General features: G+C 45.2%; 3 protein-coding genes across 5 annotated transcripts in view; all 3 read left to right on the top strand.

The window, feature by feature from the left end:
- Nucleotides 1-34,461: 34,461 nt before the first annotated feature.
- On the top strand, nucleotides 34,462-36,178 carry LOC127331106 (uncharacterized). The gene is made up of 4 exons (XM_071821819.1): nucleotides 34,462-34,653; nucleotides 34,740-34,838; nucleotides 34,939-35,064; nucleotides 35,969-36,178. Exons 1-4 carry the CDS (start codon nucleotides 34,462-34,464, stop codon nucleotides 36,176-36,178), a joined length of 627 nt encoding a protein of 208 aa, XP_071677920.1.
- Nucleotides 36,179-36,469: 291 nt separating this feature from the next.
- Nucleotides 36,470-41,173, top strand: LOC127292196 (serine carboxypeptidase-like 26). The gene is made up of 10 exons (XM_051321559.1): nucleotides 36,470-36,950; nucleotides 37,599-37,706; nucleotides 37,808-37,903; nucleotides 38,014-38,106; nucleotides 38,916-39,004; nucleotides 39,682-39,954; nucleotides 40,031-40,182; nucleotides 40,260-40,355; nucleotides 40,493-40,598; nucleotides 40,694-41,173. Exons 1-10 carry the CDS (start codon nucleotides 36,509-36,511, stop codon nucleotides 40,838-40,840), a joined length of 1,602 nt encoding a protein of 533 aa, XP_051177519.1. The 5' UTR covers nucleotides 36,470-36,508; the 3' UTR covers nucleotides 40,841-41,173.
- Nucleotides 41,174-65,449: 24,276 nt separating this feature from the next.
- LOC127292178 (DNA-directed RNA polymerase IV subunit 1) overlaps nucleotides 65,450-72,089 on the top strand; it is a 10,666-nt gene continuing 4,026 nt past the window's right edge. The window contains exons 1-9 of one of the 3 annotated variants that reach the window (XM_051321549.2): nucleotides 65,450-65,809; nucleotides 66,264-66,348; nucleotides 66,427-66,547; nucleotides 66,626-66,750; nucleotides 66,921-66,965; nucleotides 67,040-67,300; nucleotides 67,969-68,124; nucleotides 68,530-68,667; nucleotides 70,293-72,089. The exon at nucleotides 70,293-72,089 is cut by the window's right edge and continues 54 nt beyond it. In XM_051321549.2, the coding sequence (XP_051177509.1) occupies nucleotides 66,265-66,348; nucleotides 66,427-66,547; nucleotides 66,626-66,750; nucleotides 66,921-66,965; nucleotides 67,040-67,300; nucleotides 67,969-68,124; nucleotides 68,530-68,667; nucleotides 70,293-72,089 (2,727 nt within the window). In that variant the 5' untranslated portion in view covers nucleotides 65,450-65,809; nucleotide 66,264. The remainder of the gene's footprint in view (nucleotides 65,810-66,263; nucleotides 66,349-66,426; nucleotides 66,548-66,625; nucleotides 66,751-66,920; nucleotides 66,966-67,039; nucleotides 67,301-67,968; nucleotides 68,125-68,529; nucleotides 68,668-70,292) is intronic. The other 2 variants (XM_051321540.2, XM_051321546.2) reach the window with 2 other exon arrangements.

Here is a 72,089-nt window from a genome sequence, read left to right as displayed (position 1 = left end):
TAAGCATGAAGGAGCAACTCATGAAAACTGCAACGCGAGCCAATAACTCAAAGATTGGTGGGACCGGTATCTGGCCAAGACTCTCATTCTGAAGCAGGTTCCTAGCTCTGGAAGGATGGATGGGATCATACCTATTTGAATTGAACAGGTTGACATAGGTGCATGTTTTAATGATGCACTTCTAAGACTTGATCCTCTAGATCAATTACCTATCCTATTATGCCTATGATTCTATCTAAGGCTCCTATTCCTCATCGCTTGAACTAAACCTTTAAAGACTAGGCACTGCTTATACCAGCTATTGATGAACAACTTGAGTTTGTCTTCTCCTCTACCTCTTCTTTGCCTTCCCTCTTAGATCTCTCTCTAACTTGGGAGTATGTGATTTCAGTCTAAGACTGGAATGTGGGATGTGAGATCTAGGGTGTCAGAGCTTGGGCTATTTATAGTGTGGCTATGTGGCTTTGGTGCTGACACCTATGCATGCATTTAGGTGACTTAGTTGCTTGTTTCGCCTCTCTATGTTGTTATTATGTGCTAGGAGGTATGGATTCAGTGGTTAGTTGACTCATATATTTGGTCTCAAGTGACTTGCCATTTTAGGCATGTTTGTTTTTAACTTGTTTTCTATCTTGAAGCTCAATTTGGATAGTGACAAGTGGATTATTTGATATTTATTTCTGGGATTTAAGTGAATTTAATTCCAGTGGCTTAAAGATTGCTGGCTTAATTATGTGGGCTAGAGATGATCTTGCTAGTTCACTCAAGCTAGATATTTTATTTCTATTAAGAGTGCATTTTCTCAAATGTTCTCGTGAAAATTCTATTGTTCATTTAGTGCATTTTGAGTTTCAGTGGCTTAATGAATCCACATAAGATTGAGATGAAAATGCTGCCTAATGTTGTTGTTGCCTAATGATCACCCCTCTTGCCTTAATATTGTTGCCTATGCTGATATTTTCCCCTATTCCCTAAGATATGTTGAGCATGATTTAGTGGAGACCATTGTTGTTAGTTTACAAGTATTTCCTTAAATATGTTGTGGATTCAGAGATTTATCTATGTGGGTTGGAAAGATGTGCTGCTCTAGATGTTCTGCTCTAGGAGTTCATCCTAGGAGCAATCCCTTTGGATTCTATATTAAATGAATTCACCATTGGTGGAGCCAACATTTTAACATAACCCATGGTTTGTTATGTTTGTGTGCAGGTATTGGAAGATCAGGTGGTGATGTGGAGAAAATTAAATTGGCTCTGGTGGTGCTAGAGTGTAGATAGGCTTTTTAGTAGTTTGTATTAGGTCCCTTTTCTGTAATTTCATTCTGGATTATTCCAGCTTGTAAATGACTTTGTGAGCATTTGATATTGATAAAGAAAATATTTGTGAAGATTTTGATTCTTGTCTCATATTTTTCTGATTTTTATTTATTTAGTTATGAGAACTTGAATTTGACTCTAATTATTTACATTCAAATTTTAAATTAAAATTTTGTTTATTATTTTTAAATTTTGACATGATAAGATCTTTGCTTTGACATGTATAAGATGTTGTTTTATATAGTAACTAAAAAATAATTTTCCTAGTTTCAAAAAAAAAATCCTAATTGAATTGATGTTTCCCCTCCCTGGTTCTCTTTTACGGTAAAAAAGTTTGATTAGATCCGAAGCTCTTATATCCCATGAAGGGAAGTTAATTACAAAAAAGCATAGAGACACAAACAAGTAGTTAAGCAATGTTGAAGGAGGATTGTATGCAAGAGCAGCTCATTCTCTTGGTTTCTTCAGAAAAGTAAGAACATTATCCCAAAGCTCTTTTCTTAATCGAAAATTACAATATGTATGATTTTCTCTATATATAATTAATCCTTTAATTTACTCTATACAAACTAAACTATTTTTTTTCGAAATAGGGAGTATAACCCAGACCTCTGCATCAATTGATGCGCACATTTTTACTGGAAAGTTCATAGGTTCAGAGTTGCATCAATTGATGAACTAAACTAATTAACCTGCCCCTGTAGGCTGGCAGGAATCACTTACATCAGAAGTGGTCCTTTTGTTCATGACAAATCGGCCAGCCTTTTCTCCAAATCAGTACCTAATGTCCCAATTAAAACACTTTTCTTTACATGCCCAACATTTAAATTGCTGCCAGTCTAAAGTAAGAATAAAACATTGTTCCCTAATTATACTCTTATACTTTCATAATGTCCCAACTATATGTTATGCATTAAAAATTGCTACTATTATGGTAGTGTATCCACGTGGACGAGTCAAGGCACTTCACGGCCGGCCGATTCCGCTCACGCATGCACGTACATTGTTTAACCCCCATATTATTGGTCTGCAGTTTGTGAAAGTGCCAACTTGTCGGTTAAGTGGTCAGCATTAGCCTGCATCAGCCTAATTAAGAAAATTATAGCAGACAAAAAGCTTGCAGCTAATGAGCACCTTTTCGTTCTCTGGAGTCTAGACTACCTAGAATGGCATCTACACAAAAAATATATACATTATATTCCAAAATAGTGACATATGTGATATGTTGTCGAAAAGTCTAATACACATCACTAACCCATATAGTAATGGCTAGTTGTCTAATTAATTGCCTAACAAACATAGTTAATTAGTGTTGAAATGTTCAGGTGCAGTGCTCATCAATAATGCACGCATGCTTTGCGCAGTGTGTAACGTGATTGTGCATGAATCTGATTAGTTCGACAAGGTCGAGGGTAGCTATGTTTATTCTTGAAAGAGAGGTGATATGCTAAAATATACACAATTTTTTTTTTTTTTTTTTTTTTTTTTTTTTTGCAAAACTGCAATTATTTTATCCAACTGTCACAATAAACTATGCATTTGAATTTTGCACTTCAGCAGACTGAGAATATGATGGAAGCTTGAGAACTCATTTTAGTAGTACCGCCATAAATATGATCCATCTAATCCTGGAATCTTACTAGTAGGACCCATGGAAAAATCTAATATAAAGATATTATCCATAAACACCCTTGGGAGTTCGTACACATGTACACTTAAAAAATCTAAACAACTTTCTTTTTTTCGACATGGAACCCTCCTATTCCATTAAAACACGGCAATATCGCCGGTCACCAGAAGGGTTACAGCAGAAGGGTAGCTCAGTTTTATAATGATACCCCAATTGTTAGTTCAATTGACACACGGTAATTACTTTCTGGTGGGCTGTAGCGGCTGATTGATTCAGATCTCAAGTAAACTAAGGCATCCTGAAATATTGATCTTTTCTGTCAGATTGTCGCAATTCGATGCAATGCAAAGGGGCGAAGCCAGGAAAAAAACCATTGGTGTCTTTTATACAAGTGTAGATTCATTTACAAAGGGCATTGCTTCATTTACAAAGGGAACAGTAAAATCTGGCTGCCCATCTCTTATACAATTGTAGATTTACCATTCGGATATGGAAGGAGATCCTTGCGTGGTTCGGAATCCATGGCGTATTACCGACGGAATGGGCAAATGATTAGTTCCGTAGAAGATTGGTGGACAAATATGGCGCTTCGAAAAGGAAAAGAAAGAAAAGCTATGGCCTCCATAGCCATGCTTGTTTTGTGGGAAATTTAAAAGGAGCACAACACTAGAGTTTTCCGACATCACTCATCCTTGATGTCCATAGTACTCAACAAGATAAAGGATGATGTACGAGCTTGGAAGTTGGCCAAGCCTTTTTTAGTAATGTAATTCCCGGAGATTAGCGTACCATTTAAAGTTCTTAGGCTTGTCTTAGGCATTATGTTCTAAAACATTCTTCTTTAATTATGAAAACGGCTAATCTTTTCCCTCGTTTCAAAAAAGAAATCCGGTGTCATTTGACACCAATCAATGCAATCTAGCTCCGCCCCAAAGGTATTCAAAAACAACAATCGTAATAACCTCAGGTTTTATACCTTTGAAGGGAAAACCCAAATCATGACAAGTGAAGCCCCGCAAAAGAAGGCATGACAAGTGAAATCGATGTATTGTGATCCTACAAATTGTGTGCCAAAATTTGTCCATTTCATGGTCTGCAGACAAAACTGACGAGGGTGTTCTACTGAGGTATTTTGTTAACAAGAGATGTGAGGAACCCTGTATTGATAAAGTATCATTAGATTCGTTTCAAAAGTACATACTGATAAGTGTGATTAATATCATATAAACCATGCATTAAGGTAATTCTGATGTTTTTTAATGATCAAATGGTTTCTTAACAATTTGGGTATAAATTTCCTGATACATTGAAACATGATCAGCTTATGCTAGTCCGTGCACGGTATGATGCCTGAACCTGATCAACAAGCAGTTGTCTCTCAGATACATTTACAAACAGTTGGCACATTCAGATATCGTAAACAAAGGGCAACTAATAACTGAGTCATAGATGCAATGCTAATTTATAATTCATTAGCTGCTCGCACCCCGTCTCAATAAACTACCAATTATTTAGTCAAATAAAATTCACGAGTTTACTTACACCTAATTATATGGCAGACAAGACCCTGTTCTGTTCGGCGCCGTGCATGATTGATGCTGACAGGAACCAATTAACTGCTAATTAGTTTAACTGTTGTTTTATGGAGCAGAAGCACTACAGGATAACTATACCAATCTTAGATTCTTGCAACAAGTTGTCAAACGGCAAGAACAGTTGATAGGCCTTTTGTTCTCACAAGCATGGATGCAAGGCATACAGTGCTACAGTATAGCCTGGTTAACATAAGGTGAGAAGGCACCAACTTTTCAGGGCAAGATGGAGATTTGTGCAGCGGTAGCTAGCTAGCTTAGCCTTTCTTTTTGTCTCACTTCGTCATGAAATTAAGCAGAGCCTAGCTAGCTAGTGACTTGTGGCTTAGGACAGATAAAATCTCCTACCCCTAGAAACCGGCAGAAATTCAGTGCACGTGGTCTTATCCTAGTAGAAAATCAGAAGAACTAACTAGTGCATATCTTAGGCTAACGACTCTAAAATTAGGGGTTCCAATCCCAAATTTGATTGAAGAAAATCCTTATAAAACATCAGCAAGAGAGATAAAGTACCACACCCCTGGAGTATCCTAAAATTTGTAAACTAAATTTCGTATGAAAAATAGTTTCTCGAAATACCTTTTATACTTGCCCAAAAAAATACCCGCACGCTGCAACGGCTGATTCACTTGAATCGGCGATCAATTCTTTTGGTGGGGACAATCAGCGCGGCGGGGCAGACGTGTTTACTGAGGTGGCGGAGGTCGTTGACTTACATATTCATACGAATAACAATGCTCAAAGTTGCTTAGTGAAGACTATGCAAAATCTATTTCTGCAGACTGCAGTATTACATAGTTGGGGCTGCTCTTATATATGACTACAGAAGGGGATCCTCTAAGAGATCTCATCCTCTAACGTATGGTGTTCTGTAGTTGGTCCAGCAAGTCAGGAATCTATTTCCTTGTCTTACTTTTTTCCAAAATAATATAACGTTATTTTTGTAGATTATTATAAAGGAAATAGAAAAAAAAAGAACAGTGCAGTGACCTTTTTTTTGTAGGGGAAGAACAGTGCAGTGACTGGCCTGATGTATTTAGGCCTAACAAGATAGCCTGGTACGCTCCAAAGTCCACACATATTGTTACAAAGTCACTTCTATGTTTGGCCCATGCTACAACTTGCTTCTCTTCTGTAAGGGTAATAGTAGGCCGAATATGTTGGGCTGGGTAACATTTTTCTAAGTGCACGTAACGGGCCGAGTAAAATTTCACCAGTGTGTGTATGTGTATCCCTTTAGCCTCTGGGCAGGCATTGCACATTTTGGCGCGCAGTGAAGTGATTGGAGCACAGGGAGGTTCTTCCAAAATAAGGGTCTTCTTTTGGAGATGGATTGTCACGAGTGTCGCTACTGCCCACCCACAGGCCACAGGTGATGTGCTTCTTGGCCGATGTAACATGTCAACAACCGATACTTGGATTGCGCAATATATGCCCGCGGACTGGGTGAAGGCGTCGTTCACCGATTGACTGCCCAATGGCAGACTGTAAACAATCATGTCACTTTACGTCGAACCGTTGGGCTAAATTTTGCCCATTTCCTGTTCGGTGGACCAATACAGATATGATTGGTTCGTTTGTGTCGGCCGTTGAAGATGTCTTTATACAAGATGCCCTTATACGCAACATTTTTTAAAGCAAGAAATGCAGCCACTGAGCCAATCCTCGTGGAGGGTCATAGGGCGCACTTGGTAGGCTGAGCGCCCCTTGGCTCGCATCAGACCAGAAAAATTCGGCTCATTTGGTTGCGTGGAAGCCCTCCACGTTGTGGCCCAATCGGTTCTCAATGCACTGTCGGACAACCCTGGAGGAACGCCCGAATCGGCAGTTTCAGTGGGCCTGTCCCGTTGTCGTGCGATTTTGCACGCCCTCGTGCAACGGTTGCACGCGTGGAGAAGCGCGGGAGACACCGCGTTGTCTTGGCCCTCGCTCCACACTTCCAGTCACCGGTTCACTCTTTCTCTCTCTCCATTCAACTCTGTCACTGACACTGAGATCGTTGTCGCATCAACCGCCGCCCATGGCCTCCTCCGCCTCCTTCCGCTCCAACGCCGATGGATCCAGCCGTCCGCCCAACAGTGACGAGGTCCAACGAGGCCCTCCTGCGCATCTTCCGGGAGTACGAGGCCGGTGGCCACGACTCGGCGGCGCAAATCGATGTCGGACGCGTACCGGTGTTGAATCGGCCATCGCCGGTCGCGACCAGGCCGGCCGACATGGGAACTCGCAGCGCGACCGTCACCAATCTTCGGGCCGCCGGGATTCCATCAGTGGATCCCTCAATGGGGGTTTTCACCCCTGCCCCTAGGGTTTCCATCGGCGAGGGCGGCGGCCGGTGCATCGGGCTCCAGCAGGGAGATGGAGCCCCCACCGGGGTTCGCGTCGACCCTGATGCACGCGCTGATGCCATGGGGCCAGCCGCTTCCGGCTGCTCCGAATGGGGCGCCATGCTTCGCGCTCCGTTGTTCGGCCGACCACGTGCTTGTCGGCGGCCTTCAGCTCCCTCCGCGCCCCGCTTTCCGACCGCGGCTCCGGTGCCCTACCAGCGATCGCTGCTCCGGCTCCGCCTTCGCCTCCACCTGGATTTGTAGTGCGACATCCTCGAGGACATGCCGGCGCCGATGCGCGGCCTCCTCCTCCATCGGGCCCGCTTGCTCTCCACCCCATCGTAAGCACTCTCCATCCCTTCCTCATCTGATAGATGTAAATGTAGATCGGTTCGATGACATTGTAGATCCTATTGTTGTCCTCCTACTCCGATTGACGTGAATGCAGATAGGATTGATGTCAATGTGCGCTGCATGTTAGTGTTAAGTGCTGCATGTTTGGCATGACAATATCAACTCCATGATGGAGCTTGAGCTTGTCATGGCCATGACAATGTCAAGTCCTTGATGGAGCTTGAGCTTGTCATGGCCCTGACAATGTCAAGTCCTTGATGGAGCTTGAGCTTGTCATGGCCATGCCAATGTCAAGTCCATGATGGAGGTTGACATTGGCATGCTTCATGAGGGACTTGACAATGTCAAGTCCATGATGGAGCTTGACATTGGCATGCTCCATGATGGGCTTGACAATGTCATGGCCATGATGGAGATTGACATTGGCATTGCCATGATGATCTTGTGATTGTCATGGCCATCATGGACTTGATCTTGTCATTGCCATTGGAGCTCACCAATGCAAGTATCACTAACTATTTGCATTCTCATTGCATCTGCAGAACTGACCCTTCCTGGAAACCTTCCCAGACAGGCCCATATTGGACGTAAGGGACATAGCCGTCCGGGTGCAGCTTCGTGACCCCAATGAAGGGTTCATGGAAGCCCACTGGCAGATCACCGCGCCAAGGGTTCACGCCCGCCGTCCTGCTGACCTGGGCACGGTCCCAGGCAGAGGGTGCCAGTGTTCTTCGTGCAGCTGGAGAGCCCGGACCTCCGTGCCCTCGCTGTGCCGCCCTATATGGAACAACACCTGATCAGCAAGTACAAGCTGAAGAACAATGGCCCGCAGGTGAAGGTGTGCTTGTACATGGGAGAGCGCTGCGAGTGGAAGGTGAAGCTCCAGAGGAGGGCCGAGCGCATCGGATTCATCAAGTCCTGGAGCGAGTTCGCCGCCAGGCTTGACCTCCGCATCGACGACACGATCATCTTTACCCCTAAGGACGATGGCTTCAATGTCGACATCTTTTGGAAGGAGACTTCGTGCTCCAGCATCTTCAACTGCAGGAAGCATCGCGAGGGCCCTTATGCTGACCCTCGTCGTTAAGGATATGTGCTTGATCCCTATCTCTGGTGTTGTCTGATGCTCGTCGTTAGTTGTTGTGCTGGCCTCTAGGAGGCTGTTAAACACTTACTTTTGTGCATATGTGACTGTAATGTTGGCCTGCAGAGGCTGTTGAACATTGCTCTTGGACCTAGGTAGTCTGTCCCCGGGTTTAAGTAGGCGTCTTACCACCCTGACGATAGGATTAGGTACTAAGTACTATGTTTGTTGTGTACATAACTGTGTGTTGTGCTTATGATTGTGTTTGAGCTCGTGTGTGCCCTTATGTGATGGTAAGGTCACCATATTTGAATGTGGTGAGGAGAAGCACAGCCTGGGTGCCCAAAATGGCAATCAAACACATGTGTTGTGGCTGAATAGAGATGGAACACTTTATCCAAGCATCCAAACAAGCAGCACTTCTGTTCATGTTGATGCAATAGAGGAGACCAAACACTGGGCCGAATCTGGCCCGTGGCCGTTCGCGACTGAAAGATCGAGATGTCACCTAGAGGGGGGGGTGAATAGGCAATTACAAACTCTTGCGGATTTGTCTTGTAAGAATGCGGAATTAAACTAATGTTTAGTTTACAAGCACAAACCCTAAATATGCTAAGCTCAACTAAGTGTAACAATGGCAACTAGAGCTAAGCAAGATAGGCACAAGATATATGTAGCACAAGTGATAGCAAGATATATGTACTTCAAGCACGATGGCTATCACAAGGAAAGAGAGCTCGGGTATAGAAATAACCGAGGCACGCGGAGACGAGGATGTATTCCCGTGTTCCCTTCCTTTGCAAGAAGGTACGTCACGTTTGGAGGAGTGGAGGTCCACGAAGGATTCCCCGCGCCACGAAGGCTCACCCTATTCTCCGAACCACACCCACGAAGGATAATGGCCCTTTCCTTATGGTTAGCTTTTCCTCCGCTCCGGAGATGGCAAGCTCCACAACCACTTCAAAAGCTCCACGAAGGAGAAGCCCGGGCCTCTTCACAATCTTCTTGAAGAGATCACCGGAGCACCAACCGCCAAGCCAACTAGGAGGTTACCCTCCAAGAGTAACAAGCTCACGGTCTCTCACTCGAACTAATCGTGGTGGAGAGCTCAACACTATGCAATGATGCAAAGCAAGAACACTAGAGGTGTTCAAATCCTTCACTCTCAAATCCCACCCAAGCAACAAATGCTAAGATGAGATTGGAGAGGAAGAACAATGGGGAAAGTCAACAAAAGACTCCAAGATCTAGATCCCAAGAGTTCCCCTCACTTAGAGAAGAAATGGATTGGTGGAGGTGTAGATCTAGATCTCCTCTCTTAGATCCCTAAAAAATTAGCAAGAATTATGGGAGGAATCAAAGGGGAGAGCAAGTTCTTCCAAGAGCAACAATGGAGGTGAAGAAAGGGGAAGAACTAACTAGCTCAAGGTGGAAGAAAGGTCTATTTATAGCTAGGAGCAAATAAAACCGTTGGGAGGAAAAAGACAAGAGAAAGGCAAGAAAAACGGGCAGAAAAAATGCCCAGCCGGCGGACCGGACCAGGCACTAGGGAGCCCGGTCGGCAGCCCGGTCGAGCCGGCCCAGCAGCCGGGCGGCACTGGACGCGCGCTGTGCGGCGGATAAGGCCCGGCGCTCGGCGAGCCGGGTGGCCGCGCGGGGGCGAAGGAAGCCCAGCCGGCGGGGAGGCCGGCTGGCGGGCCAGCGCCGGCGGCCCGGTAGGCGACCGGACCCTGGGCTGGATGAGGACGGGAGAGGCCCAGAATGCTGCCCGGTCGGCGTTAAGCGCCTGGGCCGGTTTCGACCGGGTGGGCCGGCGCTTGGCCCGGCAGGCCGGGCGCCCGGCCGGCACCCTCCCCCCTTTTTTCTTTTTCTTTTCTTTTTCTTCTTTTACTCTTTTCCCTTTTTCTTTAATAACTAATTCTCCCGAACTTCGTTTCGAATGAAACCAATTTTGTTTGGAAGATAACAACAAATGCTATCTAATAGAAAGTGAAAACTCAAGAAACTGTAGGAGGGGATTTTATCATGAATATAAAAGGTAGAACCTTATATCATGAATAACCGGTAAAATCACCCAACCTCGAAAACGCAATAGAAGATGCATGCGAACTCCGTTTTCGATGAACTTGGGCTTGTTGTAAAGCTAGCAACAAACTCAAGAACCTTACACATAGAAACACCAAGAAGCAATAAGGATATGCAAAGTATGCAAAGGGTTGAGCTCCCTAAGACGATGTGATCAAGTTACCCAACCGAAAGCCCCTCTTGATAGTGCGGCTATCTATCCTATAATCCGGTCTCCCATCAACCACCTTGAGACCGGTAAAAGGAAAACCTATCAAGGTCATACCTTTGCCTTGCGCATCCCGCTTGATCTTGATGATAACTCTTCAAGCTCTACACAAGCCGGAATGCTTCACTTGATCAATGTTGCTTTGTGAAGACTCACAAATGCTCCCCCATACACTATGATGGGAGAGCTCCATTGATGCACATCTTCACATGTCCATTATCACCAGATGGACGACAAGCTTCAAGCATGTGATCCACTCAAGATGCTCATCTTGAACTTGCCCAACTCAACCTTGTATCTTCTCATACTCACATAAGATAGAGCATGGCTAATATTGAGTTCCACATAAGAACTCCATCTTCATTTCTTCTTCTTGATCATATTACATATATATATCTTCATACCGATGATCTTGGTGCCAATACACAAGGTATACCTTTATCTTCATGGCATCCATACTTGAATCCAACACATGGAGTACAAGTAGTACCTATGGAGTATTCCTTCATATAAACTCAATGAAAACATTAGTCCATAGGGGTTGTCATTAATTACCAAAACCACACATAGGGGCAATGTACCCTTACAGCGACGCGAAGGGGCTCCCGTCTCACTGCGCCAGTAGTGCAGAAATCTGACCCAGCCTACCAAACGCGCCCATAGTTCCTGATGCCTCATATAATTGTCAAGAACAAGTCTCTTAAGATCCGAAAGCGGTGTGGAAATAGGTTCTCCGTTAAGACTGGTTTCGTGGGGTGGAAGTTAGTCCCGTTGGAGCCGATAGTGGCCAACCTCTAGATTGTGCGCCGCATTGCCCCTACGAGGCCTCGTCGAGCCCCTATGCACCAACTTTTGCATCTCAGTGTGCTCATGTATGAGGGAGAACGCCACAATCATGAACTCCAAAGATCCATCAGACTCCTTGTCTGATGAGCTGTCGATGATGGTGTTCAAGAAGAACCTGATCGACTTGCCGATGTACATCTGCGGGTAACAAGGATGGGTCAATGACTAGTCTACTTGGTGCAAGTGGACGAAAATGGTCCATGTTTTTGTATCTCGAGTTTGGACGAACATGTCCCTGGTCGCCGATGTTGATGGGAGGGTCCGAGCAGACGGCAACGAACGGTGTCCTAGAACAATGCTGCCAAGTGCACTCTAAGATGCTGGCACCAATCGCGGCCTCCGATGAGTTGCAGGACAAACATAGGGTGCTAGCAATGGCAATGTGTAGGGCGGGCGACGGTGTCTCTCTAGGGTTGCAAGGGGAGGTTGGGACACAATTTGGTGGCTACTGCGTTCGGTGACCCTAGCACGCGGGCCAATAGGTTAGTTGACGGGGACACGGGCGGACGCTGCTTGTGTCCGCATCGACGCATTGCTAGCCCAAATTTGGGCCAAGAATGTGTCGGTGTGAATAGGCCAGTCACTTTGTGTCAGGCCGCTAGGCTAGGGTTTTACCCATTTCATGTCCGCGTGGACCAAAACAGACATGCTTGGTACATTTGTGTCGGGCCGTTGAAGATGCCCTTATAAGCAACATTTTTTAAGGCAAGAAGTGTAGCTACAGAGCCAATCCTCGGGAGATGGTCAAGGGAGCGTTGTATTTCAACACTCACTTAACCTATGTTTGGGATCTCCTAAATCTTGTACAGATCCCAAGGCTTGGTATGGCTCTCGACTTACTCCCTCGACCCCCATGTCGTCCTCCTAGGACGGATTGAGGGAGAAAATCTCCAATCAACCCCCTCACACGACCCCCTGCCATAGTGACAGTGGGCCCAATCCCAAAGGGACGGGGTCCTCCGGCTGTCTCCTGCATGAGCAATGGAGATCAGAGCCGGGCAGTAGGAGGGGTGACGTTGATGGCGGCAACTGATTGTGGCCATGGTGGACTGCGTGGCAGTTGGAGCCAAGTATCAGGATGTGGTGGCGGATACTAGGAAGACGTGCCCAGGTCTCCGCCCTACCATGAGTGGTGTCTCTAGTCCCGACAAGGTTCTTCCTTCTATGGTGATGGGAGCCTCCGACAAGTGTGCCTCTAGATCACCTGGTTCGTGGGACTACATCTAGGGAAGAAACCCACTGCATGGATCTTCCGTTGCGGATGATGTGGCGAGGTATGCAGACACCTTTAATCTCCTTCAAGGGCATCATCATGGTAGTGGGTGATGGCTGTGAAAAACAACCATCTTTATCCATGTTTTAATATGATATTAGTCAAGTATTGATGAAATATCTCTCAACTTGCCACTAATCACTAATTATTGCAAAGATGTGCAAATCCTTTCTTTTATTTCTTAGTGTGTAGATATAGACAGTTTGTGGATAGAATCAGGGGCAATTGATGAAGATTTCCAAGTTGCCTAATTTCCCAAATCAAAGATGCCACGAAGAGAAGCATAAGAGATCGAGTTTGGTGAGCACTGGTATAGCCGCAGCCTGCCCGTACGGTGCGCCCATACCATGTGCCACCGCATTCCCATTGTCAAACGGAACAACTTTTGTGAAGGAGCCTATATATAATGGGCATCACAACCGCCGCAAAATAGAGCAGAACAAGAGAGATCAACACATAAAACAGAGAAAAGAAACCACCTTGAGATCCATTTCACCAAATCACATCCGAGGAGAGGGAAACCGCTGCTCCATCGCCATCTTCATCACCATCTCCATCCTCCCCCTCTCCTTAGCTATAGATTCTACATGTGCTCTTGATCTCATCACAATTGGTGGCATTGTAAGACTATTTTATATTGATCTTAAGAATTTCTATACAAAATTTATCATTGTTGATATTATCATGTGTGGGTAGTCCTCACGGGCTGAGGGCTAAGACCTAGCCTCGCAACATCATGTGCATCTAACTTTATATGGGTATTGTGCTTAATTTTCATATAAAGATTTGTATGAATGTATCTCTATCTCCTATCTCAATCTAGGACTTGTTAGATACCCAACACGCCAATGATTGATAAATGTAATGAGGTGAGATTAGTGGTAATCTACTACTTCTTGGGAAACCTAGTGACAATAGGGGTAGTACTTTGGTAGTTTGAGATCTAGTAGGGAATAATTGTGACATTATAATCTTGAGGCTCTAGTCTATGCTTAGCACTTAATAATCCTTCATAACCAGCTTGATTGGAGTGATTGGGTTGGACAATAGTTTGTAGATAACCAACTCGACTGGAGTCTATAGTGCATAAGGACACATCGCCCACAAGAGTCTAATCTGAATTGATTATTCACAATTAGGATTATTATTATATTTTATCCAATATGATGTATGCATAGCTGCAGGTAAAACCTTTGCCCTAGCCTATCTCCATCCATCGATTCACAAACCCCAAGTAAACTCAAAAGTTCGGTGAGACGAAGATTCAAGTCGACAAGGTCTTGCTTGAGTAAATCACTACAACAGTTGCTTCTCAAGGATTGATATAAATCTAGATCTTCTAGGAAAAAAAGCAACTATACTACATCCGATATTCCGGATCGAAGCTAGGTGTCATCGGTCCCATCGAGCTACGAGGGAAACCTCAAGTTTGGTTTGCCAAACCGGACAATGGTGGTATGTGACGTCCTATACCTCCTTGGAGGCATTGTTTTGGAGCTCACCAGGGAGAAAACCCAGAGGTGTGGTGGAATCGGGCCACCACATAGGCCCGACAGTAAATTTCGTGGGTCACTCTCTCTCTTGGGGCATCTCTTTGGAGAAGATGCTAGCTGAAACAGTCCATAGGTGGAGGGGTGTGCCTTTTTCACATCAAAGATTGCGGGTCTTGGTGGCACGGCAAAGAGGAGTCTCATTTCGAACGCGTGCTGATGGACGCGCGCATGGCGGAGGTACCATCTAGCACTGTGGTGGTTGCGGATCGCTTCCCTGAAGATGAGTCGGAGGTACGACGGTGCTAGTGGGTTCTGGAGTGTGTGCATGTGGTACGCGCTGCGAGTCTGCTAAACCAAATGTATGCTCCTGGCTGGCCATAGGATGACTCGGTGATGCCTCCGGACCTAGTGTTTGGTGCTGTTGTGAGTGTAAGTTACAAGGCCCCGATGTCATGATCTCCCTATTTTCAAGTTTATACGTGTGGTATGGTTGCTTTGAGTTATTTTATATAACTCTGTTTCAAAGAATAAGGCCCATACGTATTTCAAGAGAAACTTTGATCATAAAAATTGAACAACAAAATCTTGATTACATTATATGTAATTAGTATCGTTGAGTTTATATTGAAAATCACTTTGTAACGATGCTAATTTCATACAAACAATCTTTATATATTTGAAGTAATTCTTAGTGAAACAAAAAAGCATGAAAAACGAGAACGCCCTATTCTTTAAAATGAAGGAAGTAAATGTTTTTGCCAGAACTTTGTTCAATAAAATAATAAAATATTATATGCATCTTTTCGATGCAGAGGTTAGAAGTCTCGGCCTAACGACAAAATTAACCTATGTTTAATAAGTGCATGGAAGTAGTAATGGATATATAGTCTCAAAAAGATAGCGTACTGTTTGTAAGTAGTTCCTTCCAAAAGACTTTCATCCCAAAAGAGACCGTTGCTTTTTTCAAAATGGGAGCAAAGCCCCAGCCTCTGCATCGAAACGATGCACACATCTTTTTTACTTATTAATGGCAACACGAGTATCAAATATCAAGGTTTACAACTCACGGATCACAAAGGGTTGATACAAAGATCAGCCAACGAAATAAGAAAAACATGGCTCGCTTATGCATCATGGAGACGTTTAGTATGAAGCCAACCACCCTGGCTGAAGATAGCCCATACAACCGTCATCAGCCCATTGCATCCAGTATCCAAAGGTTTCCGCTGCTCCGTGGGAAGAAGGTAGGACCACATGTAAATTGATGAAGCAACCCTGTGGATAACCTGTAAGAAGTTTAGTTTTGCAACCCCGTTAAAAACAATATCATTACGGCAATTCCAGATCGCACAAACTAAAGCACAAACCCATACTCGAATGAGCGCCTTAGTTTTTTACCAATCCCATTTAACCAATTGCCAAATATATTAGTAATATTAGCGGGGGAAGGAATATTAAAAGTGAAATGAAGCACCCTCCAAACAAGACGAGAGAACGTACATGAAATAAACAAATGATCAATTGTTTCTTTAGATCCACAAAACACACAATCCGTACACCCATTCCACCATCTTTTTGCAAGGTTATCCTTGGTTAATATCACCTTCTTATACAAGAACCACATGAAAATCTTAATCTTCAGTGGTACCTTTATCCTCCAAATATATTTTTTCAGGAAAACTGTATGCCCATTCAAGAAATCGGCATACATGGACTTTACCCAAAAAAATCCCAGAAGTGTTTAAGTGCCATTTGAACTTATCCGGTTCATTACTAAGAGATACATCCATAAGTCTACGGACTAAAACAATCCAAGTCTCCCATTTATCACGTGTGAGTGCACGAGTAAATCCTATATTCAGAGGTGCATAAGACATAATGTTTGATACTAAGACATTCTTAGATCGAGTAATATTATATAGAGATGGATATTGTTCAGAAAGAGGAGTATCACCTAGCCATCACCTAGCCAAACATCTTCGCAAAATCGAGTACTATTACCATCTCCTACGATAAATGATCCTCGATGAAAGAAATCATCTTTCACCCCCATAATCCCCTTCTAAAAAGGAGAGTCGGCGGGTTTGACTTGCACTTGTGAGAGCGTTTTACCTCGCAGGTACTTTTTTTTGCAGCAGCTCCTACCACACGCCTTTTTCAGAAAGAAGTTTAAATAACCATTTGCTAAGTAAACATCTATTCTTTATGTCGAGTACCTCAATACCAAGATCCCCTTGATCTTTCAGTCTACAAATAATGTTCCATTATGTAAGTACTGTTGTGGTGCAATGAATGCTTAGAGGAAGCCCCTCTGGAAATCAATGAATGCTTAGAGGAAGCCCCAGTTCGGGAAATCACCATCACTTTTTCAGTTATGTTACGACTGCATATTGTTAGCTTCCCCTTCTCATTTTACTAGTCTCGATACCACATTTCTTGTAAGACTTAATTTGGATCAACAAATTGTCTAACTATTGTAGGCAGAATTCATACAAAATTGATACCAGTAAAAAGTTCAATAATTTTGGTAAGAATTCAGCGACACCAATTTTGTCTCATGCAATCCACCTCTAGTTGGATTGACCGATTGACCTATGCAATATCTCGATGTCAGACGAGGAGGGCAGAGCAGAGCACCAAGAGCAGAAGGCCACGTAAGCAGAACGTACCACGTTACACTCACATAGACGTTGACAAAAAACCCGCCTGACCACTCGGCGAGATCGTTAATTATTCCCCATAATTGTCCGCAATGGCAGTTGTAATTTGAGGTACTGAAGTAAGTACCGATCGATAGCGATGTGTTTCCAACTCTATGGTAACCAGAGAAAATACTTACGATAGATTATAGGGATTTCTATTTTCGTGCCCTCGGTTCCTTAGTTGTACTCAGTTTTCCCCAGCTCCTTAGTTTTTCCTCAGTTTTCCCCAAGCCCTTGTCTGAACCGCAGAAGGAGCTCGGACGGAAGGAATCCGTTAAGTTGACCGTTCCGTGCTGACGAGTGGGGTCGTGTCGTTTGTGGGGTCGCGTCGTGTGGGACCGCGTCGTGTGGGGCTGGTAGGAAGGGACCGCGTGGGACAGGACGAGGCCGTGTTTGTGTGGCCGTAGCGTGTGGGGCCGTAGCGTGTGGGTCCGGGACGGGGGCACGAGTGGTTTCTGTCTCTTTCGCCCAGATTAGCAGTTTTCAATGTACCTTTTTCCTCTCTATCGCTCGATCTCATTCATATTTGATAGCCCAAATTGGTAGCAAATCTAGAGCAGCTTCTCCTTCTGTTTTTTAACGCCATTCATTTCTTTATGCCTTCGTTTTTACCCAATCAGGTAGGAAATCTAGGGCACAAATCCAGAGAAAAAATATAGGATAAGCTGCATACAGCAACCAACATAGCATAGATATATTCAGGACAGATCCAAAAGTAGTACCGATAGATCCAACATAAGCTACATTTTACATGAAATTAAGCTGCTCTACAGATAGAACAGTCACATACGAGAGAGTGCGGTAGGCACGTTCAACGCCTCCGGGTAGCGCGTGTGACTCGCTTGGAGGTTGCGCAGTGAATCCCAAGTGCTTTGTGTTTGGCCATGTACGCATGCACGTTCACGGTCCTTCCAACTCTAGCGCCACATCCGCCAATGGATTCGACATGGTTCACCAGGGAGTTGAAGTCGGTGGCGCGGAGCTTCTGTTGCGAAGGGGCACTTGTAAATGCCTCGAGCAAAAGGGCCATCGTAATGGCCGGACTGCAGCCTCTGACGACGTGACGAGTCTTGGTGTGGAAGGACTCGTCGTCATTGTCGACGTCGCTGCTCTGCACTGTCACGTAGCACCAAAGATCGTGCAAAAACACGGAGTCAATTGCAACGATGATGGAACAGAGAGTGAACAAAAAATCATGCATGATAATATGGGCTCGAAAAAAGAGGTAGCGTCGGTTACATTGGTCACACTTATCTCCGGGATGTGAGTCGACCAAACCAAAGATCATGCACAACAAATTTGTACACACCAATTGTTTACCGACCAAACCACTGAATCAATTTATGCCCAAATATTCATCATCATCGGCACAAATCTTAAACAAAAGCAAATCACAAACACTAATAATGCAAGATCTAACACAAAAGGATCGAACTAGGAACAGACGAACAGTAATAACGCAAGATCTAACAAAAAAGGATTGAACTAGGAACAGACGAACCGTAATAACGGTAGATCTAACACAAAATGATTGAAATGAGATAAGAACAAGGGAACAAAGGGTTACCTCCGGCTCGTTGTCGACGATGGTGGTGTCGTAGGGGTTCTCCGGCGCGTCGTCTTGCTTTGCCTTTGGTTCGTACGGGTCCCAATCGACGGGGGCACTGGACGGGGCGGCGGCCGATGCGCCGGCTGCTACGATGGAAGCAGCGACGAGGGCCTGGACGGGGGCGGCGGCTGATGTGCCGACAATGGGCATCTCATTCTTCTCCATCGCCGGCGGTTTTCTTCGGGGTTTTTCTTCGGTTGTGGAGAAGATGATGGGACGGAGAGGCGGTTGCAGTGAGCCAGTGAGAACGTGCGTCGAGGGAGAGAAAGAGGGGCTCTATAAAGACGAAGGTGGCGTGTACCGCAACACGCGTCCGCTATGCACGGCAACACGCGTCCGCTATGCACGGCTGCAGCGTGCACCGCTACCCGAGTCTAACCCTGGGACGTTTGGTGTACTCGGTTATAACCTCGTGCCTTATACAAAAATTTTATCTGTACTCAGTTTTCCCCTCGAGGACTTAGACCGGCAAGTGCAATATACTCAGTTTTACCCTCAGGTAGCTGGTCAACAGAGAGTCAACAAATGAGATTAACATAGCTAATTGAGTCATTTCATGCGCAAAAAAATCCCAAAAAACAAAAACATAGTGGCAACTACTCATGGAGTCTTCGTACGCAACCTGCCACCTAGAAAACCTTAACAAACATATATAAATCAAGTTTTACCACAAATTGCCACTTCTCAGAATCACTAGTGTAGCTATGAAGATGCATGGTTTTCCACCCAAACCCCTTTGCAAAACATCTTTCCCAAAACATAGTTTGTCTAAATGATGCCATAATTGTCACACTCATGTATATTTGAATTGCAAATAATTTGATGTAGCCCAATATGAATTATATTGTACAAAACACACATTTTTCATTTTGTAATTCTTTTGTTTGAATCCCTTAGTCTATTTACTATTTATGTGCCCTTGGATTCTTAGTACTACTCAGTTTTGCCCTCAAGTACTTTGTCACAAATGCTACGAGAAGCCCAAACTTATCCTGATTGGTTGAGCCGTTGTCACACGGATCGACTCCACGAACCGTTGATCCACTGATCTAACGGGCAGTATACCCCTATCCGTCTCTTCGTGGCAACCTCTCTCTCTCTCTCTCTCTCTCTCTTCGTGGCCACCCATCTCTCTCTCTCTCTGTCGGTGGAGAATGCAATGACGAGTTTGCCACTTAATATAGTTTGGGATATAGTATTGGTATAAACATGAGGCATACATATTTGCGGATTTCGGTGATTGCATTATTTGTCAGCCCTCTAACAATTATCAACTATCTTGAGCTGTCCTTTTCTTTTAGGGAATATAGTTTGGGATATAGTATTGGTATTTTGAAAAGGCCTAAAAGTGGTATAATTTTGTTATAAACATGAGGCATACATTTTTGCGGATTTCGGCGATTGCATTATTTGTCACCCCTCTAACAATTATCAACTATCTTTAGCTGTCCTTTTCTTTTAGGGAATATAGTTTGGGATATGGTATTGGTATTTTGGAAAGGCCTAAAAGTGGTATAATTTTGGTATAAACATGAGGCATACATATTTGCGGATTTCGGGGATTGCATTATTTGTCACCCCTCTAACAATTATCAACTATCTTGAGCTGTCCTTTTCTTTTAGGGAATATAGTTTGGGTTATAGTATTGGTATTTTGAAACGGCCTAAAAGTGGTATAATTTTGTTATAAACATGAGGCATACATTTTTGCGAATTTCGGCGATTGCATTATTTGTCACCCCTCTAACAATTATCAACTATCTTTAGCTGTCCTTTTCTTTTAGGGAATATAGTTTGGGATATGGTATTGGTATTTTGGAAAGGCCTAAAAGTGGTATAATTTTGGTATAAACATGAGGCATACATATTTGCGGATTTCGGTGATTGCATTATTTGTCACCCCTCTAACAATTATCAACGATCTTTAGCTTTCCTTTTCTTTTAGGGAATATAGTTGGTAATTTCGGTGAATGCACACACTAACTTTGAAAACAACTACAAGTACATGTAATCGAATAATGGATTTGTAACAAGGTATCCCTTGTAACAACTTCTAGCGCACAGTGAGCAATGATAAGAATCCGATCGTAATTATACAACAAAAAAACAACCAGCCATCAGATTAGCTTGCTTCTTCAACTCGATCAGCTGCCTTAATCGCTTGTTCATTTTCTTCGATTCTCCCTTCACTTCCACCAGTTCGCATTGGGAGCATTAGGCATAATCGGAAGGTCCCTAATCGGAACGGCTCCTCTCTCCGCCGCATTCTCTCTGACAAGTCCCCCCCCTCCCAAATTGCGCCCCCAATAGCGCCAATTGATTCACCTGCAACTGAAGCCTCTGAACGTACACATCGATCCACTCGAAATGCCTGCATTTCTTCAAGATCTGAAAACAACAACGTGAACCCTAAATCCCAAATTCGAGGGAATAACAAGAAAATCGAGAGAAAACAGAGAAATTGGAGCGAGATCTAACCTTATCCCCCTCTCTATATGGCAAGCTCTCGCATGCAACGAACTCACGTCCACGGTTGCCGTTCTCGTCCGTCTTACAGATCGACCGCTTCAGAGGCTCCTGGCGTGGGCAGTCAGGGCATCTTGTCAAAGGCACGGGTCCATACTGCGGCCATGAAGAACGGGAGGTCGAAGAGAAACTAGACATCACCCGCCTACCGGAGAAGGGCTGCCGCTGGCGGAGAAGAAGAACAATGGGGCGCGGAGAAAGAAAGGCGAAGCAATGGCACGGGCACGGGCGCGGGGCTGGCTCGGGCTCCCATTTTACAACGGTCACCTGGGTAAGCTGTGGGTCCGGCGCACTTAACATGGACAAGTTGTGGGTCCCACGATGATCTGGATAAGTGAAGACGTGTCCACTGCGGGGCACCAACAGCGGCCCCACTTGCCAGCACCAACCAACGTCAACTAACGGGATTCCTTCCGTCCGACCTCCTTCTGCGGGTTTCAGACAAGGTTTTGGGGAAAACTGAGGAAAAACTAAGGGGCTGGGGAAAACTGAGCACAACTAAGGAACCGAGGGCACGAAAATAGAAATCCGTAGATTATACGGTAGCTAGCGTAGCTCATAGCTAGGTTGTAACTATCATCGAGATGCAAGGGAGCGATGTATCTAGGAACGGTCAGTGTTGGCATATGCTACGTACAAATAAGGAGACGAATAAAAGAACACATTTTGCAAAAGTTTGAAAATAGATTAATGGTCATCACTATTGTGCAGGTACTCCAATCCGGAAGTGTTGTGCACACTTCAAGTTCTACAAGGATGCAAATACTCCTCCCATAATGCATGGGAGTATTATAGGTAGTACTATCATGTATTTTATGTTGGCAAAAATTTGATAAGATACAATAATTAATGAGGAGAGAGGCGAGAGTGATATCATAGGTGGATACGGTATCATAGCACGTAAAACTAGAAAATTTGATGCTAAATACTACCTCCATTTCAAAGTTTAAGGCTTATATTTTTTTTATAAAAGTCAAACCAAGAAAATTTTAACCAAACATTTAGAAGAATATCAACAAATATAATATTTTGTAGATACCATACAATAATTAATGAGGAGTAATGATATTGTTATTATATTTTACAAGTTAATGATTTTTTGGTAAAAACTTAGTCAAACTTAACATAGCTTTACTTTCTAAAAATAATATAAGCCTTAAGATTTGGAATGGAGGTAGTACATTATATACACAAATTTACATTATGATCCTGCAAAATATTAAATATTATAGAAATATGATTCTATGCATCATATGGTAGTATCATAAACTAATATCATACGTATGATACTAGTGTTCACACGGAGGTATGTGGATGGACTCATGGTATGACTAAGGGAGATTTTTGGTCCATGATATTGTTTCCAACAAATGTGTTTTTATTAGACTTAAAAGTTAGCATCAAGCTGATACAATCCAATGAATCTCATACCCGGCCTTTGCATAGTTAGGACTTACCGGCATATGCCCCCCCCCCCCCCCCCCTTTGCATACTTTGGTCTCTTGTGGATGGTCGTGATCTTTCGATACCTTTTCGAGGGCTAACTTATATCTTTCATGTTAGTGGTGATGGAAGAGGAGGGGAGGACACGGAAGCACACCTCTGCGAATAAAGATAACATCGACTATTACTTTTGTGATCTATATGAACATTAATGATGCCATTTGTAATGTGTATGTGGTATGTGTGTGATGTATGCTTGTCTTGAGAACATAATTACTATCCAGTCTATTTTTATATACTCATGTAGTTCTACATGAATATCAAGCTGATACTCATGTACTCGTACATGTGTATATAAAAAGAAAATGTAGTTATGTAGTTATTTTTCATTTGTAGGAATACTCAAATAGTGAAGATAAAAAATTATCTTAACTGATTGAACCATATTAATTTCCTATGAATAAAATGCAAATGAGCATATAATTTTCCTATTGGATTAATCTACATATCCAATAACTGTTATACAGAAAAAGGATTGTGAATCCCATATACACTACAGGAATGGCTCGCTGCGCCGACGGCCGTGGCGTACGCCGACGGCCAAATGTCGGGGCCGTCGGCGTACGTCCGGTCCATGGCAGCAGCCCACCGAGCCCCTCGGCGTATGAATACCCTCGGCGTAGAGAGAGCTACGCCGACGGCCACCCTCGGCGTACGCAAGGCCGTCGGCGTAGCATAGGCATCTGCTCCGGTCCCGCTCCGGCCTGGACGGCTTGGTCACGGCGTCAGCGAGGCGCCGAGGGCCACCCTCGGCGTAGGGCATCACCCACCTATGCCGACGGCCACCCTCGGCATACATATTTTTTTTCTTTTTTCTTCTCTCTCATTTACTTTATATTATGTTTGTTTTATTTATGTACTAGTATGAATTATGTAAAAATAGTTACTTTTTTAAAGGAAAAAATGGTAGATGGCTTATGTAGATCCCACGAGTGACGCTCTTCGTAGACGGGTCGACGGGAGCCAGTAGGCCCAACATCTGCTATCGATGTACATATGTCCTAAAAAAAGGAAAAAAGTTCATTGCTAACCCTAACTCAAACCCTAACCCTAGGGGTAGATTTGCGGGGTCCCCACCCTAGGGTTTCCCTAGATACAAACCACCGGAGCGTCCGAATTGGTGGAAACTCCTGCTACGGCTCATCCGGGGCCTATTTCATTCCAAACCTATGGTTTCCATGTGCATATGTCCTAAACAAAGCAAAGAAAATAAAAAAATCCATTGGTAAACCCTCGTACGGAAAAAGCTATAGGGGTAGATCTGCAGGGTCCCCGCCCTAGGGTTTCCCAAGATACAGATCACCGGAGCGTTGGAATCGCTGGAAAACTTGCATTTGTCCCTAACATATGTATAAAACTGTGATGTAAGGTTTGTCTAACCTTGCATGTACCCGCGTTGATGATTTCCGCATACATGGGCTAGCACTTGGTAATATCCAGGATCTGTATGTGGAAACTCCTGCTACGGCTCATCCGGGGCCTATTTCATTCCAAACCTATGGTTTCCATGTGCATATGTCCTAAACAAAGCAAAGCAAATAAAAAAAATCCATTGGTAAACCCTCGCACGGAAAAAGCTATAGGGGTAGATCTGCAGGGTCCCCGCCCTAGGGTTTCCCAAGATACAGATCACCGGAGCGTTGAAATCGCTGGAAAAATTGCATATGCCCATAACATATGTGTACAAGTGTGATGTAAGGTTTGGCTAACCTTGGATGTACCCGTTGTTGACGATTTCCGCATACATGGGCTAGCACTTGGTAAAATCCAGGATCTGTATGTGGAAACTCCCGCCACGGCTCAAACAGAGCCTATTTTATGGTAAAGTATGCCCAACCTATGATTTCCATGTACATATGTCCTAAACAAACCAAAGCAAGTAAAAAAGTCCATTGGTAAACCCTCACACGGAGAAAGCTATAGGGGTAGATCTGCGGGGTCTCCGCCCTAGGGTTTGTCAAGATACAGACCATCGGAGCGTCGGAATCGCTGGAAAACTTGCATATGCCCATAACATATGTGTACAAGTGTGATGTAAGGTTTGGCTAACCTTGGATGTACCCGTTGTTGACGATTTCCGCATACATGGGCTAACACTTGGTAAAATCCAGGATCTGTATGTGGAAACTCCCGCCACGGCTCAAATGGAGCCTATTTTATGGTAAAGTATGCCCAACCTATGGTTTCCATGTACATATGTCCTAAATAAACCAAAAGAAGTAAAAAATTACATTGGTAAACTCTCGCACGGAGAAATCTATAGGGGTAGATCTGCGGGGTCCCCGCCCTAGGGTTTCCCAAAATACAGATCACCGGAGCGTCAGAATTGTTGGAAAACTTGCATCTGACCCTAACATATATGTACAAGTGTGATGTAAGGTTTGGCTAACCTTGCATGTACCCGGCGTTGACGATTTCCGCATACATGGGCTAGCACTTGGTAAAATCCAGGATCTGTATGTGGAAACTCCCGCCACGGCCCGTTTCACCACATAGTTTGTCGGAACGAGGCCATATTTGGCACGTGCGTGGGCCTTAGGATGGGAAGCAAGGCCCCAGTCGCGGATTTCCAATCCGAACCACGGGCGATGGGTTTTCCATTTTCGGGGTGCCGGAAGGGCTTTTTTTTTGTGAAGGAGCTGCATGGTGCGCATTTTAGTATTGCGCGGGACCTCCGCGCGGCGGTAGGATACCTCGTACGCACCACCTATCACATGCCATATGCGCGCGGCAGCCATCTGGGAATCCCTCCCGCTTCCTGCGGTGTCCCGCCGAATCCGCTGGAAACTGACCGGATTTGAACTGGGGCGACACTTTCCTTCGCTCAATAAATGGAGGAAAAAATGTTTTTAGGTCTAGGACGTGTCATTTTATGTGCTAAATGTTTTCCGTTTCGCGCGTTGGCGGACGGGTGCACGCGCGCGCCCGGTACGGCCATACCGCATGTCCCGGCGGCCCCGTTTTGCGCAGTTGGCAAAGCAAACGGAGCCAAAAAATCGAGCGGAGCCGCGTGGCGTCATTTTATGTGTCCTAGTAACCACTGCAAAAGACGGAACTGGGATACGGCAATTATCTTGAAAAAACCCTTCACGAATAGGGCTATCACGTCCGGAGTTCTATGGCTTTTAGGGGAAATGAGTAGGAAACGGCCCGTTTCACCACATAGTTTGTCGGAACGAGGCCATATTTGGCACGTGCGTGGGCCTTAGGATGGAAAGCAAGGCCCCGGTCGCGGATTTCCAATCCGAACCACGGGCGATGGGTTTTCCATTTTCGGGGTGCCGGAAGGGCTTTTTTTTGTGAAGGAGCTGCATGTTGCGCATTTTAGTATTGCGCGGGACCTCCGCGCGGCGGTAGGATACCTCGTACGCACCACCTATCACATGCCATATGCGCGCGGCAGCCATCTGGGAATCCCTCCCGCTTCCTGCGGTGTCCCGCCGAATCCGCTGGAAACTGACCGGATTTGAACTGGGGCGACACTTTCCTTCGCTCAATAAATGGAGGAAAAAATGTTTTTAGGTCTAGGACGCGTCATTTTATGTGCTAAATGTTTTCCGTTTCGCGCGTTGGCGGACGGGTGCACGCGCGCGCTCGGTACGGCCATACCGCATGTCCCGGCGGCCCCGTTTTGCACAGTTGGCAAAGCAAACGGAGCCAAAAAATCGAGCGGAGCCGCGTGGCATCATTTTATGTGTCCTAGTAACCACTGCAAAAGACAGAACTGGGATACGGCAATTATCTTGAAAAACCCTTCACGAATAGGGCTATCACGTCCGGAGTTCTATGGCTTTTAGGGGAAATGAGTAGGAAACGGCCCGTTTCACCACATAGTTTGTCGGAACGAGGCCATATTTGGCACGTGCCTTAGGATGGGAAGCAAGGCCCCGGTCGCGGATTTCCAATCCGAACCACGGGCGACGGGTTTTCCATTTTCGGGGTGCCGGAAGGGCTTTTTTTTGTGAAGGAGTTGCATGGTGCGCATTTTAGTATTGCGCGGGACCTCCGCGCGGTGGTAGGATACCTCGTACGCACCACCTATCACATGCCATATGCGCGCGGCAGCCATCTGGGAATCCCTCCCGCTTCCTGCGGTGTCCCGCCGAATCCGCTGGAAACTGACCGGATTTGAACTGGGGCGACACTTTCCTTCGCTCAATAAATGGAGGGAAAAATGTTTTTAGGTCTAGGACGCGTCATTTTATGTGCTAAATGTTTTCCGTTTCGCGCGTTGGCGGACGGGTGCACGCGCGCGCCCGGTACGGCCATACCGCATGTCCCGGCGGCCCCGTTTTGCACAGTTGGCAAAGCAAACGGAGCCAAAAAATCGAGCGGAGCCGCGTGGCATCATTTTATGTGTCCTAGTAACCACTGCAAAAGACAGAACTGGGATACGGCAATTATACTGCCATATAATTATTTTTACTCATTGTTCCTATGGAGGCACCGCCGATGGAGGTCGGTCAAAGGGGTAGACCGCCCGATCTAAAGGGTAGACCACGTAGTCAAGTTAATGCCGACGTGGTAAAAAAGGTAATCTGGACGTAATATAATATATACTAGTATATTATAGTTATTAGAAGAAACAATGAAAGAAAAAACAAAAAAAAAAATAAAAAAAATGCATTATGCCGAGGGGGGCCCTAGGCGTATCAGTGGCCCTCGGCGTATCCAGCGAGCGAAACCCTAGCAGATATACCCCAGGGTCCACCTGGTCGGCCCAGCTCAACGGATAAGCCGAGGGTGGCCCTCGGCGTATGGGGTGGCCCTCGGCGTAGCGCGGGATCTGAGCCGAAAAATCACCTGGTCGGCCTCCTCCTCGCCCCCAAGTCCCGCTCAATTTCCCCAAGCTCCCGCTCGCGTTTTGCCCCAGTCCTGCCGCTGCCGCCTCCTGCCCGACGCCGCCGCCGCCGCCTCCTGCCCGACGTCGCCGCCACCTGCCGCTCGCGCCGCCCTCCTCCCGTCCCCGACCACTGGCCCCCGGCCCTCCTCCCGCCGCAGCCTCCTGCCCGACGCCGCCGCCACCTGCAGCTCGCGTCGCCCTCCTCCCGTCGCGCCACCCTCCTCCCGTCCCTGACCACTGGCCCCCGGCCCTTCTCCCGTCGCCGCTCCTCCCCACCCCCTCCTCCTCCCGTCCCCATCCTCTCTGCCCCCGGCCCTCCTCCCGTCGGCGCCCTCCTCCTCGCCGCGGCCTCCTCCTCGCCCTGGCCCTCCTCCCGTCGTCGCCCTCCTCCTCGCCCCAGCCCTCCTCCCGTCGCCGCTCCCAGTACCCGGGTATGGTAAGCTACTGTAGCTTTTTTTTTTTCATTTTTGTATTGCTTTAATTGTTGTAATAGAAATTGAATTGATTTGAAATAGAAATAGAAATAGAATAGTGCATAATAGAAATTGAAACCATATGTATGTATGTGTGTAAATAGTAGAAACAAATAGAATTAGAATTGATTTGAAATAGTAATAGAAATAGAATACTGGACATTTGGAAAGAAATAGAAATGTCTAGTTGAAATTGAAATGATATGTTTAATAATCGAAATAGAAATGCAAATGTGAATTTCTTCTAATAATATGTATTTGTAATAGGCCATGCCGTGACCGCCTCGTCTTGACCACCCCGGCGTGACGATCCCGGATCTTGACGCGCTTCTCGACGGTCGCCGACATCGACAGTCGGTTGTTCGACTACTTCCTCTACAGCCGAGGGTGAGCAAAATTTCCAACTTCTTCTCCGCATTTTATTTATGTCACTAGATTCATTTTCCAAGTCAAGTTGCGTAACCTTGGTGTCACTTCCCGTCCTCAAGCGTTACGCGGATAAATATGCATTAATGGTCGGCATATTTTCAACCGTAACGCTTGCGGCATTTACGGGACAGTCGGCGGATCCGTAGTTGGGTACGTTCTCCATGCTCTGCTCCGGTCCGAGTCAGAATTTCGGTAGCGCCTCACCGTTGTTCTCCGGATGCACATCCTCTTGTCTTTTTGGCGAGACGTGTATCGGGAGAGCAGCGGGGAGGTGCTGCCGAAATTTTGACTCGGACCGGGGTAGAGCATGGAGAACGTACTCAATCTACGGATCCGGCGGCTGCTAGGAGCCCACCTAGTAGAGATGTAGGTTGATGCATTCGTTTTGCCTGGTAAAAAAATTAAAATATGATGCATTTTCCTATTTGATATAAATGCTATGCTTGTCGTTTGGCTTCCAGTAGAGCAGAGGATGGCTGATAATGGATGGATGTACACCGGCCGTGTTAGTGCGACTAATAAAACAGATGAGTGGATAATGAAGACTTGGCATTTAGTGAAGGAGTTGGCGCGTGGTACAAAACAGAAGGTTCAGCCACTTTGCCCGTGCAATCGTTGCTTCAAGCATCACCGTCGTGGAAAGGATGACATGTTTAAACACCTTCTGCAATATGGGTATATGCCTTTTTACGTCACGCAGATCGACTTTGATGAGCACGAACGTGACAGAGGTGAGGTGATGCGGCAGCGGCTCAATGGCAATGAGTATGATGGGGTTAGAGACTTTCTAGATGATCTTGTCGATGCCCACATGCCAGAGTCGCCACCTTCACGGGAGGAACCGCCAGAGCCGGAGGAACCTCCAGAACCGGAGGAACCAGAGCCATCCGCGAAGGCCTTCTATGATATGATAGCCGCTGCTAAGACGCCTCTGTACGATGGCGCCGCGATTTCTCAGCTCGATGCCATCTCCCAATGTCTAGCCGACAAGACCCGGTACAACACCACCCGTGACGGATTCGAAGCAAGTCTGAGAACAACTGGTAACATGTTGCCCAAGGGGCATTGTCTGCCTAAAAGCCTGCACGAGACGAGGCAACTCATGTCGGCGCTCAACATGGATTATCAAAGGATAGACTGTTGTCCAAAAGGCTGCGTTCTCTTCTGGAAACAGTTTGCGGAGGACAAGTACTGTCCCATTTGTAAGGCCTCTAGGTATGAAGAGGTAACGGGAAAGGATGGTCAGGTGAGGCAGTCAAAGATCGCAAAGTCGATTCTTCGGTATCTCCCATTCATAAAAAGAATCCAGCGGCTTTACTTGACTGAGGAGACCGCCAAACAGATGACGTGGCACAAGATGGGGACTCGAATAAAGGACAATCAGGGGCGGACGAAGATGGGACATCCATCTGATGGCAATGCATGGAAGAACTTTGATAGAAAATACCCCCAAAGGGCAGCAGATGCTCGGAATGTCAGAATTGCGATAGCTACAGATGGCTTCAATCCATATGGTATGTCGACTGCCACTTACATTTGTTGGCCCGTGTTTGTAATTCCGCTCAATCTCCCTCCCGGAGTCCTAATGACGAGGAAGACCATGTTTCTGTCGCTGATCATTCCAGGGCCCCATTACCCGGGGAAGAACTTGAGTGTCTACATGCAGCCGATTGTGGATGATTTGAACCACTCTTGGCACCACGGGATGTTGACGTACGACCGAGCATCGAAGACAAACTTCTGCATGAAAGTTTGGTTGCAGTATACCATGCATGACATGCCCGGGTACGCCCTAACATGCGGATGGTGTACAGCTGGTAAATGGCCATGCCCAGTGTGCAGGCATCGACTTGAGTTCCTTTGGCTAAATAAGGGTCGCAAGTATGTTGCGTTTGACACGAATCGGCAGTACCTCAAACGGAGGCATCCGTTCAGAGAAGACAAAAAGAACTTCAAGAAAGGCAAAGTTGTGCATGAAGTAACAGAGGTGCCAAAGTTTGATGGTATAGCTGTTGATGCCGAGCTACGTGCTCTCGTGCCAGCGGCATCGGAAGCTGGCCATCAATTTGAGGGATATGGTGTAACGCACAACTGGACTCACGAGGCAGCCTTAACGAAGCTCGAGTATTACAAGGACCTCGAACTTCCCCATAACATCGATGTGATGCACACCGTAAAGAATGTCGCGGAGTCCTTATTTCACACGTGCCTAAACATTCCCGGGAAGTCAAAGGATAATGTCAAGGCTAGAGTCGATGTTGAGAAGCTCTGTGATAGGAAGAAATTACACATGCAACGTCCTACTGACCGTCGAAAGAATTGGTTCAAGCCGCACGCCGACTTCTGCCTTGATTCCATCCAAAAGAAGGAGGCATTCAAGTGGCTAAAATACGTCGTGATGTTCCCTGATGGTTATTGTTCGAATATGAGCAAGGGAGTCAATCTTTCGACGGGAAAAGTCACCGGGCTCAAGAGTCACGACTATCATATATGGATTGAGCGGCTGATGCCGGTGATGCTTCGAGGGTATCTCCCGAGAAAATATGGCGAGTGCTCGCGGAGTTGAGCCATTTCTTCCGCACGCTACGTGCTAAGCAGATATGTCCTATGGTTATTGAGAAGCTGCAAGTTCAAGTGCCGGAGTTGCTATGCAATTTGGAGATGATCTTTCCGCCAGGCTTCTTTACTCCGATGGCACATCTCATTGTGCACCTCGCAAACGAGGCACTCTTGGGTGGCCCAGTGCAGTTTCGGTGGCAGTTTTGTATTGAGAGAGAGTTCAAGTATATTCGGAAGATAACTGGAAACAAAGCCAAGATTGAAGCATGCATAGCTGAGGCAACGTGCCTTCGGGAGATGGCAGATGCCGCAACAACGTACTATCCTGATGAAGTTCCCACTCTGCATAACCCGGTCTCTCGTTACAATGTCGACGTGCCCATGAATGACCCCAAGCTTCAACTATTCCAATGTCCCGGTGGCAAGGCTGGTAAAGGACAAAAATATAGATTGGAGAGGGAAGAGAAGGATTGCATAATGCTCTATGTGCTTATGAACATGAAGGAAGTGGTGGGGGGGACGACGATGATGGCGGTCACGATTTCATTAGGTAACATGGTGTACAAATTACTTTGTACCTAGTTTCGATCACCTACATGGTCTCGGTCTAATGCTTATTGTATCCTTTCAGCGAATTCACGGATGAACAGTGGTGGCGAACAGCGGATCCCACGGGCGCGGAGTTGGACACTCTACTGAAAGAGGGTGCTCCCGGAGTAAAAATAAACTTTGTGTCTTGGTTCATGAAAAAAGTAATGTCTAAGATGTCCCTCTTACCTACCAATATGTGACTTGTCCCTGTTATTCCACGTAACTAATGCACACAACAAATTTGAACCGTGCTTGTAGGGAGCTGATGCAAACGTTGAGATGACAGATGAGTTGAGATGTGTATCCAAAGGTTGTAACCGTGACGTCATGAAGTATGAAAAGTATGACGTGAATGGGTTTCGCTTCCATACAGAGACACACCAGAAGGGCCGGGCGAATCCAAAAACGATAAATACTGGTATCTTCACTAGAGGATCCGATACCTTTGATTACTACGGGAGGTTAGAGAATGTATACGAGCTGACCTTCAATCGTACAAACAAACAACTCAATCTCGTTGTGTTCAAGTGTCATTGGTTCGACCCAAGAGGTGGACAGAGAATTACCAAGTCCATTGGGTTAGTTGAAGTTAAGCCTTCCACCACCTATACCGGAGCCGATGTCTATATTGTTGCTCACCAAGCCAAGCAAGTTTATTATTTGCCGTACCCATGCCAGAAAGCGGCACTCAACGGCTGGGAAGTCGTGTTCCAGGTATCGCCACATGGTAACCTACCGATTCCCTCCGAGGACGATTACAACAACATTGACCCTGTAACATACGAGGGAATTTTCTATCAAGAGGAAGAGGACTTCGGGCACTTTGAGTTAGAATGTGTTCTTGAAGAGGACCTCAGGAACGAGAACGATGCAGAAACTCGTGGTGAGTCAGTGGTGGATCTAAAGGACATAGATATGCTCGAGAAGTTACAAGTGGAAGATGATAGCGATGATGAGCCTCCACCCATCTATCAGGCTCCAACTTACTACTCAAAAGATAGTGATAGTGATAGTGCCAAGGAGAAAGAAAATGAGATTGACAATGAGATTGATGACGGCTGGTGAGGGTCTTTTATGTGTTTATGCTTCTTATATATTTTTCAACATGCTTCTTAATTGCATAGTGTCTTTATGCTTAGTATTTATATATTTTTCAACATGCTTCTTAATTGCATAGTGTCTTTATGCTTAGTATTTATATATTTTTCAACATGCTTCTTAATTGCATAGTGTCTTTATGCTTAGTATTTATATATTTTTCAACATGCTTCTTAATTGCATAGTGTCTTTATGCTTAGTATTTATATATTTTTCAACATGCTTCTTAATTGTTTAGTGTCTTTATGCTTACTATTTATATATTTTTCAACATGCTTCTTAATTGTTTTCTCTTTCTCAATGCAGGTGATTGAACAATATGAGCGGTGGCAAGGAGGACTCGTCGAGCTTGCTTAAGAAGATGCAACAGCGCAAGAACAATGTTAGAAGGAGTGGGAGGGAACCGCGTCGCAATCCGCGTTACGAGGACGGCGCGGGAGGAGGAGGAGAACGAGGACGAGGACGGGGACGAGGTGGTGGAGCTGGAGGTCGAGCTGGAGGTGGAGGTGGCTTGGGAGGAGCTGGAGGTGGAGGTGGAGGTGGAGGTGGAGGTGGAGGTGGCTGGGGAGGACCGGACTTTGAGCCACCACCCTCGGCTTCAGGCGACGTTGCTTCCGGGTTCTTTTTGGAGGGGCCGTCTACAGAGGAGGCGGAGACGGAGTCTAGAGCCGAGGAGGACTCTAGCCGCGGGTTTGAGACTCCGGAGGAGGATGGGCGGCCGAAGCCACTGAAGATTCGTGGGGAAGCGAGAGTCCCCGACGAGAGGAAGGAGCCTAAGACCCATGAGGCGAAGACCCTTATTATTCCTGCTGGCCCTGAGTAAGTGTACTAATTTGGCAATTTCGATTTTCATGTACTAATGTTTGATTTTCATGTGCTAATGTTTGATTTTCATGTGCAGCAATTGGACATTTCCTCCGGGGGTCAAGGGGCGCCAGCCTAGCAGCATGATTGGAGCTTTGCTTAGGAAGTTCTGGCCGGGCAAGTACTATCCCCTCGGCACTGTCCCCGCTGGCGAGAAGAAGCTAGCCACTACTTGGACGGACTATGAGAGTGCCCCCGTCGTAGGCTTCCCGACGGCTGCTGAGGCCATGATGAGAAAGTTTTGGGTAAGACATATTTTCGAGAGCTTCGTTCATATTTGATGACCCCAATGTGCTAACTCATGACTCTCACAATTGTTTTTTTGCATGATTGAAGTGTTTTTATCGTGTGGCGCCCGATATTGCCGGGACGGTGAACATGACTTTGCGGGCGACTTGTGAGAGGTTGACACCGCAGGTGTGGTACAACCAAAGGATCACGTCCGCGGGTCACTTCTGGGCACAGAGAGGCGAGAGGGTCCAGAAGCCGGACATTGTCGGTAAGAATGCTAAGGCCGAGTACGAGATGACGGTGGAGGACTACATGTCGGTGAGTAAAATGTCAATGAGATTCTACATTGCTACTAAGTTGCAATTGCATTAGATTGAGTTGAGTATTGCATTTTCAGGTTATCCCCGATTGGGCCGAGCCGCATGCCGAGGCATGGGAGGAGATGGTTAGGACGAGGTGGCTCAAGATGGACGAGGACTTTGCAGCCGTGGCGAGGCGGAACGCGGAGAACCGAGGCGACGGTGGCACACACTGTGGGGGAAACCTCAGCTACGAGCGCTACAAGGGGAAGACGGTATGTATACATTTTATTTTCCGTCAGGTTCAAAGTTGGTACTCACAACATTTCCTTTCGCGATGCAGAGGGCCGAGTTAGGACCCGACGAGGAGATTTCTGACCTCGAGATATACAACAAGATGCGGCTTAAGAAGCCCGATCTCTCGCAGCCTCAGCCCTCGCTCCCTGAGTACTTCGGCACCTACGCCGAGGACGTCGAGAACTACTGCGCGATGGTGAGGCATCGTCACCCGGAGGTGGATGACCCCATGAGCGCGGAGGTCGACGAGGAGTCGTTGGTCCTGTCGTCCGGAGGGTTGCCGCATGGCCTTCTCGCCATGATGAACAAGGCCGTCAAGCATACCCTCACCACGACCTTCACGCGTCTCAAGGCGGGCCTCACCAAGGACAGCCCCCCTCTCCCGCCTCGTCGCCGGGCTCGGCAACAACCCGCATACGACGTAAGTTTCCCTCATTTCCATCCTCTTTCTGACTTTCGTTCATACATTGCTAAGTGCTAACGAGACATGAATTTGTGAAATTGTAGCCTGACTTCGAGGCGGCCTACGCGGCCGCTCATCAAGAATATCAGGTGGCCTTCAACCGGCAGCAGCAGCAGTTCACGGAGTACATGGCATATATACATGTAAGTTCCAACCTTTGTTTTCGCAAATGATGACAAGTCCCACTTTCCCCTAGTTTGATGCTTCATTTCTGCAAAGACTGACATGTAAACTATCTTGCAGGCGTCGATGCTGGCCAATCAAACTGGACAGACAGTGGATTTAGGGCCGATGCCTCCCTTTCCGGGGCCGGCGCCAAACTATCCATCGAAGGAAAATTTCGCTACGGAGTACTATGGGAGAACAGCGGTAAGTTCTTCGCCAAACCGAATACTACGGCTTTCCTTTGCCTCGCAAATTGCTAACATCTCGGGAACATGTGTGTAGGGAACGGGATGTTCCGGAAACCAGGGTGGTGGGAGGGAGATGACACCGGTTCATCATGGTGGTCCTTCTCCCGGTGCTACTCCCGATTGTTCTCCCGGTACTTCTCTCGGTGGTTCTTCCGCAGCTTCTACTGGAAGGCATCCGCCCGGGCCGGTGTTTAGCGGCGACGAGCTCCTCTAGTTGTCCCATGTATCTTATCGACACTATGGCACCATGTATGCACACTATGGCACCATGTATGCACTATGGCACTATGTATGCACTCTATGACACTATGTATGCACTTCATGTTATGTGTATTTGCACTTCATGCGATGTTTCTGTGAATTTTATGTGAATTATATGTTCTTTTATATTCTGTCAAATCTGGAAAACGAAGGAAACAACAAAAAACGAAAAAAACTGGACCAGATGGTCGCTGATACGCCGACGGGTTTCCCCTCGGGGTAGGGTCGACATGGACCAAATGGTCGGCCCTACGCCGACGGCCACCCTCGGGGTAGCTTGCGCGCGGGCTTCCCAGGCTGCGCCACGTGCCCCCGTATGCCGAGGGCCACCCGCTCGGCGTAGCCTTGCGCGCGGGCTTCCCAGGTCGCGCCACGTGCCCCCATATGCCGAGGGCCAACCGCTCGGCGTAGCCTTGCGCGCGGGCTTCCCAGGTCGCGCCACGTATCAGTGTACGCCGACGGTGCCCCCTCGGCGTAGTGTGCGCCAGGGCTTCGCAGGTCACGCCACGCGTCCTCGTACGCCGACGGTGCAGCCCTCGGCGTAGCCGTAACGGCCGTCACCTTGACGGTGCCGTGTAGCCACCTGTGCCGACGGCCAGTACGCCGACGGGTGGGGCCAGCCGTCGGCCCACTCCGTCTACGCCGACGGGCGGCGCTACGCCGAGGGCCACGTGTGCTGTGCCGAGGCCAACCTTCCCCGACGAGCTACACCGAGGGCCCCCGTCGGCGTAGCGTATGCCGAGGGCGAGGCGGTACTACGCCGAGGGCTGGAGGCCGTCGGCATCTTGGCAGATTCCTGTAGTTCTTGAAAAGTCACCCGTTAGCACTTTTTTTCGATAAAGGGAATATATTAATATCAAAACGATACCAATTACACCCAGCCTCTGCAACAACGCACCACCCTAATAGCACTACGGATGCACACAGCCAAAAAAAGGAAAAGAAAACTAAGAAACAAAAGTCCCGCTACCCGTTAGCACTTGGCAAAATGGTTGAATGAACCATCATATCCGATAGCGATGGGATTTGGCAGCCCCAAGATGGCGGAGCAAATTTACTCGCCCCTATGCGTACCAGTCTAACCCATACAGTCCAAGAGCAAAGCCCCAAATAAAACCCCACACGCGGATATTTCCAAGATGAGCCACTGTCATCTTCTGATCTTCTCCTTCCTCAGCGCACCCTCCATGGCAATGGCGCGCAGCAATTGCTCCGCCTCTCCATCCTCACATTTCGCACGCATGCTAAACCACCAAGTAGCTAGGAAAAATCCCTCCCCTCTCTCCGTTCTCCTCTCTTCAAGCAGACATCGCACAGCACAATCGATGGCAGCGACGCCGCTCGTCTGTGTTCTCCTCATCATCATCTTCGGCACCGCCAACGCTGCTACCAGCAGCGGCAGCGTCGAGCAGGAGGCTGACAGGGTGGCCCGCCTTCCTGGGCAGCCGGCGAGCCCTGAGCTCTCACAGTTCTCGGGCTACCTCACCGTCGACGAGCGGCACGGCAGGGCGCTCTTTTACTGGTTCTTCGAGGCGCAGACCACTCCCGAGCACAAACCCCTCCTCCTCTGGCTCAATGGAGGTCAACCTCTATAGTCTATACACACCTTAAGTTTGTTACCCAAGTTGAAATAATTCTTCAAACATATCATTATTTTTTCTGCTACTTTGTGTTGCTACTGTACTGTTTTTCTCGTGCTAAGCTCTATTGGTTGAATGAAATTTCTTGTGCACATTCAGTTATGTTAATTTACTGTTTGAGCTGTGACATGGACTGTTATTGGGCAGGGTTTTCCACATTGAATCGGCATCTTCTGTATTTGCCATGTATTTGTCTCACGTTTACTCTGCTAATATCTGTTCTTGGTTAGTTACTTGGTTTCTGGAGTATCTTGGGTTACTTCTTTAGTTGCTCTGAACAATGATCATGAGTATTAAACTGAAGTAGGGGTACACAGCTTTAGTTGCTTTAGTCAGGTCACATTTTCCACTCGTAGTTGTACTGCTTCTTTAATTGCTGCAAGGAATGACCAAGCATTAAGTAGAACTAGACAGACTAGCCAGGACCTCTGTTCTTGTACCAATCAAAAAATTAAACCTTCTTTCATTTTTCCTGAGGTTGTTTATCATGTATAATTTTTTTAACAGAAAATTATTATGTACAAATTAACATGCTCCAACGCCCTTTTTTTATATGAATAGCATTAAACTAGCATGATATATTTTGTAGGACCGGGTTGCTCATCCATCGGCTATGGAGCTGCATCTGAGCTAGGGCCTCTCAGAGTTGACAAAAAAGGAGAAGCACTGGAGTTCAACAAATACGCTTGGAACCAAGGTGATGAGCATGCTTGCATGGATTCTTATTTTCATGTTCATTTACCTTTCTTGATGAAAAACTTGATGTTTGTTTTGTGCTTTGGGTTTGTCATTTTTCAGAGGCTAACTTGCTGTTTCTGGAGTCTCCTATTGGAGTTGGCTTCTCCTACACCAACACATCCTCTGACCTTACCAAACTGAACGATGATTTTGTAGGTAAGTTGATTGTAAAATAACTAGTTTTCTTCACCCCCAAAAAAATGAATTTAGGTTTCCATGTAGTGATCATGTTCACAAATGAGATATTGTTTCATCCCTTTTTGTAGCTGAGGATGCTTATAGTTTCCTGGTGAATTGGTTCAAGAGATTTCCTCAGTACAAGGGCAGAGATTTCTACATATCAGGAGAGAGCTATGCAGGTAATTCAATTTGATATGAAACCAAGAGAACTTATAATTTTATATAAAGAACTACTAGCAAAATGCTGAGAAACCTGAAACAAGTAGCAGTTGCAGGGTGCTAAATCCTGTTGAAATGATGCATCTTCTTTGTTTCCATGTATGCCCTTCTCACTATGCTTCTTTATCCACATTGCGCTTCAAATCAAAACGGGAAGAACTAAATCTTTCACCATCCTTCTGTTCTTGTCTGAACCGAATGGTGTCACTATCTTATCTCAAATCAGAGTTTCCACTAAAGTGAAGTGATCACTTTTTTTCCCGAAAAGGGGAGTGTAGCCCCAGCCTCTGCATCAATCGATGAGTAAAGTGATCACTTACTTTGTAGAAACAGGTCAGAAAGCTTAGCTGCCGAGTGTCCACTGTGTTGTAGATTACGACTTGTTTCAAGGAATCTATGCATCAATTTCAACTCTCTTTTTCATGAAGTAAACTATGGTCACTTATCCAATTCTTCAAAATTGAGAAGAAACTCCTAATAGAAATGACTTGCCGCTTAGATTTCACATTTGACAACAAACATTTTAGGATTTCTACCCAAACTAGTAAAATTACTTTGCTTGAAACGATTAAAACCTCTTTTATGTATATGGTCATCTTTCATTTCGAAATGGCATGTTGGATCTGTGAACTGAACACATGCCCTTAAATGGCAAATTATTAATGGAAATCCACATGCGATAGATGAGAAGGTGCCCTGCAGAATTTTCCCTCTATGCATCAATGACGATCAAGCCTGAACCTTTTTCTGTACAATGCCCTGTCTGCAGGTCACTATGTGCCGCAGCTTGCTAATTTTGTCTATGATAGGAACAAGGACAAGACGGCCAACACATACATGAACCTCAAGGGCTTCATGGTAATAATCTTACGCAAATATGAATTCCTTTTGAATATTTTTCCCATCACTAGGTATATGATTTTGTCAACTAGACTAACTTCCATGCGAACCTTTACAAAAAAAATGGTCAAAAGAGATAGGTTCAGGTTTCAGATTTATGTAATGTAGAAGTGCAGAATGTAGAATTCAGGTTCAGGTTCATGTTTATAAAATTCAGAATATTTATCCTATCACTAGGAATATGTTTTGGTCGACTAGACTAACTTCCATGCGAACCTTTACAAAATAAATGGTCAAAAGAGATAGGATCAGGTTTCAGGTTTATGAAATGTAGAAATGCAGAATGTAGAATTCAGGTTCAGGTTCATGTTTATAAAATTCAGAATATTTATCCTATCACTAGGAATATGTTTTGGTCGACTAGACTAACTTCCATGCGAACCTTTACAAAACAAATAGTCAAAAAAGCTAAGTTCAGGTTTCAGATTTATGAAATGTAGCAACGCAGAATGTAAAATTCAGGTTCAGGTTTATAAAATTCAGAATATTTCCCATCACTAGGAATATGTTTTAGTCGACTAGACTAACTTCCATGCAAACTTTTACAAAAAAAATGGTCAAAAGAGTCAGGTTTCAGATTTATGAAATTTAGAAACAGAATATGAAATTCAGGATGGACCTATGTACTACTGCAGGTTGGGAACCCTCTAACCGATGATTACTATGACTACAAAGGGATCGCTGACTATGCATGGAGCCACGCAGTTGTGTCAGACGAAGTTTATAAGAGTATCAAGGAGAACTGTGACTTCAAGACCCCCAACTGGACGGATGGCTGCAATACCGCCATGACAGTCATCTTCGACCAGTACGATCTGATCGACATATACAATATCTATGCCCCCAAGTGCCTCCTGGACCTTAACTCATCATCTTCCGCTAACCGAGCACTCTTTCCGAATCATCAGGTAAAAGTGACATGGAAACTGAAAGTTTCAGCTTTCAGCTTTCACTTGAAATTTACATGTATCTCTGACATGATAGGGAGCGCAATTCGGGAGGCTGAGGCGGTTATTCTCGGGCTATGACCCGTGCTATTCGAACTACGCGCAAGACTACTTCAACAGGAAAGATGTGCAGAAAGCATTCCATGCAAATGTTAGTGGGCTGCTTCCAGGGAAATATCAAGTCTGCAGGTGGGTTGACCAAGGGCTGTTCAGTTCATTCTAGTTTCAGAAAAACAAGAACATGAGCTGATCCATTCTCTGTGCAGTGACCCCATCCTGAACTCTTACAACTTCTCGGTGTTTTCGGTGCTACCTATATACACCAAGCTGATCAAAGCAGGGATGAGAATCTGGCTCTACAGGTGTGCCTCTTCTTGAACCATGCACAATCCACAGCTTCTCTGAAAACCTTACATCAAGTGTTCATAAGCAACATAGATTCACTACTTCTCCAACCTAGAACTTCATTGCTTAATATTGCTCTTTTTTGTTGATACAGCGGCGACGCAGATGGCAGGGTACCGGTGATTGGTTCCCGGTACTGCGTTGAAGCGCTGGGTCTGCCGATCAAAACCCCATGGCAGCCCTGGTACCTCGACAAGCAGGTCTGAACTCTCTGAACATGTGGTGAACATACTGAGCTGAGCATCAGTACGTAGTGGCCAGCGATGCTGAAATGTGGAGCTAAAACAAATTGCAGGTTGCAGGGAGGTTCGTGGAGTACCATGGCATGAGCATGGTGACAGTGAGAGGGGCAGGCCACCTGGTGCCCCTCAACAAGCCCGCTGAAGGGCTGAAGCTCATCAACGCGTTCCTCGGCGGCGAGCAGCTTCCGACGCACCGATGATTTGAGATACATAGAAGATGGTATTGTCTTACAAGAAAAACTGAGATATGGGCAGAAACATATGGGAGCTGGAGTGCAGGACAGTGATAAGAAATGGAGTTTATATGTTGCTGAAAGGTGCCAATCGGATGAATTTCGGATGGCCCGCTGCTTATGGTTAAATTCATTTTGCCACGCTTATTAGGTTCAGTATTGTGTGTGTTGGCCTTATACGCGATAGGAACCGGCTGTGTCACGTTTTCTGAAAACAAGGATGTGGCGACTACCACCGGGTGCGTGCTACCGAAGTATGTATCTGTGTCATCTAAAAAAGAGTAAAATACATGGCTAGTACTTAAACTTGTTGGTGGGATTCGATTCGGTAACTGTACTCAAAGAATACGCATTTGGGGTCACTGAATACGCGCATTGGTTTATCTACGGTCACTGGTGGCTGGTACATCGCATTATTTGACGGCGTGGCAATGTGTTGACCCGTCCCAGCGGTGATTTTTGCGAAAACGACCCCTCAACTAGAAACAGAAGCTTGTCTTTTGCAAATAGAAACGCTCATTCTCTCACGGACTATCTTCGTCCTCAATCATCACGCGGCTTGCTGCCGATCAGGACGAGTCCAGGGGCGAGTCCTCGCTGGAGGTACGTGCATCACGGCTGGCCGCTGAACGCGCACTCGACCTCCTCATCTCGGCCAAGGCGCGAAGCAGTACAAGCACCGCAGCTCCGGCGGCGGCCGCGGCGCATGCTTCGGTCTGGGCCAGGGGTTCGCGGCGTCATTGACGTGTGACTAGTGCTGCACCGGTCTAAGCCTCTCAATGGTCGGCGCGCTCCCGTTATTCAGGTTTAGGGACATAGGCGGCCCGGCAGCAGCAGCGCAACCTTGGTGCCTTCCACACGGCGGCCGACAAGTTGCTCCGGGTGCTGAAAACGCGTCCATGGTCGCCACCTGGGGTGCTCACCACGGCACCGCCGACGTGCACATCCTCCCGCCAGACGAAGGCGTCCCTCTTTTTCCATGGGATAGCTCCTCCTCATTCTGCCCGGTGATGGTCCGTCGCGGCAAGGCTGCTCCGTGGCGGTACTGCAGAGCAGCAAAGGTATGATGCAGCCACATCGCGGTTGAGCTCGCTGGACCGAACGGACACCGATGATGGAAACGAAGCGCGCGTAGCGGTGGAGTCGGCAAGGAGACGCAACTACGCATGAGGACGGCTTGGACCATGGTGCTCTGGCGAGGAACGACCAGGCCCAACAACCTGGGGACCGCGCGCTCTGGCAAGGAGACGCAACTACGCATGTGGACGGCTCAGACCATGGTGCTCTGGCGGGTCTCGTTGACCTCGCTGTCGTAGTCCTAGATGGCGCACCGGAGAGGCGCGCATATCAGCATATGCCACAACGCGCATCGGGCAGAGACGGCGCACGCCGTTCCACCTTCCGGCCACCGGTGGCGGGCAAGGCGGGTGGTGTTGTGTGACCTGACGGGGGGACCTGGACGCGCACTTCATGCGGAGGCGGACGAGGTGGCTGAGATGGTGCTCCTGCAGCATAGCGGGAGGTGGCCGAGAGTGGCGCCAACGTGGGGAGGAGGAGAGTGTCACTCGACGTTGGGTGTGGAGGCGTGGGCAGCGCCAGCGAGGTAGAAGAAGGGGACGAATTTGGCGGCGACGACGCTCGCCTCCGTCAGCCGAAAATCTTAAGCGGCTGCTAATCCGGTAGCGCGCCGCCGTTCTTTACCAGCAAGGCCGGGTGGTGCGCGGGGGTGGAGAGGTGGGCAGCATCGGCGTGAGAGGAGGGCAGTAAGAGTCGCTAGATTTGGGGTGTTTTCTGATAAAACAACACTGCTGAACCCTGCATACGTGCTGACGCGTGGGTCCTGTGAATGGACACGTCATCAAATACTTTGCGCTTCTAGAGCCAGTGACGGTATGTGAGCGCACAACACGTCTTTAGTGACCGTAATTTTGTATTCCATGTGTACGGTGACCAATCTGAACCTTGCTGATAAGTTCGATTACTTGCCATGTATTTTACTCTCTAAAAAAAGTATGTGTGTGTGTGTGAAGGGATCTTTAAAAGCTGCTTAGTTTTATCTTCATTTACCCAGCATTTCCATCATTGGTGCATTCGGCCTCGCTTATTTCATCACTTATTCTAGTTTTATAGAAAAACATCCTAATCGAAAGGAAGAGAAAGACAGCAAGGCGATATAGGGAGGTGGCTCTAAAACCCATCTAGGGTTTCGTGCCTCTCGCCGGCGACGCTGCCGGTTCGCTCCTCCGGTAGCTTTGCCCACCACGGCCTCTCGCCGGCGGAAAGGTTTCAGTTCTTCGTTTAGTTTGTTTTCATTGTTTTCTTTGGAATGGTGAGGTGGCGGCTACTTTCTAAAATCATAATAAGGTCCTCCCCGTCCTATCCTCGCTCCGGTGGTGCATCTAGCACCGGTGGAGAGCGCGTGAAGTTGTGTGTATGCGGATCTCCCGTGATTCGGTCGTATTTCGTGTTCGATTGTGTGGTTTCAGGTCAGTATATTCCGATCTACGGTTGTAACCATTGGCGATGGTTGTTGTTCTGGTGCGCTAGTTCTTTGAGGCCTTAGCACGACGACTTCTCGTCTGTCTACTACAATAAGCTCTACTACGACAAGCTTTGCCTGGCTCCGGTGATTGAGGGCGAGGACGGTGGCTCGCCTTCGGCTCGCACTAGTGTTTGTTGTCGTCGCTAGGTGGTCCAATGACCTATTTATATTTTTTACTTTTAGACATCTTTGTACTATTGTTGATGGTTGTTAATAGATTGGTGGAATTTTCGCAAAAAAGGAAAATTCTTCAGTTCCATCGGAGGTTGCATCTTTCGCAACCTTCTAGTGCGGAGTTGTACGATGGCCCATATCACGCGATGCTCCGCTCACCGCGCATCCCATGGGCCCACATGACCGCTCTCTCCCTTATCTTCCTCCTCCGCACTTTTCCCCAGTTTCTCTGCGGCGATACCCCGATGAACTACATGCCCCGCGGCCAGCGTTCCACGCCTCCGCCTCCAGATGATTTGACGCTGCCTCCGCATCCACCTCCCGCTAACATGAACGACACCTTCCCCTCCGCCGCCAACACTACTCTCCACATATATCTCCCTTGGGAGGCAGCTCCACGATGCTCATCGTTGCTACATCAAGGGGAGACGATGCGCACGGTGGTGCTACAAGGCCAACCGTCGGTGCTGCTACAAGAAGCTAGCGCTGCTTAAAGAGGTAGTCGTAGCTGCTGTAAGGGGAGGCAGATGTGTTGTGAACCACGAGCCTGGGCCGTGTTGGAGCTACATATGTTGTGCGGAGGTGCTGCGAGCGATTATCGGTACAACTACATATGTTGTACGGTGGAGCTGCAATCTCTCGTCACCGGAGCTGCAAAGGGTGCGCGCTGGAGCTGCAAATCCCCATCGCTTCTGTTGCAAAGGCCTACCACCGCCGCTACAAAGGCTGCCCACCAGAGTTGTAAAGGCAGTGGTGCAGCTAGCCAGGGTGGTGGTGCTGCCATAGTCGGACGACGACGCTTCCATCAGTGGGAGGTGGTGCTGCAAGGAGGGGCGGCGGTGCTTCCACCTGGAGTTGATGTGTTGCCGACGTCCGGCGAGGTCCCACGCCAGACTTCTTCTTCATGTGTCGGTGATGCTTCCATAGGTGGGCACTGCTGCTTCCATAGTAGGCCTCTACCGCTTCAATTGGTGGGCGCCATTGCTGCAAGGGGTGGTGTTACTGCCAACCGGGAGTCAACTTGCTGTCAGCGGTGCTGCCGGTGAGGCCGCCTTGCCGGACTTCTTCGGGCGACGGTGCGGTTAGCCAGACTTCTTCAAGCAGCGGTGTCGTGGTGTGGACGTGCATCCCGTTTGTGGGGGTTTTGTTTTCGTTCTGGGCGGGAAGGAGAGCATGCCCAGGTGGTGGACCAGAGGGACACGTGTTAGTTGTTAAAGGCGGAGGTTGGGGAGGAGTTATCCTCCGAAGGATTATCAACGCTCATTTCCAAATTAATAAAGACTAGTAGGTTGTTGTAGGATAAGTATATAGACTGCCAACTAGTGATACTTTGCAAAGCAATCCTTAGTTGGGTTTCTTTTTTAGTTATGAGACATGCAATAATCTATATTGAAGATGAGATATTTGAAGTAAAACTGGCCCAAACGACATCCAATAAGTTGTGTTTTCTCTAGTTCATGTTCTTTAATTTGGAAACATACAATTTTGCTCTTATGAAAGATTATGTTAATCCCAATAGTTTGTTCACCCAAACACAAAATTAACTTCATACATGCATCCTTGACCAAATCATAATCAGAGGATGGTATCATCAACATAATACAAAACAAACAATAGATTATAAACTAAATGTAGAGTGACTAATTTGGTCGTCATCCTTGGCACTATTATGAGATGGCCGACATCTTAATAGTGAGTTGAAGAAAATGAGATACAAAAAAAGTCCCCTTGCCAAAGGTCTTTCTGTGTCTGAAAAAAGATAAATGTTGTCTATCACCTTAATACTCACAATACCTTACCAGATATAGTTCTCCATCCAAATCCGTGACGTCGGAGAGAGCCCCTTTATTCACACTACTTCGCACTTAGCTTTTTCAGCTGGATTGACCACATGCAAAGAACTTTCAATTATCAAATTGTATTTATCTTGACATTTACAAGAAAATTTTATAATCTTACATGTTTTCTTATTTTGAAAATATATTGTTGAGGTGAATGGAGGCTTGATGCCTACGGGTGCGTCTATTCTTGTAGACAGTGTTGGGCCTCCAAGAGCAGACGTTTGTAGAACAGCAGCAAGTTTCCCTTAAGTGGATCACTCAAGGTTTATCGAACTCAGGGAGGAAGAGGTCAAAGATATCCCTCTCATGCAACCCTGCAACCACAAAGCAAGAAGTCTCTTGTGTCCCCAACACACCTAATAGGTGCACTAGTTCGGCGAAGAGATAGTGAAATACAGGTGGTATGAATAAATGCGAGCAGTAGCAACGGCGCCAGAAAAGTGCTTGCTGGCGTGCAGTTGATGGTAGTAATATTGCAGGAAGTAAACATGCAGTAAAACAGTAAACAAGCGGTGATAGCAGTATTTAGGAACAAGGCCTAGGGATCATACTTTCACTAGTGGACACTCTCAACATTGATCACATAACAGAATAAATAAATAGATGCTAGACTCTACACCCTCTTGTTGGATGATGAACACCACTAACTGTGTAGGATTACACGAACCCTCAATGCCGGAGTTAACAAGCTCCACAATATTCAATGTTCATATTTAAATAACCTTAGAGTGCATAACAGATCAACATAACCAAACCAAGTACTAACATAGCATGCACACTGTCACCTTCACACTACGAAAGGAGGAATAGATCACATCAATACTATCATAGCAATAGTTAACTTCATAATCTACAAGAGATCACAATCATAGCCTACGCCAAGTACTACACGATGCACACACTGTCACCATTACACCGTGCAGGAGGAATAAACTACTTTAATAACATCACTAGAGTAGCACACAGATATATTGTGATACAAAACACATTGCAATCATAAAGAGATATAAATAAGCACTTCACTATGCCATTCATAACAGCGAATAAGTATTCTGTGAAATATAACCTAAGAGACCCACACGGTGCACACACTGTCACCTTTACACACGTGGGACAAGGAGTCTCCGGAGATCACATAAGTAAAATCCACTTGACTAGCATAATGACATCTAGATTACAAGCATCATCATATGAATCTCAATCATGTAAGGCAGCTCATGAGATTATTGTATTGAAGTACATAGGAGAGAGATGAACCACATAGCTACCGGTACAGCCCCGAGCCTCGATGGAGAACTACTCCCTCCTCATGGGAGACAACAGCGTTGGTGAAGATGGCGGTGGTGTCGATGGAGAAGCCTTCCGGGGGCACTTCCCCGTCCCGGCGGCGTGCCGGAACAGAGACTCCTGTCCCCCAGATCTTGGCTTCGCGATGGCGGCGGCTCTGGAAGGTTTTCTCTGGTTTCGTCGAACGTGGTAGGGTTTTCGCGACGGAGACTTTAAGTAGGCGGAAGGGCAAGGTCGGTGGAGTCCTGGTGGGGCCACACACTAGGCCGGCGCGGCCAGGGCTTGGGCCGCTCCGCCCTACTGTGTCCCCACCTCGTGGCCGCACTTCGTTTCCCCTTCGGACTTCTGGAAGCTTCATGAAAAAATAGGACCCTGGGCGTTGATTTCGTCCGATTCCGAGAATATTTCCTTACTAGGATTTCTGAAACCAAAAACAGCAGAAAACAGCAACTGGCCCTTCGGCATCTCGTCAATAGGTTAGTTCCAGAAAACGCATAATAATGACATAAAGTATGCATAAAACATGTAGATATCATCAGTAATGTGGCATGGAACATAAGAAATTATCGATACGTCGGAGACGTATCAAGGCTACAAACATGTAGTCATGTGTGCTCAATCAAAGGATAATGAATATTAAAAAAACATAACAATAATATAACAAAATATTACAAGACCCTATTTTGTTGCACCGGGTAAATAATGAATAATAAATAATGCATGATTGTCTAGATAAACTATTTGGTAGCATAAGAAATTGTAAAGGGGTGTAACTAATATACAACATGTATATTTTAAATGTAATAAGTAACAACTAATAACTATAACATCATAATAAAGGTTTCATATGGTTTGAGTGGACTGTAACTTGTATCCAAACTCAAGTTTTCTGTTTATCGAACTCAGGGAGGAAGAGGTCAAAGATATCCCTCTCATGCAACCCTGCAACCACAAAGCAAGAAGTCTCTTGTGTCCCCAACACACCTAATAGGTGCACTAGTTCGGCGAAGAGATAGTGAAATACAGGTGGTATGAATAAATGCGAGCAGTAGCAACGGCGCCAGAAAAGTGCTTGCTGGCGTGCAGTTGATGGTAGTAATATTGCAGGAAGTAAACATGCAGTAAAACAGTAAACAAGCGGTGATAGCAGTATTTAGGAACAAGGCCTACGGATCATACTTTCACTAGTGGACACTCTCAACATTGATCACATAACAGAATAAATAAATAGATGCTAGACTCTACACCCTCTTGTTGGATGATGAACACCACTAACTGTGTAGGATTACACGAACCCTCAATGCCGGAGTTAACAAGCTCCACAATATTCAATGTTCATATTTAAATAACCTTAGAGTGCATAACAGATCAACATAACCAAACCAAGTACTAACATAGCATGCACACTATCACCTTCACACTAAGAAAGGAGGAATAGATCACATCAATACTATCATAGCAATAGTTAACTTCATAATCTACAAGAGATCACAATCATAGCCTACGCCAAGTACTACACGATGCACACACTGTCACCATTACACCGTGCAGGAGGAATAAACTACTTTAATAACATCACTAGAGTAGCACACAGATATATTGTGATACAAAACACATTGCAATCATAAAAAGATATAAATAAGCACTTCACTATGCCATTCATAACAGCGAATAAGTATTCTGTGAAATATAGCCTAAGAGACCCACACGGTGCACACACTGTGACCTTTACACACGTGGGACAAGGAGTCTCCGGAGATCACATAAGTAAAATCCACTTGACTAGCATAATGACATCTAGATTACAAGCATCATCATATGAATCTCAATCATGTAAGGCAGCTCATGAGATTATTGTATTGAAGTACATAGGAGAGAGATGAACCACATAGCTACCGGTACAGCCCCGAGCCTCGATGGAGAACTACTCCCTCCTCATGGGAGACAGCAGCGTTGGTGAAGATGGCGGTGGTGTCGATGGAGAAGCCTTCCGGGGGCACTTCCCCGTCCCGGCAGCGTGCCGGAACAGAGACTCCTGTCCCCTAGATCTTGGCTTCGCGATGGCGGCGGCTCTGGAAGGTTTTCTCTGGTTTCGTCGAACGTGGTAGGGTCAACCTCTTATATGATTTTCTTTGTAAGTCTTGTATGCGTTATTACATATTATGCTCATAGACCTAGGCACCAATGAGGATGCTGATGTGCAAGCCTTGTTTTAAAGTGATTCATAGAGCTCGTGCCCTTTCTTAAAAGTTTCATGTGGATTCTCTTTAATTTAAAGTAGTCTTTAGAGCTGAATTGATTATATGTACACATGAAGCACAATGTAGAGGCCCTCATTAATTAACACATACTCCCTCTATTCCAATTTAGTCTACATTATAGAGAAAATCACAAAAACTAGTACTACATTTATTAGTACCACTTCAACAAATCCAAGCTACATTCAAAATAGTGCCATCCAAAAGTGAGAGGAATACCGCTTCATTTTCTGTGTTTTTGTTAACTAAATGCTAGAATGTAGATTAGTATGGAACAAAAAATTGTCTATAATGTAGAGTAAATCACAATAGAGGCAATATTAAACACTCGTAGGAGGTGCAAACACTTCCATGCACTGGACCTATGTTTGCTACCCGGTTTAATCAATTTGATGAGTCATGCCCCCATTAGAACTAGGTAAAAAATAAATAATATTAAGTGCCATGATTTTTTTTTGCACTATCTTGAGGGCCGGGCATTTTCCACGATGGGCCAAACCTTATAGTGACTCTATACCGAGTAACATGCATGGTATTTTTGGTCTACATGATAAAGCTAGTTTGAATCTGAAAGTGTATGGACCCCATATGTGGTTTTGGTGATTGATGAAACTCTCTATGGGCTAATGAGTTCCACTTATTATAGTTTTGTCCATATGCAATGGTTGAACCATATGTTGGCTAGCTTCAAGGTTGCAATAAGAAGAAAACGAAGAAGATCAAGTGATATGTATGTTTTGAAGAAGAAGATGGAGTGAGATGTCATGTGCATCTTGAAGACATCAACAATATGAAGAAAGAAGAAATTGTGTGCATTGAAGAAGATACATAAAGGCAGAGCTTGCCATCCAAATGTTGATCATGGATATATGAAGATATGTCAAAGAAGAAGCTCTCCCATAGTGGGTTATGGGGGAGGAATCCGCAAGACTTCATCAAGAAAGCACAGTCAAGAAAGCGTTCCATCTTGAAGCGATCAAGATTTTCATCATCTAGTTCAAGTGAATACGCAAGGTCAAGGTTTATTCTTGTCAGACTTTCTCTTCTACTGTTCTCTTATTGTTGCTAGGAGATCAAGTTTTAGGATATTTGACCGTACTATCAAGAGGGCTCTGGAACGAGTAACTTGTGTGATTTTCCTAGGGTTGGAACCGTACCCTCTCCCTGGGCCGGGTTGCGTGTTTATATAGGTGTGGAAAAGCCCCACACGTGGCACTTACAAACTCTTGAATACATGATGTTTAACACCCTCCCTTAATCTAAACCTCAAGAGAGGTTGAGATTACGCTTAAACTCATCTAGACTTTTAACAGCTAAAGCTTTAGTAAAACCATCAGCTATCTGATCCTTAGTGGAAATAAACTTTATGTCAAGAAGTTTACTACTAACTCTCTCACGAACAAAATGATAGTCTATCTCTATGTGTTTGGTCCTGGCATGAAAAATTGGATTTGCAGATAAATAAGTAGCACCAAGATTGTCGCACCAGAGAACCGGTGTCTGAAAGAATGTGACTCCCAATTCACGAGCCAAGGCTTCTACCCAAATCAACTCAGCTGTTGCATTTGCAATTGCCTTATATTCTGCCTCAGTACTTGATCTTGACACAGTAGCTTGTTTTCGAGCACTCCATGATATCAGGTTTGGACCAAAGAAAATAGCAAAACCACCAGTAGATCGTCTATCATCAAGACATCCTGCCCAGTCTGCATCTGAGAAAGCACTCAGAAGAGAAGATCTAGATCTCTGAAAAGTGAGTCCAACTTTCAGCGTACCTCGAATATATCTTAATATGCGTTTCACTGCTGTCCAATGCACAGTAGTAGGAGCATGAAGATATTGGCATACTTTGTTCACTGAGAAAGCCAAATCCGGTCTTGTTAGTGTCAAGTATTGCAATGCTCCAACTATACTTCTATAATTAGTACTATCCTCTATACCAAGTGGTTCTCCATCTGTCAAAGTCAATTTCTCTGTGATTGACAAAGGCGTAGTGCAAATAGTACACTGTAGCATACCGACTTTCTTGAGTAGATCCATTGCATATTTCTCTTGTGTTAGGACAACACCATTAGAACTCCTCTTGACCTCAATGCCCAGGAAGAAGTGCAAATCACCAAGATCCTTTAATGCAAAATCATGAGCCAACGTCCTTAGGAGAGCATTGGTCGCCGCATCAGATGAGCTCGCCACAATAATATCATCAACATAAACAAGAACAAACATAGTGACATCTGATCTTCTGAATAGAAAAAGCGAAGTGTCTGCTTTTGACGCTATGAATCCAAGTTCTTGTAATTTGGAGCTCAAGCGAGAATACCAGGCTCGTGGAGCTTGTTTTAAACCATAAAGAGATTTATCAAGTTTGCAGATATAATGCGGAAAGCGAGAATCTTCATACCCAGGGGGTTGTTTCATATAGACTTCCTCCTCCAGAACGCCATGAAGAAACGCGTTCTTAACATCTAGCCGTCGAAGACTCCATCCCCTAGACACTGCAACAGAAAGAACAAGGCGAACTGTTGCTGCCTTAACAATAGGACTGAAGGTATCTTCATAATCAAGACCATATCTCTGTTTAAAACCTTTGGCAACCAAACGAGCCTTGTACCGCTCAACTGTACCATCGGCATGCCTCTTAATTCTATAAACCCACTTGCAATCAATGAGATTCTTAGTGGAGTTAGGAGGTACCAAGTGCCAGGTTTTGTTCTGCATTAATGTTGTATGTTCTTCATTCATTGCTTGTCTCCATCTGTCATCCCCTAGAGCCTCTGCCAAATTATCAGGTTCACCTGTAGAAGTAAACATGCCATACCGAATAGTGCCATCAGTATATGTACGAGGTTTGCGAATGCCACCTTGAAGTCTGGTGCGAGGCCGTGGTGGTTCAGGTGTAGGATCAGGCGGAGAATCGCCATCAGAGTCAGAATTAGAAGCAACAGAAACAGCAGGAGAATCTCCATCAGAATCTTCATGATTGTCAGCAGCATTGTTTTCAGCGTCATTATCAGAATCAACTGGGTAGTCTGCATGCACAGGTGGCGAGCCAGGAGAGGTCGAGGTCGTCCCTGGCGAAGATTCCTGGGCGCTGTCGGGTGTAGTGTTCCCACGCGCGGGAGACACGCGCGCGCCAGGCGAATCTGCAGCTGCATGTGCTCGGTCCCTCGCCCTGGCAGCTTTTGTCGGCGACGTGGCAGGCAAGGAGAGGCTGGAGGCTGGCGCGCCAGACGAGGAACTGGGCTGCGGATCCAATACAGATCTTCTAGACAGAGAATCAGTACAGGGATGTGTGCTAACATGATTTGCACAGAAATTTGTCATTTGTGAGTCAATTTGAGCAGAATTTTCACCAGGAGCTTCAGAATTAGAACCTGCATTTTCTGCGATATCTCCAGACACTTGAAGAGCATCAGTAACAGGTACAATAGGCAAATGATCATCAACAGTTACTCCCTCATGTTCATGCAATGATGGCAAGGTGTCAGAAAACAAAAGATGTTCAGCTCTAAGTTGTGCACCGGCATTGGGATGAAGAGATTTGAACGGAAAAATGTTCTCATCAAACACTACATCACGAGAGATATAAATACGACCAGTGGAAACATCAAGACACTTGACACCCTTGTGAAGAGGACTATAGCCAAGAAAAACACATTGTTTGGACCGAAAAGATAGTTTGTGTTTATTGTATGGGCGAAGGTTGGGCCAACAAGCACAACCAGAAACACGAAGAGCATCATAGTTTGGTTTTGCACCAAGTAATTTTTCTGCAGGAGACACAAGATTAAGAACTTTGGTGGGTAGCAAATTTATGAGAAAGGTGGCAGTGAGAAAAGCTTCATCCCAGAACTTGAGAGGCATAGAAGCATTGGCTAGTAGAGCAAGACCAACTTCTACAATATGTCTATGCTTGCGTTCAGCTGACCCATTTTGTTGGTGAGCATGTGGACAAGATACATGATGAGTAATACCCACTTTTTGAAAGAAACCATGGAGTTTCTCATATTCACCACCCCAATCAGTTTGCATAGTGACTATCTTTCTATTGAATTTGCGTTCAACAAGTTGCTGGAAGTTAAGGAAAACTTGATAAACATCACACCTCTTTTTCAGCAAATAGATCCATGTAAATTTACTATAATCATCAATAAAGCTTACATAGTACTGATGTTTTCCAACAGAGGCTGAAGCAGGACCCCATACATCAGAAAACACTTGTTCCAAAGGAACAGTAGACACACTAGTGGACACAGGATATGGTAATTGATGACTTTTTGCTTGCTGACAAGGATCACACACATACGGAGTTATTTCAGGAGTATAAGCTAAATTGTTTTTCCTAAGCACTTGTTGAACAATAAAAGAAGATGGATGTCCTAGACGACGATGCCATGTGGATGAAGACGGCTTGATGGTGATGAAGGCGTGCTTGTGGGGATCGGCCAAGCTGGAGATAGGCACTAGAGGATAGAGGCCGTCATGACAGGGACCTTTAAACAGAATTTTCTTGGTGGCCTGATCCTTGATCAAAAAGAAAAATGGGTGAATTTCAACAAAAGCATTATTGTCTAGGGTAATTCTATGAGCTGACAACAGATTTTTAGTGGCACAAGGAACATGAAGAATATTATTCAGATGCAAGGAACTATGAGGAGTATGTAATGTTGAATGACCAATATGCTGTATTGCCATACCTGTGCCACTTGCATTGTGGACTTGATCGCGGCCCTTGTAGTCATCATGAGTATGAAGCTTGTTCAACTGTCCTGTGATGTGATCAGTGGTGCCTGTATCCATATACCAATTTGTGTCCACTCCATATGCACCCTTCTCATTGCGAGATCGGTCTTCATCCTCATCATCACGATCAGAATAGCGCCACCAACAGTCGCGTGCAGGGTGACCATATTTGGTGCAGATCTGACAGGTAGTGTCGACAAAGCGAGTAGGTGTCCATCCACGGCCACGGCCACGACCGCCACCACGGCCACCTCCATCACGACGCTGCCCATCTCTATCATCACGACGATTATATCCTCTATCATCACGACGATCTCGATACTGTCTATCATCCCTTCGGTCTCTGTCATCACGGCGGTAATTGCCACCACCGCCAAATCTATCATCGCGACGATAGGCATCGCGTTCATCACGTCGAGGATAATCATCCCGGCGAGGAGGTTGACTGTTGTCACGGCGCTGAGTAGTATCGCCACCACCATGTGCAGCAGTATTGGCACTGCTCTGAAAGACAGTGTTGCTCTGGCCGGATTGAGACATAGAGGTTTGGCGATCATCAAACGCCTGAAGCTGTGAACACATATCAACACAGGTGGTGGTAGGATTGGCATTGATCGAAGTAACAAACAGTGTGTAGCGATCATCATCCAGACCGCCAAGGATGTAGCCTTTTAGTTCATCCTGATCCACTGTTTTCCCGGCAGCAGCTAGTTCTTGAACAAACCCCTGCATGGTGGCAATATATTTCCGAGCTGTCATATCCTGCTTCTTCGTGTTGATCAACGCAGCACGCAGAAAGTTCACGCGAGCTCGAGATTGTGAAGCAAAGAGACTCTGAATTGTTGACCATATCTGATGCGAGTGTTTCAGTCCAATCATCTGAGCCAAGAGATCTTGATCTAGGGATTTCACCAAATAACTCATCAGGGCTTGATCTCGAGCAAACCAGACAGCATAGGCTCGGCTTGGGACCTGAATCTTGTTCTTGTCTGTATCTTCTATCTCCTCGGTAGCGGGCGGTGCAGGATCGGTGCCATCCAGGAGGCCCATGGCCTGCGCACAATGGAAGGCTGGCAGAACCTGGGTCTTCCAGAAAAGGTGGTTGTCCCGAGAGAGCTTCTCCGATGGCGGAGATCCAAGGGCAGCGATCAGACTCGCTGCTGCAGCAGTCGGCGAAGATGAGGTTGACGCCGACATGATGATGGTGTGATTAGCGACGGCAGACGTGCAGTCGGGCTAGGGTTTTTGTGGTTTTTGGGTTTTTTTCGATCTAGGTTTTGTAACTCACGATGGCAGGAGGCGATCGGAGATCAGAGTGTTTTTCTTGGGCTTCTCGATGGCGAGGGGCGATCGGAGCAGGTTTTGTGTGTCTGGTTTTCTGGCTGTTGTTTTGATGGTGTTTTTGGTCCTTCACCGGCGAGAGGATCACCGGCGGGTGGGTTTTGGAAGCGGCGGCCGCTCTTACGCTATGGGAGGAGGCTGCTCTGATACCATGTGATTTTCCTAGGGTTGGAACCGTACCCTCTCCCTGGGCCGGGTTGCGTGTTTATATAGGTGTGGAAAAGCCCCACACGTGGCACTTACAAACTCTTGAATACATGATGTTTAACAACTTGATCGTATCATTCAGAGAGAGCTCAAACTCTTGCATTATTTGCTTCATATTTCTTGGTTGTTCTTGGTTCTTATCCATGTGATGTTTTGGAGCTTATGTTCATTCATACGACAAGCTCTAGTTCCTCGAAAATGGATTTCACATGAAAACTTGTTGCATTTTTTGAGTTTGGTGTTTTTCCCAGTTCTTCATATTGAGAGGTTCCACCTCGAAATTCATGAAAAACTCGATTCCACTTATTCCCAGTATTTCCAACAAAATTGGTTTCACCATAATCAGATTTTTCTATCTCAAGATATTGTGTTTCTGATCTGTGTTGTTTCTGCACTTTTGCCTTCATCGGTAGTACCAGTGCGGCCACTGTAGTACTGTTGTCTTCATGGAGGCGGTACTAACGCTTCCCATCTTCCCGGTACCCAAGTGCTACAACCGCCAGTGGCGAAGCTAGATCACAATTTTATTGGGTTCAACTCTATTGCTTATGCTATAATTTCTCACTAAAATTCAATCACAGTACTAATTTAGTGAAGATCTAGCAAAAACCATTGGGTTCATCTGCACCCAATCGTTCTACACCAGCTCCGCCACTGGCAACCGCTGTTGCGGCACTATTGTTGCTCCTCACGGAGCCGTAATACCTCACATGGTACCGTTGTGTTTTCCATCCGGGGAGTTGTGTAACCCGACCGGTACCTGACCTGGAAGCACCGCTCATACACGTTCTACGTGGATCGCGATAGTACCGGCCATGGTACCGCTCATTGGTCTATGTAGGCGCGAAAGTATCGGGTTCGGTACCGCTCAGGTACTGCCCGATACACAGAACTCACATAACAAGTTACGGTACCTCGATCGGTACTTGTACCACTAGTACGGCTCAGCAAGCCACCCATGTTAATGAGGACTAACGGTAACACCCGGTGCGGTACTACCACTCGCCCGGTGATGCATGTAAAATACATACATGAACTTTGCACTTTATTACCACATATTACCACATATTTGCACCTTATATAATGTTATTTGCATGTTCTATATTGTTTTCGAGGGTTGCAAGATGCGTTTGCGTTTTATCTGAGGAAGATGCGTCTAAAGTGTTGCATACTGGCGTTTTCTAGATATAAGCTGCAACAATGGTCTAGCCATGGGTCCCCACCCATTCAATCTCTACTTATTCATCATACCTATCGAAAGGGTAAAAAGAAAAAAAGGCACGAAAAGAAATAAGGCCCATATAACAAACAGAAGAAAGGCCCAAGATCTAGTTCCTTCATCTATAATGCTTCATCTCAGTTGTACGAGAACATAGAAATCCTCCCTCAAAAGAAAATGGCGGCGGCATAGGTAGCTGGAACTTGGGGCCCCTTGGTTCCGGGGGCCTAGGGCAGCCGCCCCCTCCCCCCTCAGGGCTGACCCTGCTCGGGCGGTAGAACCAGTGTTGCACGAATCTGCACATAACTGCAAGATTTTGTCGAGACCTATTTAAGGACTGACATGGGTATACCCTTCGGGTACCCATTATTGGCATACCTGGATCGGCTCGGCCCAATATGGAAAAGGCCCAACAAGGCAACTCGAAGAAGTAGTCGACTAGGACTCTTGTAAAACCCTAGGCTGGTTGCATATATAAAGCTAGCCAGGGCACCCGATATAAGAGAGGCCAACAGATAGACAACATAGCTCCGCTTATGGCGGCACCCTGTAAACATACATATGATCATATAGTGGATTGCTAGCAGCACGTAGGGATCCTCCACCGAGGGGACCCGAAGCTGGGTACGTCGGATGCCTAATCTCGTCCCCGGAATCTCCATCGTCGCTCTCTCCCAAAACCCAAGTCTACAATATGTAGGCATTGCCGAGGTGTTCCCTCGTCAATTGGCGCCGACCGTGGGGACTGCGGCGATTGGATTTTGTTATCCGGGCGGGATCCATCATCATCATCAACAACCTACGGATCGCGCCTCGTCGTCAAGCTGGAATCTTCGCTAAGCTGAAAGATTGGAGAGATCGGGTCCGAGTGCCCGTCCAAACAGTTCCAGCAACACAGATCGTATGTGGCGGCGCACGAGAAGTTTCAAAATGCGGCACACGCCTTCATCCGCAACATGTGTTTCCGACGCAAGGATGCACATGCAAAGGGGTCAGCGGTAGCTCCTAAGCAGCACCTATGCGCATCCAGCTAGAAGTTTCGGCAAGCCACGAATCGTACTTTGGTGCGGTCAAGCACAGGATCAGCAGTCGTTTGGGATCGGTATTGGGAGCCAAAGTAAATCTGTGGGAATTGCGGCAAAGAAAAGAGCAACTTGATCAGCTCTCCTAATTCATAGTATGCATTACGGTTCTGGCGGAACAAATCCAAAAGAAAAGGAAGAAGAGAAGTAAAAAAGAAAACTAGTCGCAAATAAAGATGCACGTTGGGACTCTTTATGCCTTAGCTGATCAAGGATATTGGCGACAACATATTCGCCATCACGGACCTACCGTCGCAGGCTCGTCGACATCGGACAAAAATAACCAGGTGCTATCTTACATTCGTAATATTTACTTGGCCAAATTTTTTTTTTCGGTTCGTGCTATTATTTGCGTGCAGATTTTTTTTCCGCTTCAATACAACTTCAGATCGGAACAAACTCCGATTACTTCGACGCGCGCAGTCGCATGCTCGGGGGCTCGTCCGTCGAAAATTGACCGCGCGTACTTGCCTCTCTCGGGTGCTCGCTCGCCACGAACTTCGACTGCATCGATTGCACCCTCTTTATCGACTACTTCTGGTTAGGCGCCACGTCAACTGTGTACACCGCTCGACCTGCACGACTTGTTTTCACGTTGGCTCCGCCATAGCCAACAAATAAGCTAAGTGTTCTTCTTTCGAGAAACAATTATTATTTACTATTGCTACATCGGAATACTCGGGGGCTGCACCATTACATCACTAAAGAAAATTCACCCAACACTGGGGGCTGTGCCATTACTTCGTTACCACAAATATACTCGGTTACTTAGTGAATTTCTTTTCTTCGGCTTAGGGGAATTATCTTCTCTGAAATATATCTTCTTCGGCTCTGTGGAATTATCGTCTCAGGCGGTGAAATTATTTTCTTCAGCTCAGTGGATTTATTTTCTTCGACTTAAGTGGATTTATTTTTCGGCTCGGTGGATTTATTTTCTTCGGCTTACTGGACTGGTTTTCTTCGGGTTATCATGGTTTTCGGGTTACATGGATTTATCATCTATAACTATTACTGGAACTATTTTCTTCGGGTCAATGGATTCATCCTCTATGATATCAATGGATTCATCTTCTACGGTTATTACTGGAGTTATTTTCTTCGGATCAATGGATTCCTCCTCTATGATATCAGCGGATTAATCTTCAATATATGCTTCATATTTAATGGCGCTATCTCCAATGTGGATTCATCTCAAATACTTCACCTCGGATTCATCTTCAGTACTTCATCTTTAATGAAGTAATCTTTAATGGTTTATTCTTCAAACGATTTCATCTCCAATGGCGTAAATTTTCAGTGGATCCATATTATATTATTGTCAATGGTTTCATCTTAAATGGTTTCACCTTATATGCCGTTGTGACTCCGTCAACTTATTTCGACGTCACGCCTAACGCTCGGGGGCTCGACAACGATTTCGCCTTGGGTCATGACTGCGACACAACAATCATGACATCACCCCAGCAACGCTCGGGAGCTCGGCTATTTCTTCATCAACAATTTTGCGGCATCCACTTTTGCTATTTGGTGGTTTCTACTTTGGCTAGATTTCTTATCTACACTCGAAGACTTCATCATGCATCGACTTCGTCGTGTCCAAAAAGCTAAGTGTTCTTTTATTTTGCACAAAGTTGATTATCGTCTACTTTTGTCGCACCCGACAGTTGGGGGCTGCGCGGCATATATTCACTTTACATATCATCGAATCTGAGCATCTGACACCGCATGCGAAAAAGAGAGTCAAGGGAAAGATAGAAAAAGTTTGTTTATTTGTGCAGGAGAAAGCAAAATTCAAAGTATATAAGAGAGAACCCGACGAAATTGTCTACAAGGAGAACTCAACGAAATTGTCTTCAAGAAAGAACAGGACCCGAAGAATTATCTTCAAGGAGGTCCCGAAGAATTATCTTCAAGGAGGTCCCGAAGAATTATCTTCAAGGAGGTCCCGAAGAATTATCCTCAAGGAGGTCTCGAAGAATTATCTTCAAAGAGGACCCGAAGAATTGTCCTCAGGGAGGACCCGAAGAATTGTCCTCAAAGAGGACCCGAAGAAATTTTCCTGAAGGAGGAACTCGACGAAATTTTCATCAAGGAGGAACCAAAAAAAAAGGTGGACAAATCTTCGGGTTCATTGACTCGTCATATTGTTCCGAGCAAGAGCATCAGTGATGTACCTGACAATATAGAATAACCAATATATTCAGCTGTCTCATTAAGCCCGAGAGAAAAATAGAAGAACCCGCAAAATGGGTCATTGCATCAGCCGAACAAGGCACTTGACAAAATATTCTCAGAGCGCCAAAGTCGCGAATAATCTCTGAATGCCGCAAAACTTTGCGAAGGTAAGACCCCGGGATCCGTCTTGTGTGGCGTGGCATCGCCAAAGACTGCGCTCTGCTACTTTTTTCCACATCAACAGATGTGAAGAAATATCCCGGCGGACGCGCTGTGGACCCGATAACATTACTGGAATTCGGATCATGGTAAGTCCTTAAGCGGCACGTGACGAATTACGCCAGGTCCCGAGATCATGTCCAGAGACGTGATCTTGAAGTAGGTTCTTGCGGGATTGCCACAAGAGCAGTTAACTGATACCTGATCCGTAAGATGAACCAGCCCCATTTACCATTATCCCTGAACAACATAAATAGTAATGGCCTGGAGTCGATAAAAAGAGGGGTTGCGCCCAGAAATATGGTTAAGTTCGTTATTGAGTACTACAACTTGAGTCTATGCCCAGGTGCAAAACACCTGCCCATAGGCTCGGGTGCTACTCTTATCAAGAGCATTGTTCACCCTCTCAATAAGATACAAGAAAGAGGAAAAATTGTGGAGTCGATTAAAAGCAAGTTGAGCCTACACCCAAGTGCAAACACTTGGCTGTAGCCTCGGGGGCTACTCCTGATCCAAGTGCAAACACTTGGCTGTAGCCTCGGGGGCTACTCCCATCGGGAGCGCTGGTCGCGCACCCGATAGAAAAATAACTTCGACAGCATGTACGACAATCAAGCTTTGTAGACTCAACTCGATTCTACGATTCGAGTGGAGCCTACTCCCATCGGGAGCCCATGGATTTCATCAAGTCCTCCAGAAATATAGTTAAGTTCTTCATCGAGTAGTACAACTTGAGTCTATGCCCAAGTGCAAGCACTTGCCCATAGACTCGGGGGCTACTCCCATCGGGAGCGCTGCCGCGCACCAGATAGAAAAATAATTTCAAGAATCGTCGACATCATCTACGCTACACATGATCCACGACAGGGACCTCGCCTTTGGAGATGATTATGCTTGGAGTCTCTACGCAAGTCTTCGACTTCCCTAGACACTCGGGGGCTACTGACATGGGTATACCCTTCAGGTACCCATTATTGGCATACCTGGATCGGCTCGGCCCAATATGGAGAAGGCCCAACAACGCAACTCGAAGAAGTAGTCGACTAGGACTCTTGTAAAACCCTAGGCTGGTTGCATATATAAAGCTAGCCAGGGCACCCGATATAAGAGAGGCCAACAGATAGACAACATAGCTCCGCTTATGGCGGCACCCTGTAAACATACATATGATCATATAGTGGATTGCTAGCAGCACGTAGGGATCCTCCACCGAGGGGACCCGACGCTGGGTACGTCGGATGCCTAATCTCGTCCCCGGAATCTCCATCGTCGCTCTCTCCCGAAACCCAAGTCTACAATATGTAGGCATTGCCGAGGTGTTCCCTCGTCAAGGACCCCATTATTCCCCATAGGATGTAGCTCTTTTTTATTCTCTCTCCTTTATTATTGGGCTTGAAGATCTTGCCCTGTATCTTGATCCCTTTTATGATTCTTGAATCTTTTTGTGAAAAAATAGAGAGGAGATCTAGATTTACTACTCCAACAATCAAAATCTTCTCTTAGTGAGGGAAACCTACTAGATCTAGATCCTTGGAGTCTTTTGTAGATTTCTTCCCTTGCCCTTCCTCCCTTAATCCCCACAAGCTTTTGTAGCTTTGGTGGTATTTGGGAGTGAAGGATTGAGCACTTTTGTTCTTGCCATTGCATAAGGTGCAACAGTTTGAGTTATCTATGGAGATTCGGTGAAGTGAGAGTATGTGGGTGTTTTTTCTCAGGTACTTGTTCCACTTGGGTTCTTGGAACCCTAGCCGATTTGTTGGCCTTTCTGGCGTTGTGGCCTTTGTAACAGTGTGGCCTTTTGTGGTGTTCTGATCTTATTGGAAATTATTTGGGAGCCTCCAATTGTTGTGGAGTTTTCCTCAATCTTGTGACCTTTGTGTGGATTATTTGGGAGCCTCCAATTAAGTTGTGGAACTCTTCCTAAACTTGTACTTGTTCGGTGAGCACCCTCAAGGGTCCCATAGTGGATCAAGGATTTCACTTTTGGTGGGAAGGCTCGAGAACAACACAGTGCGCCATTGTGGCATTTGAAGTGCCTTGTTCCGCCACTGCTCTCCAATGGAGAGTAGCGTCTGCAAGGGTGTGAACTTCGGGATATATCGTTGTCTCTGCATGTCTCGGTTATTACTTAACCCGAGCTCCTTTACTTATGAACGTTTCTTTGTGACAGCCTTAGTGGTTGAAGTTGTATATCTTGCTATCACCTTGTTACTTGCCTTGCATAGCATAGGTTGTTGGTGCACATATATAAACCCTAGTTTGCAGGTTTTGTGCTTGACAAGTTAAACATTATTTTTATTCCGCACTTGCTCAAGCTCCCAACGTAAAAAGTTCAACCGCATATTCACCCCCTCTCTAGGTGGCATCTTTGGTCTTTGAGAACCTATTCTATATATTTCAAGAGTGATATAAAGAGTTAGGGTTTGAAACTTTAGTGTGAAGTATTTTAACCATCCCATCTAATCTATTAACATCCCATGAAATAAGTCCAAGAGAATATTTAATCTTATGTCATAATTATATATTTATTATCTTATTTAAATTATGAGGAATTGTGTAAGTTGATTCTTTTTTTCATGATGTAATGATTTATGATTACCTTATTCGGCTCTCCATATATTTATATAAAATATCAATTGTTGTTGCCTATTCTATTCTACAAATCATAAAATATACTCTGAATACACAAACTAAAAGACGAGGCGACGTGGGTTTAGGCCAAAGAAGAAGCAAGTTTCAAAATCTTGTGACATTAATTATATTTTATATGGTCATAGTTTATATATCAGGCAATGTGTATTGCACTATTATAACAAAAAGTTGACTCGCAGGTTGTTTTATCTCAAGTTGACTCAACGATTTTTTATATGCATACTGAAATTTTATTTGCACTCTTCTTTTCCCACTGTCGAATAATTTGGCCTCCATTAAATTGTTGACAAAATCTGGTAAGGTTTCATTACCTTAGCTACATATTTCCTATTTCACTAACTTTCCAATACATTTTATATTAGTGAACGAAGGGATTACTTTATTTCGTAACAAAAAAAGTTGTTACCATTTTAGCTGCAAGGCGAGGGGTGGGGGTGGGTGGCGAGGGGGTAGGTGGGACTGTGTGAGGTTAAATACGAACAATATAGCTAATGAAAAGGATACTGCCAAAAGTGCTACTAAATACAAGCCTTGACAAAAATAGTCATAATTGAGGCTTTGTTCCTAAGTTGGACTTTTTGCTAAATTTCGTGTGGGTAGAGATAATGAAAAGCGATACTCGTGGGTAGAGCTAATGAAAAGTGATGCTCTACATAGAACACTTTCTTGTCTGATAAGGTCAAACTATGAAATCAATAGGGACACATGATAATAGTGTTGGACATGAATTATACACAAAACCTCGGATGCGAGGCAATTCCTTTTTTTACACTAGTGTCTCAAACAACGCCAGCACCTCATCCTCTGCCTAGGAGAAGTGATCAAACGATCAATGGCATATACTATAGGTCCATTGTATGGTGGTATTTTTTCCGGGTGACGAAAGTTTTCGCTAATCAAGCATAGTCAACATACAGCCACAATAACAACAAATATGAGTTCGGCTGGACAATCACCACCCCATTTGCTCTACCCAAGTGTTGATTGAAGACATTCTGTTCCGACATCTTACTATATTAACACATAGTCTCTCGATCACCAGTGAGCGAAGTTCTCAACTTATCTACAATTTTTGTGTACCCTGGCCAACATCGATGCCTCGATTGGATTGCGGAGATAGCTTCAGCTCAATCTGAATCTAGTTTGGCCACCGTGGCGCAATGCCTTACCTACATGCCTCAAGTACCACTTCTCAAGCTCGTGGGGTAGACCTTCTAGGTTTAGCCATAATTAGTTGGACCCGTCAATGACGACGCACTGTTGTCTTCTTGTTGAAGGCATCACACGTAGTTCTTTTGAATTTTCTCTCCCAAGGAAATATTAATGATGAAATCCTACATGTGTTGTTGAAGGTGTGGCTTTGGCTCTTCTAGGTAGGTGTTGTTGAATTTTCTCTTGGCTTCGTCGTGCATGGACCATGTCACGTCATGCACGCATATAAGAGGCTAGTGTATCGTGCCTTACGGAGAGGACTGTTAAAGGTCACCATCCTTCATTGCCTAGCTTTATCCCACATATCTTCTACCGTCCAACCTGTACATAAGAATCTCGTACATGGGTTTTCCTTTGCCACCAAACATCAGAAGCATGCATTATCTTTATACACCGTATCCATATGCATGTTCTCATGTAAAATTAGCGTGAAAACTAGTATGACATGTGAATGAAGATAATATGACATGACACGACAATGGAAGCAAATATTAAAGGATGAAGACCCAAGGTTTCATCATATGCCTTACTTTTTTAGGGTTTGAGAAATGTCTCATCATTAGGTGAGAGAGCATTGAAAGGTGAATTTGGAGTGACTACTTTGGCCGTGTGGATGTTTTCGTCTCAAAATTTGATCACACACACAGATACATAGTTTTTTCGATAAAGAGTGTTTTATTACTTAAATAAGGTTTAAGCATATTACACCCGACCTCTGCATAATCAGAATGTACACATCCGCACTGATCCGAGCCGCACACAGATACATAGTTGGATTTATAAAAAATCAATTGATTAGTAAAACTAGGCCCAATCTATAGAAAGAAAAGCAAATCTACCTACCTAACTTATATTGCAAAGCTAGCCTCCAGATAGGTTTTGGTTTTATAACTTCCCAAATAAAGCATCATATGTGTCGTAATTTCACGCCATATTCGTTTTACCAAAAACATCGAAGGAAAGTCAAAGGGGCACAAAACATGCAGCCCCACATAAACAACCAAGGAAAAAAAAACACAACTAAAGCAAACCTAAAAAAGAAACGCAAACGAGAAGCAAAGACACAACATCTACATGCGAAACTATACATTCTACCGCTATCTAGACACCGCTATGTCAGGGCCCGACACGCCATGGCCAACGGCGTCGCTCAAACCAACTAATTGGCGTAGATGACTGCATCAATGTAAGAAGATCCGGTGAGACTATCCGGGGAGACGCCTTTGAACACACAATCAAGTTTAACCGTGCCATGGTTAAAACTAGAAAAAGACGAGACGAATCGATCCAATTCTCGTCAGATAAAGACCGGTTGCGTCGTAGTTCCACGTCACAAAATCTTGGACATGTGGTTATGTTCATCAACACAATATTTTGTCCTTATGATTGCCATCTATGTTTGATAACAATTACTACTATAATTTCGTTTGAGTTTGTAATATTTTTTTTGAACACGAAAATAGGGAAAAAATGCCTATGTAAAACAGATTGAAATGATTGAAGGTAAAAAGAGAAACATTCACCGTCCCATCGGAGGGTCAGAAACCCCAGTCCGTATTCCCCAAAATCCCAACTCCCTCCGTGCTCCCCCTGCCCCGCAGGCCGCAGATTCCCAAAGCCCGAAACCCCAGACGCCCTTCCCTAGGAGGACACAGCGCCCAAACCCCGAGACACACACCCACAAATATTCTCGGGAGCGAGCTCTCGCTCCGCCCTTTTCGCACTCTGGCGGCGCTCCTCCCCAACCCACTAGGATTCCGCCAACGTTCGTCGCCGTCACCAACGCTCCTCGTCGCCGTCCTCCTCCTCCTCCTCTCCCGCCGCCTTCTTCGCCTCGAGTTTGTCGCCAGATTGGTACCGCATTTCGCTCGGCTTCTTCCTGGCGCGCGAATTGGCGTCGGGGCACGGCGAGGCGCCGCCGCGCTCCTGCCGCGGCTGGCTGCGAACGGACCGACTAGGCGTCGCGCCCCTCCTCCCTTTGCAGGTGAGGAACCCCGGCCTTCTTTATCTTCTCTCTGGATCCTGGAAGGGTTTTTTTTTCTTCCTTTCAAATTTTCCCTTGTGAATCCTGCTGTGTTGCCGAATTCCTGTGTGCAGACTTCACGATAATTTCAACTTCCGCTCTGACCAAGCATTTGAGCTTTTCCCCTGTTTTCCCTCCTCTTGCCACGCGCATTTGAGCTTTTCCCCTGTTTTTCCTCCAAACGGCCGTTTATACAACTTTTTTCCCTGCATATAATAATTTTCCCTAGTTGTCCTGCTTGCAATAGCGAAGCATGCTGTAGTTGTCTGCTCCAGATCCTGTTTTCCTGCAATGCATGTAGAAATTTGATGTTCCATCAACCTATTTAACCTTCCATTAAGATTTAGATTATACTTTTATGTCATGATGATCTGCTTCTGTCAATATGACATTGTTTTGTATCCTCGTTGTGCAGGATGGATGAGCTAAATAATCAAATGGACCGCCCTGCCGCTGTGCTCAAGGCCATACAATTCGATCTCATGACCAGTACAGACATGGTAAGCTTCGACTCTGCCTTGACCAACTTTACACGCTTAATAAAAGAGAAAATACGAAAAACCCGCATGCATTTCCAGGAAAGGGTAAGCAGTGCGACCATTATAGACCCATCTGACGTGACCAGCGCCAAGCTGGGATTACCAAACGGGGCACCGCAGTGCGAGACTTGTGGGGCGCATAACGTGCGTGGCTGCGACGGTGAGTAATATTAACGATTCAGAATCAACTGATGTCGTCCTCCTCAATCCAAAGTAAACTGATTTGTCAAAATTTTAGGCCATTCGGGAGCCATGAAGCTGCCCGCAACTGTGCTCAGCCCGTATTTTATCGAGGAAGTTGCTCGGTTGCTGAATCAGATATGTCCCGGCTGTCACACTCCAAAGCAAAACAGGGATTCTAAGGTTTGTGCTAAGCCAGATTAACCTAGTTTTATCCTGATTAAGCAATTTATCCTCTTCTGTAAAAAATGATGCAGATACTATGCTTATGGAAGCACTTCTTTTTTTGGTATATATCAGATTGGTGCATATTTATTTCTCTTACATGTTGATTTCTGTTGTTGTTATTGAAGAAATCAGACAGTGCCACAAGTCAAGCAACCTGCAAATATTGCTCAGTAAGTGCATGCCCATATGATTTGGTCCGTATTTCTGACCTATTGCATTAACCTTGGACTTTTTTGCTGAGCAGAAGGATGGTGCTAAACTTTATCCAAGTGTTATCTTTAAGACGCTGAAAAGTCCAAGAATAATTCTGTCCAGGAAAAAATTTCAACGTAACCCTGCCGTTATGGACAAAGTTTCGATTACTGCAGAAGTTGCTGACAGAGTGACAAATAAGTTCAAGAATAATGATTCACCTGAAGTTCTTCCCCACGATTATTGGGATTTTCTACCTCATCACCAGCCCCCTCAATCAAATACAACCAGGATATTATTGTCTCCTCATCAAGTAAGTATTAGCTATTCAATTTGTTAGTCTGTTCTGTGTTGGCTTGCATAGTAAATTTGGAAATGCTGCTAAATTGTCTCCTTTTTTTTGTCAAAAGTATTCCTCCTTGCCATATTTGTCTCAAGTGGCAGTTCACAAACTGGGGATGCAAGGTGTATGAAATCATAGGAAAATTTACGGTTTCATGTACTGTTTCAAATATTTACAACCTACAGAAATCCCAACAAATATCGGTCGCAAACATAAAACATAACCAATATCATGAGATCCCGAAATACAACATCTTGACCGGCCACAATATTTTTGCATGATCATTAAAGCAATATGCTTGATTAAACATGATGCATTACCAACTTGCTGCATAACATCAGACCCAGGGTGTCCTAATATGGTGAAATATTCGCTCAATCACTTTTAATCATGATTACCTTCTAGTCTGTTCAGTTTGGGGCGAGTGGATTGCAGTATTGTTAAGTGAAAAGAGGAAAGTAGGTCCAATACTTTTTTTGTAAAGCTTTTTGAGAAGTTGGTATGCATATTCATGTCAGCCATTGAACTGGTATGCTGTGCTACATCATATTTTTATCAAAAGAAAAGGGCAAAAAGCTAGCCAGAATTGAAAATTATTTCTTATGATTAAGTCCTTGTTTCCTTTATCATATTTGCAGGTCTTTCACATGCTGAAACAACTTGATCCTGAGCTTATTCACAAGTTTGCTTCAAGGCGGGCGCTACTGTTCCTGTCGTGTTTGCCGGTGACTCCTAACTGCCATCGTGTGGCAGAGATGCCCTACGGTTTTTCAGACGGACCTCGCTTAACTTATGTAAGTGCTACCTCTGTTAGGTGAAGTTCTATTCAATTTTTTTTGTATCATCCCTTCAATGATTTCTAACCACTTATGTTGAGTACCTTTGCTAAATGCAACATAACCCTTTTTTTTATGGTGAAAGGATTAAAATCTGATAGTGAGTCAATAACCAGTCATTTAGTTCAATGCAAGAGCCTGGGTTACTTTTGTATATCTTGTGAAATGTTTTTTCATGATTTTTTCTATTAGTCTTACACAACCGTGTTGCCAAACGGATGCAGTATTTTCTCTGGTTTCCTTTTAGGTTTGTTGAGAATGCATGTTTTATTGTGGTGTGATGCATATACTCAGCACACATATGTATGGTGTTGCTCTCACAGTTATGGACTCATATGTTTGTTCATTCCATGTTTGGATTAGGATGACCTGACAAAAGCTTATAAGAGGACTGTTGATGTCAGTAGGAAAGTTGATGACTACCGTCAGTATCCACAGTTCAATCTTCTTGCAAGTTCACTTGTCACAAGCCGAGTTATGGATTGCTTGAAATCATCGAAGGCAAGAAATTTTATCTTGTTTTTATTTTGATATATCCATGCTTCATGATTGTATATACTCCCTCCGTTCTAAAATAAGTGTCACAACTTTATCTAGACACGGATGTATCTAAAACTAAAATGCATCTAGATACACCCGAATCTAGAGAAAACTGCGACAGTTATTTTAGAACGGAGGTAGTATATATATGTATATCTCTGTTGCAAGATCCACATGACATGATGCACATTATCCTGATAGTTTTCACTATCTTTCTCAATATTAATGAAATTACGCACTGCCGAGCCTCGGTACAGTTTTCCCATTGTAGTATTTCTTCACCCCCGCCCCCCTCCCACGAGCATAAGACCATGCACTATGTGTATGCAGTTCAAGAAAAAGATTGACTCGGTTGTGTTTTGCTGCTAAGTGTGGCATCGGTTCAAAGCAGTGATGGGACCCATCCCTGTTTTAAGCTCTTCCTCCATGGCTGGTTACATGGTGTTCACTGCCGATTGGGTTTGCATGTGACATGTCAGATTAGAAACCTTAGTTTAACAGAGGAATCGGACTTGTACCGAACCAAGACAGTGGTTCGCTTCTGTGCACTGAAGCTTTGAATCGGTTCCCTGTTATGTATTGAACTGGCTCATAGAGCTCTTTGAATCGCTTTTCGACCACGTAGTGAATGGCCTAAGACTGTCAAAAAAGCTCTGGCTTATCAAACAGTTAGAGCTTGATTTGTTATATGCTTGGCTTGAAGGCTAACCAAGCCGAGATCAAGCCTGCCTTGAAGCTCACGAGCATTTGGCTCGAGCTCGATAAAGCTCTGTAGCAGTGTAGCTCACTTCTCGTTCAAAGATACTAGACATGGGTACTCGGCATCTTAGCCCAACATGTTGTAGCCCAGCATATAGCTTAGAAGCTCACGAGCTCGTATTGTTGAAAGAGAAAAACAAAAGCTTCGTAGCTGGTACAGCCCATATTTGAAGCTAGCATCGTGCCAGACGGCACAATAAACTCTTTCAGTACCACCTCGCTCGTGGTAGAACTGTGTCTGTTGAGCATCAGCCATAAAAGCAAAGGCTGGAAGCCAGAGTCTAATGCAAGAGAAGTGCAACCTACTCCTGTCCTGAGTAAATAGTTGTGAGCACTATTAACTTGTCGAGCCAAACTATAGGCTCGAGGTGCTGGAAGAACCATCATACGACTTCTTAATATGGTTGGATAAGGTATGTTTGTTCGGAAGAATTCCATGTTTATTTTGTTCCCGCGCATGCATGTGTAGTTATGCTTATGCACATATTACCGTATAATTTGGTTTCCATTTATGTCCATCCCTTTTCATTTACATGGTTTCCATCTTTGTGATATATAACTTTTGGCACATTGCATGATTGTAATTGAAATACTGTAGGCACTAGTTACTTAAAGCTTGTTCAATCTTCCACCTTGATATGCAGCGTCTATATACTGATTAAACACGTGTGGCAAAGTATCTTTTTTCTCCTTCCCAGTCCCTGTCAAGGTTTAATCCAGTTAATGTTGAAGGATGAGTATGAATTTCTTTTGGAACAAGGATGAGTATACACGTTACAGTTTTAGAAGGGACTACGTAATTTGATGTTATTTTATGTCTTTTGCAGTTACACTCTAAAAAGACAGATAATGAATCATCAACGGGCATGTATGGAACTAAATGGTTGAAGGATGCCATTCTCAGCAAACGATCGGATAATGCATTTCGGAGTACTATGGTCGGTGATCCCAAGATTAGATTACATGAAATCGGCATCCCAATGGATTTCGCTTCGAACTTGGTTGTTTCTGAGCATGTTAATTCTTACAACTTCAAAAGCATAAATGTGAAGTGCAACCTTCACCTTCTTTCCAAGGAAATACTGTTCACTCGGCGCAATGAACAGCTAATTCATGTTAAGAAGGCAAATCAGCTACAAATTGGTGACATTGTGTACAGGCTATTGCAGGATGGTGATCTTATTCTTATCAATAGGCCACCGTCAGTACATCAACACTCGCTTATTGCACTCTCTGCAAAGTTACTACCAGTTCAGTCAGTTGTTTCAATCAATCCACTGTGCTGTGCCCCTTTTATGGGAGATTTTGATGGGGATTGTTTACATGGATATGTCCCACAGTCTATACGATCAAGAGTTGAGCTTGGAGAGCTAGTAAGCTTAAGCAACCAACTGTTGAATGTGCAAGACGGACGAAGTGTGGTGTCCTTAACACATGATTCTTTAGCTGCTGCACATTTGTTAACAAGCTCAGATATTTTATTTAAGAAGACTGAGTTTCAGCAACTTCAAATGTTATGCCATTCACTCTCGCTGACACCAATGCCATCAATAGTTAAATCAATGAACTCTCAAGCTTCACTGTGGACTGGCAAGCAGTTGTTCGGCATGCTGCTTCCTTCTGGTATGAATTTTAGTATTGATCCCAAGTTACAGATCATAGACGGTGAAGTACTTTCCTGCTCTTCTGAAGCTTTTTGGCTACAGAGTAACACATCTGGCCTTTTCTCTGCCATGTTCAAACAATATGGTCCCGAGGCTCTTCAGTTCCTGTCATCTGCTCAGGATATACTATGTGAATTCTTAACCATGAGGGGCTTAAGTGTCTCTCTTTCAGATTTTTATCTGTTTTCGGATCATTACTCACGGAGAAAACTTTTCGATGAAGTTAATCTAGCATTGGATGAGGCTGAAGAGGCTTTTCTTGTCAAACAGCTATTGCTAAGCCCAAATTCCATACCAAATCTCAAGTGTTATGATGACTGTGCTAATCTATCAATTTTTTATAAACACTCTGATTTCATTCAGAACAGTCTACCAATGATGAAATCTTCAATCATGGCATTTAAGAGTGTCTTCAGTGATCTTCTTAAGATGGTGCAACAGCACACGAGTAAAGATAATTCAATGAGGGTGATGATGAATGCAGGAAGTAAGGGTAGCATGCTGAAGTTTGTGCAACAAACTGCATGTGTCGGTCTTCAACTTCCAGCAAGGAAATTTCCGTTTCGAATTCCTTCAGAAATCTCAAGTGCTAGCTGGAATAGACATAAATCATTGGATAATGACATTGCTGAGGGAAAGGGTGAATGCTTGGGAGGCCAGAACTCATATGCTGTGATCAGGAATTCTTTTATAGATGGTTTAAATCCATTAGAGTGTCTTCTGCATTCCATTGCTGGCAGGGCAAATTTCTTCAGTGAGAATGCAGATGTTCCTGGAACATTAACAAGAAAACTAATGTATCACTTGAGAGATACATATGTTGCTTATGATGGGACTGTTAGGAGTTCTTATGGGCAGCAAATAGCGCAATTCACTTATGATACTGCTGAAAACATGTACACTGATGGAGCCCCTGTTGGTTCTTGGGCTGCTGGTTCCATTTCAGAAGCTGCATATGGA

The sequence above is a fragment of the Lolium perenne genome, chromosome 1 (genome assembly GCF_019359855.2).
Source record: "Lolium perenne isolate Kyuss_39 chromosome 1, Kyuss_2.0, whole genome shotgun sequence".
Classification (NCBI taxonomy): domain Eukaryota; kingdom Viridiplantae; phylum Streptophyta; class Magnoliopsida; order Poales; family Poaceae; genus Lolium; species Lolium perenne.
This window is presented reverse-complemented; position numbering and strand designations above follow the sequence as displayed.

What these genes read in the sequence shown, in the direction of transcription:
- LOC127331106 (XM_071821819.1), top strand. Translation starts at nt 34,462, where the DNA reads ATGAGCGCGGAGGTCGACGAGGAGTCGTTGGTCCTGTCGTCCGGAGGG. An exon ending in GGCAACAACCCGCATACGAC is followed by an intron (nt 34,654 to 34,739) that starts GTAAGTTTCCCT and finishes GTGAAATTGTAG; the next exon opens with CCTGACTTCGAGGCGGCCTA. An exon ending in AGTACTATGGGAGAACAGCG is followed by an intron (nt 35,065 to 35,968) that starts GTAAGTTCTTCG and finishes GCCGACGGCCAG; the next exon opens with TACGCCGACGGGTGGGGCCA.
- LOC127292196 (XM_051321559.1), top strand. Translation starts at nt 36,509, where the DNA reads ATGAGCCACTGTCATCTTCTGATCTTCTCCTTCCTCAGCGCACCCTCC. An exon ending in CAAATACGCTTGGAACCAAG is followed by an intron (nt 37,707 to 37,807) that starts GTGATGAGCATG and finishes GTCATTTTTCAG; the next exon opens with AGGCTAACTTGCTGTTTCTG. An exon ending in TGAACCTCAAGGGCTTCATG is followed by an intron (nt 39,005 to 39,681) that starts GTAATAATCTTA and finishes GTACTACTGCAG; the next exon opens with GTTGGGAACCCTCTAACCGA.